Genomic DNA, 70485 nt, shown 5'->3' on the forward strand with positions numbered 1-70485 from the left:
GGACAGAGAAGCCAGTTCTCAGAACAGAAGGTGGAAAGCCCTGGCTGGACCTGGCTGGAAAGACCTTCAGAAGGGAGCCGAGGGCTGTAGGCTGGGGCCAGTGGCTCCTGCAGGACTGGGGGATGTTTGTCACTTCCCCTGGTTTGTTGGTTTTTATCCCTTGTCAGCTTCCCTGCGGTTGTTGGCAACAAAACTTTCGAGACGAAAAAGGGGCATTCGTTGTGTGCCCTTGTTCAAGGTTGACAGGAGACAGGGAGGGAGAGGAAACCACTGCTGTTTGGCAACCAGGCTTGGGGTGGGGTGGAGGGACCTGGGGACAGGACCCTAAGGGACAAAGTGCGTGATGGCAGCAGAGAGAGGGCAGAGGGCTGGGATCCCAGACCCGGCAGTTGCCTGAAGGCACAGGTGCCTGGAACCCCTCAGAGACGGCTGACGGGCAGAGATTGTGGCATGTGCACGCAGAGCGGTATAGCTTGGCCGCAAACGAGAACGAAGCGCGTCCACTGGGACAGCGTGAGTGGACTTCGAGGGCACTGTGCACGACAGAAGCCAGTCTCAGAGACACTAGCACTGTGCACGTCACTCCGTCACAGGTCCCTAGAGGCGCCGAGTTCACAGGGACGGAAAGCAGAAGGGTGGGCACTGGGGGTGGGGGGAGGGGGACGGGGGTTAGTGTTGAACGGGGACAGAGTTACAATCCGGGATGACGGAAAGTTCTGGAGATGGGCGGCAGTGGTGGTTATACAAGTGAGTGTACAGATAACCGCACAATGGTGTCCTTACAACGGTTAAGGTGGTAAATCGCATGTTTTGTGGATTTTGCCCCAACTAAAAACTGTGAGAGAGGGGCGCCTGGGTGGCTCAGTCGGTTGGGCGTCCGACTTCGGCTCAGGTCACGATCTCACGGTCTGTGGGTTCGAGCCCCGCGTCGGGCTCTGGGCTGACAGCTCGGAGCCTGGAGCTGCTTGGGATTCTGTGTCTCCCTCTCTCTCTCTGCCCCTCCCCTGCTCATGCTCTGTCACTCTCTCTCTCTCTCAGATAAATAAACACTAAAAAAAAAAAAAATTAAAAAACAAACAAACAAAAAAACTGTGAGAGGAAAGACGGAAAGACGTAGAAATGACCGTGGCCTGGTTCTCCCGTGTGCGCGTGGTCACGTCGGGCCTGTGTCCCGCGGCCTCGGGCTGGCGAGCCAAAGCAGAGAAGAGAGAGACCCGGGAGGAAGAGGGGCCTGTCGCCTGGTGCCACGCCGTCCGTGTCCTCCGCAGCCGGGGACCACAGCAGCGTCAGAGATGACAGAGGGCCTTTGTCAGGCTTCTTTCTCTCTTTCAAGTGTCTTTTCTGAATATTCACTGTCCTTTCCCCCACGCGCTCCCCACACTTGACTTCTAGTGTCACTTATCTCTGCACACTGAATAGTCACAGTTGCTAAAAGGCGCAAGCTGTGTGACAAGAACGTTCTTGGATGACCTGGGGTTTCCGCGGCTCCCTCGGGTCGTCCGCTAGGTTGGGCTCTTTCAGGAAGATTCCTCTGGGGTCGTCGTCATCCTCTGCCCCCTGGACCCATCTCTGCCCTGCCCGGCCACCGCCTGGCCGCTGCGTGTCCTGTGCCCGCTGTGGGAGACTGCTTTGGGGAGGAGGGCTTGCCCTCCGGAGGCCCCTCCAGCCCCCCTCTCAGCTGCATCGACCCCACGGTGGGCATGACGTTCCCCTTGGTTCGTCTGTAGACACCCGGCTGTGCCTGATTTGTTCCCTTCCCCGTGGCCTCCTCCCTAAGTAGTCCTCACCAAGTCTTTCCTTAACAATCCGGGGGAGTTTGATCTCCCACTTGGGCCTGGTGGAATCACTCCTCTTGTGCTTCTCCCAGCAAGAAACTTCCAGAAATTTCTGAGGACAGCAAGCCCGGTGGCCATTCACGAGGTTATCGGAAAGACACCGAAGGTTCTGAAAATGCCCCCAGGGCCTAGTGGCGTTGCCGCTGCTGTGGGAGTGCGGGCTTCCCTGGAGAGAGCCGGGCGACACGGCCACTGCATTCAGTATAGCTAGGGGCCGTCGCCGTGAGTGAGGGGCTTAGGACGCACTGAATCTGAGCCATCCACGGATATTGGGAAAACTCTGGGCCTGATAAAAGCCGCATTTGTCTTGTTACTGCGCTGGTATTAGCAGGTACGATGGGATTGTGGAGAGTAGAAATGATAGAAATCAAGGTACCAGTGGGGCCACGCTAGCTCCAAAGACTTTTAGTGGAGAATCTGTCCTTGCCTGTCTGGGTTCTGGCCAGCCACCTCTCGCAGCCCCCTCCCTCCAGTCTCTGTCCTGGTCGTCACATGCCCGTCTCCCGTCTGGTGTGTTCTTTCCATGTTTCTCCCCTCTTCTCATAACACACGGGTCCCACTCCAGCAGGACCTCATATTTATTTTGTTTCTTTTTAGGTTTATTATTTTAGTTTTTTTTAAATGTTTATTTATTTTTGAGACAGAGACAGAGCATGGGCGGGGGAGGGTCAGAGAGAAAGGGGAGACACAGAATCCGAAACAGGCTCCGGGCTCCGAGCTGTCAGCACAGAGCCCGACGTGGCGCTCGAACTTACAAACCATGTGATCGTGACCTGAGCCGAAGTCGGAAGCTCAACCGACTGAGCCACCCCACTATTCATTTATTTTAAGGGAGAGAGAGCACGTGAGCAGGGGAGGGCAGAGAGAGAGGGAGGGAGAGAAAGAGAGAATCCCAACAGGCTTTGTGCTGTCAGCGCAGAGCCCGACCTGGGGCTGGAACTCACGAACCATGAGATCGCGACCTGAGCCGTTATCAAGAGTCGGACAATTTACCGACGGACCCACCCGCGTGCCCCAGGACCTCGTCTTTATTAATTCCACCTGCAACAACCCTATTTCCAGAGAAGGTCGCGTTCACGGGTCCCAGGGGTTAGGACTTGAGCACATCCTCTAGGGGACACAATTCAACCCTTCAGAGTACTGCTTGGTTGAAAGCAGGGATCTCAGGCAGACCCAACTGTAACCAGAAGGTCACGTAGGCAAGTCAGAAGAAGCAAAAACAAGAAAATAAAAATGACCTATGGTTCCCAGACTCAGAGATGATCATGGTATGTGCACACGACCAGATCTTTTACCCGTGTAATTACACCTGTCAACCTGTGGACAAGTATCATTAGGATTGTACTGTACCTAATACTTTGTTGCTTTGTCACTTTCCTCTTGCCCCCGACGGTTCGATAATCCAGGGTAAACATCAACCTGGGGTAAGAAACATTTGGCCACCGCGATGTTTACTGGCTACATGGGGCGTGTGTGTGTGTGTGTGTGTGTGCACGCGCGCGACAAATTTCTTAGCCTATCCTATCAGTGGACACTCACAGATAGCCTCCTATTTTTCATCATCAGAAACAAAGCTTCAACAAATACCTTCATAGCTAAATACGTACGCACATCTTTCTTCTTTCGCCTTAGGAGAAACTTCAGCACTGTCTTTTGAAGTTCATCCTCTGTGCCTCATGGGTCACGTGGCTCCTGTTCTGCTTTTCATTCACAATCATTTCCTGTTTCCCTATTTTTTTTTGTTTTAAATCAGAGCTGAGCTTAAATCTGTGGTTGAACAAGAAACCCTTAAATTGCTTATAATCTGAAATATTTACTGGCACTTTGAAGACAAAACAGTGTATAAAGTTCATCAATGAACAGGATAGCTGTGTTTCATCAGTGCAAGATTTAGCTTCTGTTGCTCTGTATGCAATTTTGCGGTATGACAAACAATTGTATCTAGCTAATGGAATTCTTTTCCCTTTTTGCAAGAAGTAGAATTTCATGAATTGTAATTTATTAATTATTATTAGGTATTGGACTAATTTCCTTCTTGCTGCACGGTATTGGGATGTAAAATTTCTACATATTAAGAGTTGAGAAAAGAGATAAGCCTCCCCCTTCCCCACACTCAGGGCCACACCCACTGAAAACAGAGCCACTAGGTATTTGGGTGCGTGGGTGCCCTGTGACCTCACCACAGATGGCCCCGACCTCTAAAGGAGACAGGACTGCCTTCAGAGTGACCTGGGCTATGCCTGGGCTCGGTGTCAGTTTACTCACGTGACCCACTCAGCAGCAAAAAACAATAAAATGTTTTGCAACCAAATGTGCATGGCTAAGATCCCTGCAAGGTTTTGCATCTGGTGAGAACGGAGTGAGATGGAAAGCTTCCTCTGATTTTCTGAGTTTGCCTGATCTGCTCAGGATCTCTGGTTTTTCTCCTGATTTGGGGCAATTAAGTACAGGATATGTGCAGGGGCTGTGTGTTTGCATGCCAACTGCAGGGTGTGTGGTGTGAGTCGAGAAAAGTGTCTTCTGTCCTGAGCCCTGCCGTGTGTATTTTGAAGCTCTGTTATTAGGTGCATATGCCTTTATGATTGTTACAGCTTGATGATAAATAGACTCTTATTATTATGAAATGTTCCCCTTTTTCTGGTGATTCTCTGCTCCCTCCGCATCTTTGAGATGATGTCAGTACAGGGACTGTAGCCTTACCCATCGTGTCTGGGCCTTCTCCACCTTTTTGTTTCCAGCCTATCTGTGTGTTCACATTTAAAACACATCTTTTGTACCCAGCATATCATTGGGTCTCCCTTTTTAAAATCCACTCTGCATGTCTCTGCCTTTTCTTTGGGGAGTTTAATCCTCTATATTTATTGTAATTATTGATACGACTTGTGATCTATCATTTTGCTATTTGCCGTGTGTTTTTCTTAATTTTTTTTTATCTGGTATTGCTCCTCTCTTCTTCCTTTCTTGTCTTTAGAGTTGCTTGATTTTTAGCATTCCATTTTAATTTTAATTTTTTAATTCTTTATTTTTTTAAGTTTATTTATTTATTTTGAGAGAGAGAGAGAGTACAAGCAGGGGAGGAGCAGAGAGAGAGGGAAGACAGAGAATCCCAAGTAGCCTCCATGCTCAACACAGAGCGCAGAATGGGGCCCGATACCACGAATTGTGAGGTCATGACCTGAGCTGAAATCAAGTGTTGGATGCTTAACCGACTGAGACACCCAGGCACCCCTATACCACATCTTCTTAATCCATTCATGAGTCAATGGACATTCAGGCTGTTTCTATAGTTTCGCTCTTGTAAACAATGCTGCTATTAACATTGGGGTGCATGTACCCCTTTGAATTAGTGTTTTTGTATTTTTGGGGTAATAATTTTTGTACTCCTCCATGGTGGATTTATTACTATTAACAAAAAGATCCCAGGGAAATTTATTAATTTTAATATTATAAGAACTTGAAAATAATGAAAAAGAGGTTTTTTACTGATTTTTTTAAATGAACACTCTTTAAAAAAAATTTTTTTTTAATGTTTATTTATTTTTGAGAGAGACAGAGAGAGAGAGTGAGCAGGGGAGGGGTAGAGAAGGAGACACAGAATCCGAAGCAGGCTCCACTCCAGGCTCTGAGCTGTCAGCACAGAACCTGACACGGGGCTCGAACCCACGAACGGCAAGATCTTGACCTGAGCCCGAAGTCGGATGCTTGACTGACTGAGCCACCCAGGCACCCCAAATGAACACTCACAAGTGTACAAGAGGGTTGATGGTCTGATGCATTAAAGGTATTCAGGCAAACAAAATTGGAGGGCAGTGATCGCACTTTTGAGAATCACTTTTGACCTCGATAATTTTTCTTTCCACTGTGAACATGCAGGTTTGTAAATAAACACAGGTAACAAATTTTGTTCTGAAGCCAGGCATACACACGCCTTTGATGCATTAGCAAGGTGTGAGGATACTGTTCCCATTGTAGAAGTTACGCCTAACACAAAACCCAGCGAGTACCAGCCGATGGCGTCAGAACAGAGGCATCAGAGGCATGAGAACAATAGGCCAGCTTCTAGGAAAGCTGTTCATGATGCAGCAGAGGGAGAGGACCGTTGTCTCGAGAAGAAATATGGTAGATGGGCTTCCTGTGAGAGGGCACAACCCCTCCAGGCAGAGAAGGCAGGACTGGTTTGAGTCCTTGCAACGCGGAGCAGATTTGAATCTTCCGGAAGCACCTCTCTGTCAAGGGTCTTCTCCAGACTCCTGCTCTCAGGGCAGCTCAGCCCCCGCTGCGGGGGGGGGGGGGGTTGAGGGGGGCGGGGGACTCCCACTGCGCCCACCTGTCCCGCCCCCGCCTCTGCCGAATTAACCGCAGTAGTTGACTTTACTTGCCTCTGTTTTCGTACTTCCCCACTCAGCGTTTCTCTGCACTTGAGAGGTGGGGTGGGGGCTGTGGAAACTCTCTCTCTCCTTGAGACACCTCGTTCCCCCAGTACCCTCTTTTTCACTTGTACCTTCAAAATCTCCCTGGGGCGCCTGGGTGGCTCAGTCGGTTGAGCGTCCGACTTCGCTCAGGTCACGATCTCGCGGTCCGTGAGTTCGAGCCCCGCGTCTGGCTCTGTGCTGACAGCTCGGAGCCTGGAGCCTGCTTCGGATTCTGTGTCTCCCTCTCTCTCTGGCCCTCCCCCCGTTCATGCTCTGTCTCTCTCTGTCTCAAAAATAAATAAATGTTAAAAAAAAATTTTTTTTTTTTAAAATCTCCCTTTCTGCTGGCTCCTCCGCTTCAAATCCCCTTTAATATAAAGAAATGTGGTGAAGGCTTCTTCCAGAAACGTTTCACGATTTCCTTCCCAGGCGTGAACATGCGGCCAGTTATGTTAATTTCAATCAGTCTACATAGGAGGGATAAAATGAGGTCCTCTCAAAAAAAAAAAAAAAAAAACAAACAACCTACTCTGATGCCATGCATACAGAAAGCATTTAATAATTGCTTCATATTGCCGTTGTGGATAATACACATCTTTTGACAGCAGTTGCTTTCTTGTGGCATTGAAAAGGCAAAAGAGTAGGAAATACAAGATTTTCACCAAATATCTATCAAGTCTCATCTAATGCCTTCCCTGTCAAGTTTTAACGTGAATGCAGATTCCCAGGGGATCCCGCTACAGTGCAGATTCTGATGCCTGGGTCTGGGGTGGGGCCCAAGACCGTGCATTCCTCGCATGACCCCGGCGATGTTGGCCACAGACCCGGCAGTACCTTGCAGTAACCTGGGAACGGACATCCAGTTACTGGCACATTCAACCACTTGCCCTCTACTTGGGCACACTGAGAAGTTCCCGGGTGCTTGTTTATGGTGCCAGCCCGAATTTTCAACTCTTGGTATGGAGTGACACAACGTTTCGTGACTGTGTTTGTCACGTGCTTGCCTGGTGTTCAATACGTAAGACCGACGATAAGAAATCATGTTCATAGAACATTATTACAGCTTGATTTTGTTGCTGACGATCCCCGCCCTCGCCTGGCCAGTTGGGGGTCTGTGCGGGGGCCACTGTCTTAGACGGTTTCAGGAGTGTCGCGCCCTGGGACGCAGCATAACTGTTGTGTAACCACCAGCTCTGGGCCCTGGGTGCTATTTTGGAGAGTGAAAGTCATATGACGGCTTATGCAGTGTGCTTGTTTAAAATATTCCTACTTCCACAGATTTCTCTACCCGCCCCCCCATCTCTCTAGAAAAAGAGAGATGGGTGGGGGAGAGAATCTCAGTTTCCACACTCAGCGTGGAGCCCGACACAGGGCATGATCCCACAACCCTTGATCACAAACTGAGCTGAAATCAGGAGTCAGATGCTCAACAGACTGAGCCACCCAGGTGCCTAGATGTGAGATTCTTATAGAGGAAATGGCGTGATATATACAATTTAAAGTTGTCCTCACTTTCCCCATTTAACAGAGCAAGACAGAGGAAGATCAAGACTTATCTGTATTCAGTTGCTCCACTGGACACATCCAAGAGTCATCGTTCGTGCGTTACTCTTACTTCCTAGAACATTCTACGTGTCCATGACTAAGGGGGTGCGTGTATGTGTGTGCATGCGCATTTAATCATATTATTTATTTATTTATTTTTTTAAATGTATTTATTTTGAGAGACAGAGAGAGCAGAGGAGGGTCAGAGAGAGAGGGGGAGAGAGAGAATCCCAGGCAGGCTCCGTGCTGTCAGTGCAGAGCCCGAGGCGGGGCTCCAACTCACGAACCTCGAGATCATGAGCTGAGCTGAAACAGAGAGTCGGACGCTTAACCGGCTGAGCCACCCAGGCGCCCCGGCGCACGTTTGATTTTACAGGCAGTGTGGTGTCAGGGCAGTTCGGCCTCTGACTCAGAGGTTCTGAGTTCCAGTTCTGACTCAGCCACTCATCACATGAGCTGGAAGAAGTCATGATCTTCCCGGAACTTCGGCTTCCTCAAACATCTGGAGATGATCAAGAAATCCCAAGGTGACACCAAGGCGACTCCCAGCTCCAGGAGTCTGCTTCCCTCTCCTCCCATTCCTAGCCTGGGATGTTGGAAGCATTTCTGCATCAACACCAGGAGAAAAGAAGGTAGAAATGGCTTCGAGGAACGAGACGTGTGACTTTAGACGACACTAACATATTGAAAAATTCTAAATAGGGTGAGAATTACTTTTTCATCTTGTGCTTGAGCAGTAAACACTGTGTTGTTCGTGTCCGGAGGTCGACACCCGCGGAGGTGGGTCTCTGCTGCATCACCCACTGCCCTCTCCTCTCACGGGCTGTGTGAAGCGTGTTAAACAGACACGGGTCCCCGGAGGGGCCCCGCGCTCATGGGTGAGCCCCTTTGGGAGGCGAGTGCGTCTGGCCCCCGGCTCTCATGACAGCCCGTCTCCGTCTGTCCCCGTGCCCGGGGAAGGTGCGAATGGTCCCCCCAGGGTGGGGTGGGGGGTCTGGGGCAGGCTCCCCGCTCCCCAGCCCCCCGCGGTGCCTCCCTGCCCGCCTGGTGCAGCCCCACCGTCCACACGGCCTTCTCTCCAAAGAGAATGCAGCTGCGGAAGTCACAGCTCCTCTAACACAGCGAAGCAGATTGACTCCGTCCGGTGTGGCCGCTTCGTAGGCACTGGATGGTTCCAGTCGGGGCTGGAGGACGGGCGTCTGGCGTGTGTCCCACAGGCGTTACCTCTCCTGCCCGCTCTGGTCCTGACCTGAATCTACTGCATCATCGGCTCAGCATTATCGATTGGTCCTGTGCTGTCCTTTCCAAGCTGGGAGACCATCCAATTGGAGACAGGACAGCTTCCAGGAGTTTGGTCCCAGAGGTGCTTTTCTTGGGGACGCCAGCGGGCGGCAGAAAGGGGGTCTGCATCGTCACCCTTTTGCGTGATGGCCGGGGTGCCACATTTGGGGGTGGATGCATACCCACAGCTTCTGTTCTCTCTCTCTCTCTCTCTCTCTCTCTCTCTCTCTCTTAAAGACAGGGGCATTTGGGTGGCTCAGTCGATTGAGCATCTGACTCTTGATTTCAACTCAGGTCGTGATTTCAGGGTCTTGAGATCAAGCCCCAAGTTGGACAACAGACTGAGAGTAGAGCCTGCTTGGGATTCTCTCTCTCTCTCTCTCTCTCTCTCTCTCTCTCTCTCTCTCCCCCTCTGCCTCTCTCTTCTGCTCGTGCATGCTCTCTCTTTATAATAATACTAATAAAAAGGATAAGGTAGCAAGTCTGTAAGTTGAAGTCCTTTAAAACGGGGCTGTTTAAACCTCGGTGTTCCTTCCCGTCACCTGGGGACCTCGTCGACCTGCAGGGGTTCATCGGACAGGGCTGGGTGGGCTTGGGTTCTGCATTCTAGCAAGTTCCCAGGCAAAGCTGGTGTTGCTGGTCTGGGGACCACACTTCGAGTAGCAACCTTTTAGGAGAAACCTCATCATAATCCTTCGCATTTTCTTTTCCATCGTCTTCTGCCGTGTGAACTTGAGCGCTATTTTGGTAAGCATAAACTCTTGAATCGAAATGTACGTCCAGAAATACACATTGTGCTGTCTGCTCTCAGCTTTGCCTTTTTCCTGAATCTCTTTTCCCTCAGATGTGGGTAAACCAAGTTGGGAGAGGATAAAAAAACCCTTGCCTGTAATTTATTTCCTTGTGAAGTGGGAAGTCAGGACAGCTCATGACTCACATAGCATAGGCTTCTATATTGAAGGTAATCAAATGTTTGGGGCACCTCCTCTAGGCCAGACTCTGCGTCAGGCATCCAGGGGTGCAGATATACCCCAGCTGTTAATGAGCCTCCTTAGCGGAATCGTGTTAAGAATAAAAGAAATGCTCACAAGCTATTAAATAGGATAGGGGTATGTCCAGTTTGCTACGTGCTATAATAGGTTACTAGTCAAAAATTAAGATTTGATTTGTATTGATGAAAGGCATGTGCTTCTAGAACCAAGGCTGGAAGAATTGCCCTGCTGTCCAAGGCTCGGCTCAGCGGTCCTACTGTGATGCTCTCAGAAGGAGACGGTCTGTGGCTCTCCTGATGCCCCAGCACCCATCCTGGCTCTCGTGCACGTGCTATCCAACACCACTGGAAACCCTCTGCAAGCTGGGTTTGCGTCTTCACCGTCAGGGGTTCCCCACAGTACGTAACACAGGCGAGTTAGGCTCCAAGCGTCCCAGTGCCTCATGGCCACCACGCCCTGAGCTTGGACTTGGGTTTCCCTCCGCCGTGTTGGGTGGGACCAGCTGGACCACAATATGGGGGACAGAGTTTCTGTCCTTCCCCTTCCAGCAGCCTTCAGGCCCAGGGTACGAGACCCAGTGATGTATTAGTGAACAGACACCTCAAAATTCAGTGCCACCTGCTTGTAGGGCGCTTGGGTTCAGGCTGGTGTGTTGCAGGCAGGGGGGGACTGGCGGTCTCAGGAGGGGCGGGTGGGGACTGCCCGGGGGGGGGGGTGCTGGAGGCCAGCGACTCAGCTGAAACGCCCATGCTTTATTATTTTATTTTATTTTATTTTATATTTGATTTTATTGTATTCCTTCATAGATTCTCACGCTTTGTTTTATTTTATTCCATTAAAAAATATATATATAATTCATTGTCAAGTTGGCTAACATACAGTGTATATAGGGTGCTCTTGGTTTTGGGGGTAGATTCCCGTGGTTCATCGCTTCCATACAATACCCAGTGCTCATCCCAACGGGTGCCCTCCTCAAAGCCCATCACCCATTTTCCCCTCCCCCTCCCACCTCCCCATCCACCCTCAGTTTGTTCTCTGTATTTAAGAGTCTCCCGGGGCACCTGGGTGGCTTGGTTGGTTGAGCGTCCGACTTCGGCTCAGGTCATGATCTCATGATCTGTGAGTTCGAGCCCCGCGTCGGGCTCTGGGCTGACAGCTCAGAGCCTGGAGCCTGTTTCAGATTCTGTGTCTCCCTCTCTCTCTGGCCCTCCCCCCATTCATGCTCTGTCTCTCTCTGTCTCAAAAATAAATAAACGTTAAAAAAAAAAAAAAGAGTCTCTTGTGGTTTGCCTCCCTCCCTCTCTGTTTGAGACTATGTTTCCCCTTCCCCTCCCCCATGGTCTTCTGTTAAGTTTCTCAGGATCCACATGTGAGTGAAAACATATCACATCTGTCTTTCTCTGACTGACTTATTTCACTCAGCATAATACCTTCCAGCTCCATCCATGTTGCTGCAAATGGCAGGATTTCATTCTTTCTCATCGCCAAGTAGTATTCCGTTGTATATAGAAACTACATCTTCTTTATCCATGTGTCAGTGGATGGACATTTAGGCTCTTTCCATGATTTGGCTATTGTTGAAAGTGCTGCCATAAACACTGGGGTACAAGTACCTCTATGCATCAGCACTCCTGTATCCCCTGGGTAAATTCCTAGCAGTGCTATTGCTGGGTCATAGGGTAGATCTATTTTTAATTTTTTGAGGAACCTCCACAGTTTTCCAGAGCAGCTGCACCAGTCTGCATCCCCACCAACAGTGCAAGAGGGTTCCCGTTTCTTCACATCCTCGCCAACAGCTGCTGTTGCCTGAGATGTGAATGTTAGCCATTCTGACAGGTGTGAGGTGGTATCTCCTTGTGGTTTTGATTTGTCTTTCCCTGAGGATGAGTGATATGGAGCATTTTGTCATGTGTCTGTTGGCCCTCTGGATGTCTTCTTTGGAGAAGTGTCTATTCATGTCTTTTGCCCATTTCTTCACTGGATTACTTGTTTTTCAGGTGTTGGGTGGGGTAAGCTCTTTATAGATTTTGGATACTGACTCTTTATCTGAGATGTCATTTGCAAATATCTTCTCCCGTTTGGTCAGTTGCCTTTTAGTCTGGTTGATTGTTTCTTTCACTGGGCAGAAACTGTTTATCTTGATGAGGTCCCAGTAGTTCATTTTTGCTTTCAATTCCCTTGCCTTCAGAGACATGTCAAGTAAAAAGTTGCTGTGGCCAAGGTCAAAGAGGTTGTTGTGTTTTCTCCTCTAGGATTTTGACGGTTTCCTGTCTCACATTTAGGTCTTTCATCCATTTTGAGTTTTTTGGCACTACCCATGTTTTTAAGATGCACACTGTCTTCTTGATTGAGGAAAAGAAAATGTTGATTGATTTCCAAAAACTGGCTGTTCCAGAACATGTTTGTTGGCACAGGATAAGCTTCTGTAATTTCATTTCTAACTGATGTCCACAGATTTACATTTTTTTTTCTTTTAGGGAGAGTGAGAGCATGAGCAGAGGAGGGGCGGGGGGAGAGAGTCCCAAGCAGGCTCCACGCTCAGTGCAAAGCCCAACATGGGGCTCGAACCCACACCTCTGGGATCATGATCTGAGCCGAAATCAAGAGTTGGAGGCTCAACCGACTGAGCCACCCACGCTCCCCAGGTGTTCACGGATTTAAAGCCCATTCTGGCTTTGAGAAGAGGAAAGAAAACTAGTGGAAAACACTCTTAAACTTGAAACGGTCCGTCTGGGTGGGAAAGACAACAAAGTTTCTCAAACTTCCTGGTGACGCTTCATAGATTTCGATCCATTAATTTCCTTTAAGAAACATCCCAGCCACGGGGCGCCCTGGTGGTTCAGTCGGTTAAGCGTCTGACTTCGGCTCTGGTCATAACCTCATGGTTTGTGAGTTTGAGCCCCACGTCGGGCTCTGCGCTGACAGCTCAGAGCCTGCTTGGATCCTCTGTCTCTCTGTCTCGGGGCGCCGGCAGGAAAGGGACGGCACGCTCAAGTGGGTGACGGAGGGGAATTAAATGGAGGGGTGAGTTACTATGAAGAAGGGGTGAGGCCCACCCCGCCTGGTGGGGTAATCAGCGGAATGTGCAGAAAGCTGTAACAGGCCTGCGGCTTTCAGAGGGTCCCCGGAGAGAGGCTGTGGCCTTCAGAAGGGGAACAGCAGCCGCTGCCAACACGGATGGGGAAGTGCGAGAGACGGACCTCATGTCCTCTCCCCTCCACTCTCTGCCGGTGACTCCTACCTTCCTCTTTGAATGGACCCAACTGGAGGCCAGAAGAAAAGGAAGCCCAGTGATTCAGTCCGTAGCGGCTAATGTCTTGGGCACAGAGTTGAGTGGAGCTAAGTGGATGATCTAGAATGGCAGGGGAGAACATCCAGCCCTCTGCTGTCCTTAGACCGTGCGCTTTCCCCTGGATACTTGTCAGTCACCTCATGGTGCCAACGGGGCTGCAGAACTCTGGGCATCACACCTGTGTTCAAGCCAGTGTTCAAGCCTGGGGAAAGCAAGGAGTCAAAGGCCTATGTGAACTGTATTGGGCCCTTTGTATCAGGACGGCTAAAGATTTCCTGGAAATGCCACCAGCAGATTTCCGATTTTATCTCATGGGCTAGAAATGGGTCCATGGTTTTTCCTGTAAAAGGAAAAGTGTGAGAGCCTATCAACTCCCAGACAAGTCCCCATGTTAGGCCATCCATGGAGTGGGGGGGGGTCTAAGAATTGGAAAATCTATCAAAGCCTGCTTGAAGGAAGTGGGTAAAAAGTAACTATACGTCCAGGAATAAAATGGAGAAGTAGCATTTGTGTTTATGGTTACTGTATCAGATACTGAGAAGTTTTGCAAAATGAAAAACAATTTATGATCTCAGACTAACAATCGAAACTGGGTTTACAAAGAGGACGTTGTTGTAATATATCGTCTTTATTATTCTGTACAGTCTGGTGGGGAGACCACGGCACTCAGGATCTATCCAAAGGACAATGTTTTAAAAATGTGTATTTATTTTTGGGAGAGAGGCAGAGCGCGAGCAGGGGAGGGGCAGAGAGAGCGGGAGACACAGAATCCCAAGCGGGCTCCGGGCTCCGAGCCGTCAGCACAGAGCCCGACGCGGGGCTCGAACCCGCGAACCGCGAGATCATGACCTGAGTCGAAGTCGGACGCTCAACCGACTGAGCCACCCAGGCGCCCCCACAAAAACTTTTTAAAAAGTGTATAGCAAGCGTTTGAATTCCTCACAACACCATCGCATTACTTTTGTACCCAGAAAAAAACAGGGTGAAGAAAAGCTTAGGATGAAATGCTCGTGCCGTCGCGGTGGATGTTTTCCAGTGCGAACTGTCCGAATTCTGCCGTCGGCCAGGTCTACCGCCGAGAGCGGGCTGGTCTGACCCAGCGACCGGAAGGAGCCCGAGGAGTCTACTTACGTTGAAACCGTTTCGGCAGGTGAAGGGATCATGGGCGCCCTCGTGACGCGTGGCAGCGTGGAGTCGCTGTGCCGCGCCTCTGAAGCCGCTATAACACCGCGTGGGAACTACGCAGAGTTAGAATAATGCAAATACACAGAGTAAGTTTCCACCAGCAGAGCTGTTAGGTGCCCATGACTCGCCGCGTCGAGGGCCATCTTTTGGATTAAGGCACCGTGTCTGTAAGAGATCCCTACTGTCTACCAGGAAGGATGGCTCCCCAGGAGGCCCACGGAGGGGGTGGGGACTGGACCCCAGTGGGGGTGATGATGATGTCAGAGCAGGGGTGCGTGCCGGTGAAGAGGGGCGCGTGGAGGGCGCGAAGACCGGCCTGGGGACAGCAGAGAAGCGCACGATGGTCACAGTCCTTGGGCAGGGAGAGGACACTTTTCCCAGAGCACCCAGAGGGAGGTGGTGAGGGCATCGGCCGGGCTCCCCGCCACCCACACCCAGATGGCCCGGCCCGCGGCCACAAAGGGAGCGCTGGAGCGGGACCCGGTGAGCCTGCCGAGCCCGGCCGTGCTGGGAACGCGTGGGGAAGGCGGCCTTGCTCTCCCGGGACGGCTGGAGTCCCTGTGACCCCACGGTGGCCCCACCCGGTCCTGTGCCAGACGACGGCCTCTTGGCTGGTCCCCTGCTCGCTTCACATCTGCCTGCTGTTCGGGTCCTCGTCATGGTCTGCTGAGTCCCCAGGGGACCTGTTGCACAATTCCCGATACTCTTCCTCCTCTGAACTTCCGGCATGTGTGCTGTGCTCAGATCGGCTGACGCCTGCTTCCTCGGCAGTGTGGCTTAGGGCCTCACGTCTTGTCGGGGCTTTGAGGGCGAGCCTGGGTGTGCCAGATTTCACTCTGCCGTGGTTCCCTGGGGCGCGGGTTCACACTCTCCGTCCCCCGTGCCAACAAAAACACACGACTCGATACCAGATATCCCGGATCACGCTCGCCGTAATCCCCGGGTCCTGGGTTTTCACACAAGAACTTTTCCTGGTGCCTTGACCTTGCCAGGCATTTCTAATTATTCTGGTTAATCATCTTCTCATATTTTTATGCATCTAGAAGCACGGGGGTCCCTTGGTGTGAGTCAGCCTGGCCTGTGAGAGCCACTGGTGTGACGGCCGTTGATGGTAATTTGGAGCACGTGTTTTCTAAATTCTCCAGGTTTCCTTGTCATACTTTTAAAATCCTGATCTTGAGGAAGTGTGGGACTTTTCTGTCACGTAGGCCAAAACAGCAATTAATTTTCTTGATGGTTCCAGGACCTTTGCATCTTTTTTTTTTCTTTCATTACTTTATGTTTTATTAGTGGGGAAACATAGCATCTGAAGAATTAGTACGTGGCCCGGGGTGCGTGGCCCGAAACAGCGGTACAGGTAGAGACCCATTAGACGCACCGGCAGACGTGGGAATGCGCTCGTGTGCCTGGGACACAAGCCTCGTTTGGGCTGGTAAATCCTCCCAAAGGCAACAACCAACCTCCTGGGCTGCCAGCAGCAGGGAAGAGACACGGTGGAGTCCTCCTGCCTGGTCCCTAAATAATTCCGCTTCCGTCTGGACTCCCAGGACCCGTTCCCATCTCTGTAACTCACGCCTCCCTCGCGGATCTCTGGTCACGTCTCACCTAACTGTCGCGGGTCGCACAGTAAACCAGGCCGTGACCGAGAGTTATCAGACTATCTCCCCACTGAACCGTGAGCCTCCAGCATTCAGACCCCGGAAGTGTCATTCTCTGCCCGAGACACCCCCGTGCAGGGGCTCCCCCGGAGCGTCCCGAGGCCCCAGGACGAGCTGCACAGACCTCCAGGGTCTGCAGCCTCCCGCTCCGTGTGCTGGCTGCTCTTGCCCCAGCCCCCCGAGGCAGAGCTCCGTGCCGCCCTCCATCTGGGGACCTTCGTCCTGCAGAACGCGTGCCTCGGTCAGCTGGGGCTGGCCCGACAGAACGGTGCAGCTTCTCTCAGCCGTGGAGGCTGCGAGCCTGAGACCGGTGCCAGCGTGCTGGGGTTCTGGCTCCGGCTCTCTCCTGGCTTCCAGAAGGCCCTTCTCGCTGTGTCCTCACACGGCAGGGGGAGAGAGAGAGAGAGAGAGAGAGAGAGAGAGATCGACGCTGAGTGCTCTCCGGGGTCTCGTTGTAAGGGCACTGACGCCGTCATGGGGGCCCCACCCTCGGGACCTCACCTAAACCTACCTGCCTCCCAATGACCGCCCCCCCCAACACTCACACATCAGGGTTAGGGCTTCCACACAGGAACTTTGGGTGAGGGCACAGAGGACGCAACTTTCAGTCCATTAACAGCCAGTCAGGCGGACTATTGGAGCCTGGGGCCGGGGGACGGGATCTGGGACCACACGTGTCCCCCGGCAGCCAGTATCACTGCCCCCAGAATTGGAGCACGCACGGGCTATTCCAGGACCCCTCCCTCCACATGCGTCTTGTCTTCTCTCTCCTCCTCCCCCTCCTGCTCCCGTCCCCTCCCCGTATCTCTTCCCCCTCCACCTCTTCCTCCTCTCCCCTCCCCTCCTCCTTCTCCCCTCCCCTTTCTCCCCTTCCCCTCTCTCCCCCTCTGGCTCCTCCCCTCCTCCCCATCCTCCCCCTGCTCCTCCCCTCCCCCTTCTCCTCTCCTCCCCCTTCTCCCCTTCCCCTCTCTCCCCCTCTGGCTCCTCCCCTCTTCCCTATCCTCCCCCTGCTCCTCCCCTCCTCCTCCCCTCCCCCTTCTCCCCTCCCCCTCTCTTCCCCTCTGGCTCCTCCCCTCCTCCCCCTCTTCCTCCTCTCCTCCCCTCCCCCTCCTCCCCCTTCTCTCCTCCCTCCTCTCCTTCCTCCCCCTCCTCCTCCTTGTCCTCTTTCTTCGATGAGAAGGATGACAAAAGCAAAGAGAGGTGATTAGACACAGATAATCCGGAGAAGAGATAGTGGGGAAAGCATCCTTACAATTTTATTCCGCCACAAGCACGGTTCCAGTTCACTACATGAGCCCGAGACGAAAACCATCTGCGATACCGCTTCTTGTGGGTTACCCGCCCCCGTGATCAGCAACAGTTTCCCATCATCCGCTGTGAGCTGCCAGAGGGCGGAGGAACGGACGCCGTCTGGGGGCGAAACGGAGGCCCCCACGGGTTGAGGACCTGCTGAGCCCTGGCCCCCGCTGGGAGCTCCCGCCCGGCTTGGATTCGGCTCCCATCCAGCCCGAGGGGTGGGGGGCATTGCTCGTCCGGACCCGCGGGACCCAGACTTGGAGAAGCCTGGCAGCTTCCCGGGGCCGTGCCTCTGCCGGGGGGCGGGGGGAGGACGGGACCCCACACCTCACCTGCCCCTGCTGCCTGGGGTCACGCACGCACAGGAGCTCTAGCGTGTCATTTGCTGCCACCACGATGTGGCAATGTCGGTGCATGGAAACAGCACCGGGGATCAACAAGCCAGGGCTACGCACGGGCCACCGCCAGCGGCTGGTCAGAGGAGGCCGCGGGGCTCGGAGTCAAGGCGGGTCTCCCGCCAGGACTGGGTGGGGTGACAGGGACCCGAGGGGGCCCCTGGGGAGGAGGGTTTGGTAAGCAGCGGAGACCCCTCGAAGGCTTTGGGTGATGCTAAAATGTGAACAGAGCAGCGTGTTCAGATATTTGAGGGAGGAAGCAGGCAGACCCCAGGGATCAGCTCGTCCAATCCCCTCGCGCTGCAGACGAACAAGTCTGGGGGTGGGGGGGGAATGTGTCTCTCAGGGCCACAGCCAGGAAAGGGCTGTGGGGCCCGTGCCGCCCTCGTTGCCGGTGCAGGAACAGCCTTCCAGACCCTGCTGGGTACAGAGCAACCAGCCACGTGTGGCTGTTCAGATCTGCGTTAACGGAAATGGAATGTACCGGGCAACCCAGTCCAGGATTGTCGAGGATCCTGACTCGCCCCGGACACTTCTCGGGTGCTCGGTCCACATGTGGCTGCCACCCTGGACGTTGTAGATCTAGAACATTCCCATCGTTGCGGGAAGTTCTGTTGCACGGGCTGCCCGCCACTATGGCTGCTCTGCCGTCCAGGATTTCAGGCCATCGTCTGCACCCGGGACCCACGTGTGAACACCGCCCCACCCCCCCGGCCCTTGGCTCTGTGTCCGGCACTGGGCCTGTGTCCACGAAGGGTCTTGCCAATGCATCTGGGGCCACTTCGGGTCTTGTCAGTTTCCCTTTCCCTTCTGTTCCCTGTAGCCACTCGAGCCCTCGGCAACAGCTCTGTTCCCTAGTTCCGGGCCCAAATCACCGAGGCGTGCAGCTGGTCGGAGACGTGGCACCACCGTGGCCTGGAATGTTCTGCCCCGTGGCCTGGGCCTGGCACAGGAAGCAGGGCGAGGTGAGGAAGGAGCCCAGCGAGCTGGCACGAGTCAGCCTTGTCCTGTGGCGACCTGTCAGAGCCATCAATGCCCTGGAGCTCGTCCTTCCACGGAAACGTCTGGAATGATTGTCTCTGTGTTCCTCAACCAGTTCTCCCAGTAATGGTGACACTTCAGGCGTTTCGAACATTGTTTTTGGGGAAATACAGTGTCTCCTGCTCACTTGGCTGTGTTAAGTCATTTACTTATGCTTTTTGCTCAGCAGGTGGCATTTTTTGTTCAGTGATTTCATTCGTCGCTGCCTGTGTTTATCGACCATGACATATTAATCATGCAAATTAGGACATTATTAATGAAGGAAAAATTAATTCCGCCGCTGCTCCTGGGTTTGCTGTGACAGCTTTGTTAATGCCCGTTCCCCGCTAACACCGGCAGCGACTTCTCCGCGGCCGCCGCGAGTTGACACGTTACATTCAGGGTGGAGGTTGGGGACCGAAGCACAGAGGCGACTTTCCTCTGCAGGGTTGGTGTTAAAAGCACGGATGTATCTGAGAGTGCACGTTTTGGGGACACTTTTGCGAAATCCCCTTTTCCTCCCGCTGCGGGGATCTGCTCCGTCTCCCGGGGTCTCCTGGTGAGGCCCGCCGCGCACAAATGCGAGCCCGCCGGACCCGTGCGCGTGGGCCTCGGTGATTTCTAAGTCCCAGGCTTCTTGTTTTCCAAACGCTCCTTGCAGAACCGACCCCGTGAATCATTCTTTCTCAAAGGGCCCCTTCGCCCGGCGACGCTGGGGAACCAGGCGGTGGGTGTAGCGGGCTCCAGGGCTGTGGGTTTGTCCTGCTGCGAGCAGACCCCTGCAGGGAGCTCAGACACGCGCCCACTGCCCCTTTCCCCACGCAGCCCTCGCGTTCGCCCCGATTTGCACACAGCGGCCCCTGTGCTCGGAGAGGCCGGCTTGTTCTTATCTGCTCTCGGTTGTGCAACGCTTCCCCAGTCTGGCGAGCCAAGTGTGGGAACGGTGTTTTGGGAAATGTGGCGGTCACCCGGTGCAAAGCGGGAACACCCCCTCCGGAAGGTGGCGCCACTCTGGAAAGCTCGCTAAGTCATGCCAGCTTTTGTCATGACACTTGGCCGACCCTGAGGGAAGGAACCGTCAGCCCGGCCCTCCCCACCCCTGCAATTCAACAGTGAGTGCAGAACTTCAAGTGCGGGGTGGGGGGAGGGTAGGGAGGGCGTCAGGCTGCTTCGGGGGACCTTCTCGCAACTGTCGACTGTGAACTCGAAGGATTCGCCTTGGCTGTGCCTCGGGGCCACGGGAGGGAGGGGAGCGAGACGGGTGCAGCGGTGGTGAGCCACCTGGACCCCTCACTGTGGCCTCTCTGCTATTTTCCCGACTTCTCCTGTCCTTCCCCTAAGGGGTCCAAAGCCCGGCCCTCGGTTTGTGACATACTCGTGACCCTTCCTTTCCTGTGGGCGTCCCACCTAGTCCTTCCTCAAAACTACCTGTCCTCGCGACTTCCCTCCATGTGCCCAGTGTGGTGGTGGGCAGAGATTTTCCCCAGCCTCTTAGAGGATGCCTTGAGCCAGACCCCGGACCCCGGACCCCGGACCCCGGACCCCGGACCCGGGGGCAGGTGTGGCAGTCGCACGTCTGCTACCTCAATAAACTGCCGCTCACGGAGAGGTGTGGCACCGTGAACTGTTGTCTCCCGGTTCTGGGGGCTAGAGGTCCGCGAGTGCGGGTTGAAGCGCCCCCTTCCCCCGCACCAGCTCCTGGCGTTCCTCTGCTCCTAGGTGGCATTTTCCTATGTCGTCCCGGGCCTTCCCTCTGTGTGTCTTCACGTGACGTTCTTTTCGTAAGCAGCCAGTCAGAGCGGGTTAGGCAGGACCCCATCGTAACTGACCACGTCTTCAATGGCCCCGTTCCCAAATAAGCTCACACTCTGAGGTTCTGGGAGTTCGGACTGTGATGTATGAATTTCTGGGGGGTGGGGAGGGGACACAATCTAACCATAACAGGAGCGAAGACCATACTCAGGGAGAGAACCTGGTACCAGGAGCCCCACAGTCTTTAATCGTGACCGCCCGCAACCCAGCCCAGCGGGCAGCCTGGAATGTGGGCTGTGCACCCAGGTCCTGTGTCCCTGAAGGCAGCAGTCCCCTTGCTGGGGAGACTATGAGTTTGTGGAAAAGCAACCCCAGGAAAGGTAGGGGACAGGTGCCCTCAGGGACCCCGGGGATAAGGTTCTCGAGCTGCAGGCTGTCTCCCCACCTGGGTCGTTGCCTTCGTTACGCCTCTCCCTAAGCGTGGCCTGGCTCTCGCAGACGCCTTTCCTACGAGGCCGGAAACGAGGCCGCTGGCTGGCCGCCCCCACCGTCCCTCCCCTCTCCCTGCCTTGCCACGAGGGAGGGGTCTCGCCTCTCTCCCCCTGGGGGAGGGTTCTGATTGGTCCAACCGTGGGCCGGTGACCTATTCCCAGGGGACCAGGAGTTACAGCTGGCAGCTGGGACAGACTCCAGCTCTGGCCAGCCAGCTGTGACCAGAGGTGGAGTGCAAGGTCCTTGAGCCAAGCAGTCTTGAATCGTTTCCCCGACGAAGAGGCGTGTGCTTCAGGAGAGAAGCGAGAATGGCATCTCTGTTTTTCCCAGAGTGTGAGACCAGCACCCCAGTGACACGGTGACCATCCAGAAGGGAAGGGGCCGTTCCCGGGTTTCCTCATATTTTCTTCTGCACCTTGCGAGGTGCGGAGCACTCGGGACTCACAGAGCATTTTGTGAAGCAGATTTGGGATTCTGCCAGAACATGGGCCTTGGCTGCTCTGGGGTCGGAGGGAACAGGTGTCTCTGGGAGTCCTGGCTGGCCCACTACCGGCCGCGGAAATCTGGGCAAGACGCGTCCCCGTAGAGCACCGGGGAGTCAGGCTCTGCAGGGCTTCTGGGCAGGTTAAAATGATGTAATACTTGCTATGGGCCAAAATGTGTCCCTCTGAAATGAACATAGTGAAGTCCTAACTGCCAGGACCCCAGGATGTGACTGTGTTTGGGAGGGACTTTAAAGAGCCGATTCAGGTAACATGAGGTCAGGAGGGCGGCCCTGCTCCAGTGTGACCGGTGTCCTTATGAGGAGAGGTCAGGACACAGACACACAGAGGGACGATCGTGTGAGGACATGGGGAGAAGACGGCATCCACACGCCAAGGAGAGAGGCCCCGGGGGGACCCAGCCCTGCCCAGGCCGTGATCTCGGACTCCCGGCCCCCAGGGCTGGGAGAAGATACGTTTCTGTAGTCTAGCCCCCTGGGGTGTGGCACTTTGTGATGGCGCCCCGGCAAACTGAAGGGGTCGTGGAAGGCATCAGCCTAGTGTCCACCACCCTGCAGGCATTGATGGGTGTTCATTGATGCGTCAGGCACCGTCTCAGAGAGCTTGTGTCCTGCCCTGGTCCCCGTGCATGAACATCTCGCAGTGTCTGGGCCGAACTCTACGGAGATTCCAAGAAAGGCAAAACTTCGTAAGGCCCCTCAGAGTAGGAGCTCAGCTGGCTTAAATGGTCAGGAATTGGGGGTCTACAGAACTGGGGGTTCAGACAGAGTGGGTCCGGGGTTGGCTCGTCCAGCAGCTAAGCCACATCTTATCACCGAGGACCCAGCCTGTCCGCTCTTCGCTGGCTGCTGGCTGACCTTGTCAGTGTCTCCTGAAGGCTGGGTCCCTCTCGTTGGAGGACAGATGTCAGGGCCGCCCAGTGACCGTCCGTCCTTAGGGACCTCGGCGAGCGTCTCGTGCGCTCAGCCTGGATCTCTGCTGGACGGTGCAGTGCCCCACCAATCAGGAGTGGAAAAGAAGGGACTCAGCCCTAGACATAGGTCAGTCCCCGGAACGTCATTGCTGGTGACAGAGGGGAGGGAAGTCAGATGGGCAGTGAGGTTCCCATCACGGTGTCCCCTTGCGTCATGGCTGGGCCACTGGGACTGCCCCCCTCAGCCTCTCCGAGGGCCTGACGGTACTTGCCATTCAGACCATGACACCCCAGATACAACATTTGGAGGGGACGCTTTGCAGATGGGGAGACGGGCCGGACGGCAGGAGTGGCCTTTGATGCACAGGGACAGAAGCCAGGCCTTCCTCCTCACCACCTGCCTGGGCTTGTCCCTCCGGTTGCTATGTAGGGTGGGGGTGGGCTTTGTTGGGGGGAGACCTGCCCAGGGGAGCTGCTCTCAGGCCGCCCACCCCGGGACAGACGCAGAGTCCCTGGAACACGTTCGCCATTTTCCATCTTGAGTGGCAAGAGGGAGAGAGGCCGAGAGAGGCCGGAGCTCGGAAGCCAGTGGGCCGCACGGGACTCTGTGGAACCTTCTGCTTCCCTTAGCCGTGTCTGGGGCGATTAAATCCCTGGTTGGGGGGGTGGCAGAGGCTGTGTGTGCAAAAGGGTGAGCACTGGACTTCGCGGAGCCTCTGCGGCCCCGGAGAATCCCCACCTGCTTCCCATTACAACTGCTGATAGAAGCTGAATTGGCACATCACGACGCTTTCACGCCAGCAGTGGCCTGCTCCTTGCACACCCTCCCGGGCCGGGAGCCGCGCTGTCTGGACGGTGGCACCGGAGTGAGTCGGGCAGGTGGGCGATCGAAACACCGTGGACTAAGAGCCAGCTGCCCGTGACTGGGGGGAGTGTTAATTCTCTCTTCAGCCCGCTGCTCTTGTTCTGCCGGGACCAGGGCAGCTCTCGGGGATCCAAGTCCAAGGAGGGGAAGGCAAGGGTTTGCCAGTCTTGGGGGTGCGTGCGTGGGAGGCCCCAGCTGGAAGCTGACGGGACCGGGGCTCTGCTCACGAGGGGGGCCCTGGACTCACGTGGGGGGCGGGGGGCACGCACGGGGACGCGGCCTGTCTTCCGGAAGGGGGCAGACCCTTGGCTCCACTTTCTTTCAGGATCTTAACGTCACACCCATCAAAGGGGACAAAAGGCAGAATACAGATCACGGGTTAGCAAACGGTGATCCCACAGCTCATAATAATCGCTAAGACAAGTTCAATGCTGCGTTCCAGGCACCGTGTGGCATACTTTTCGTGGACTCTTTCATTTAATCTTGGGTCTGGGCGTAGGTCTCCGTGACCCTGTCTGCAGAAGGGACTCTGAAGCACGGTGTGGGTGACAAACAGGGCCAATGTCCCGTGGCAGCTCCAGGACCAGAACCGGGGGCCTTGGAGCCCAGAGCCCGGGCGTGGCGGGCACCCCCGTGGGAACAGCAGGAGCGAACCTCTTCAGGGGGCAGGTCATGAGTTTACACGTCCAGGAGCTTGTAGGGTGTGCGTGTCCACGTGTGTGTGTGTGTGTGCACGCGTGTGCATGTCCCTGAGTGTGCCCGTGTGCACGCGTGACTGTCTCAAATTCTTCAAGAATCAAACACAGGACTAGAGATCTTTTTCTTTTTAATGTTCATGTATTTTTCAGAGACAGAGACAGAGCGCAAACAGGGAAGGGGCAGAGAGAGAGGGAGACACGGGATCCGAAGCGGGCTCCAGGCTCCGAGCTGTCCGCGCACAGCCCGACGAGGGCCTCGAACCCATGAACCATGAGATATGACCTGAGCTGAAGTCGGACGCTTAGCTGACGGGGCCACCCAGGGGCCCCCTACAGTAGTTCTATTTTAACCACACCTCTGGAGGGAGACGGGCAGAATGGGTGTTAGAGACTGTTGCCAACAGGGGAGACGGGAAGCGTCACACCTTGCAGTGAGGAAAGATGACCAAAGTCTGTGGTGGCTTCGAATTCTTCTCGGAAACAGTGATGATGGAAAGGACGGTGATAGATCCTGATGCTTCAAAGCATAAGCCATCAGGGGCGCCTGGGTGGCTCAGTCGGTTGAGCGTCCAACTTCGGCTTGGGTCACGATCTCGCAATCTGTGAGTTCCAGCCCCGCATCGGGCTCTGTGCTGATGGCTCGGAGCCTGGAGCCTGCTTTGGATTCTGTGTCTCCCTCTCTCTCTCTGCCCCTCCCCTGCTCATGCTCTGTCTCTCTCTGTCTCAAAAATAAATAAAAGTTAAAAAAAAATCAAAATAATAAGCCCATCAGAAGAGCCAGCTCATGCCTTGGACGATAATTCCCACGCACGGGAAAGAGGACAGTGGTCTGATGTCTCGTCTTTGAGTTTTAACCCTCTGCCGGCCATAAACCTTCTCGTGACGCTGACGACGGGTGTGAGTCAGAATGCTCGGGGTCAGCCCATGCGGTTCCTCCCATGACGCTCTCGGGTGTTCCTGCTGGTGTGGGGTCTGCTGCTTTTAGCCTGTGCATCTCGGTCTCCGCCGTAAGCTGGTTTCCGGCTTAATCATTAGGCATGTCCCTTTGCTCCCCCAATTGTCCTGGTGTGCGTGGTGACCCCTGCCTCAGAGGTGACTGGGAGTCTCGCTGAAAACGTAGGTTTCTGGGCTCCATGTCAGATGGCCATCAGAACCTCGGGCGTCGGGTCCGGGATGTTGCATTTTTTTTTTAAGTTTATTTTATTTACTTTGAGAGAGAGAGAACCCCAAGCAGGCTCCGCATTGTCAGCGCAGAGCCTCACGCGAGGCTCCAACTCACCGACCATGAGATCATGACCTGAGCCAAAACCAAGGGTCAGACACTTAACTCACTGAGCCCCCCCGCCCCAGGTGCCCAGAATTGCATTGCACGGCCACGTCTCTGCGGGGGGACGCATCACAAGAGATCGTACATGTATTTTATGGCAGGAAGTGTGGCTAAAGGACAGAACTGATGTTTCCTGTCCCTTAGTCCAGTGTTTTCTCCTTACAGCGATGTTGCCGGAAAGATCTAGGCCTGAGTCCAGGTTCATTGCCACCCAGGGCCCTCAGACGGAGCTGAAGCCCCTCCACTGAGACCTCGTGGGGTCGTTGTAGGAATCCCAGGGGGATGCGCTTGATAAATTAGAGTCCAGCCAGGGGAGGCTCGTTTTCCACGATTATCGCGTCTCGGTGTGTGGGCACCGGCCGCATGTGCACACAAGCGCAGGTTTCTTTCTGAGGCGTTCTGATGGGTGGGTCATGGCTGCTTTTCAGTTTTATATGCAGTGCTCTGATGAGTAAGAGTTTGAGCAGCTGGTGCAGGTGCAGGCCTATGACTCCAGGCTAAATGACTGGCCAAAAGGTCGTGGAGGCTGGGAGACCAGTCCGCGATGGCAGGCCTCCCTGGCCTCGTGACGGGTTGGCCGTTTCCTCTAATTACCCCGACCGCACACGACCCTGATCCTTCTCCGACCGTGAGAGCCCATCTGGACGCACAAGCCCACATCCCAGAGGCCCAAGCAGGGCTTGCGTTCCATGGACGTGGCCTGGGGCTCTGTCTGCGGGCCAGAAACCTGCCTGCTGGCCCGCCGCGTGGAGCCCCTGCTGACCCCTCCTAGTCCCTTGGTCACGGAAAGAGCACACGTACTATTGGTGAGTCAGTCACCGACTATATGTAGCAGTGACATTCTTGAGACAGTTTGAGCAGCAGAAGCCAAGGAACGTGGGTCTGTCCGGTGTCAGGTTAGAGCCGCTTAGAGAAAACTTTCTTGTGTCTCCATTCGGTAACATGTCAGGAAAACATTTGGTGGACTGGCTAAAAAGTTCCAGTAGGGAAGAATGTGTCAGAGAGCAACAAAGCGCTTCTTACCAGAACATCCTAGGGGCGCCTGGGGGGCTCAGTCGGTCGAGCGTCCGACTTCAGCTCAGGCCATGATCTCACAGCTCGTGGGTCCGAGCCCCGCGTCGGGCTCTGTGCCGACAGCTCGGAGCCTGGAGCTGCTTCGGATTCTGTGTCTCCCCCTCTCTCTGCCCCTCCCCTGCTCTCTCCCTCCCTCTCTCTCTCTCTCTCTCAAAAATAAATGGCCATAAAAAAACAAATCCTAGACATGCCTTCTGGGTTACACGTCTGGAATTATTCTTACGAGGCCAGTGATTTCACGCTGGGCTAATTTCAGAGCTTGCGATAATCCAGACACCAATCGATCTGACGTTGACTTTATCACTTTTGAAGACGTAAAATTTGCCAAGCGACTCTCTAACTTATCTGGCAGGTGGTGTGTGTTCAAGTCCTTCTGAAGGCGATTTTTAAGTGTCAGAAACGAGATGCTAATTATTAAAGGTGAGGAAGCCGGGGTTTGCGCCCAGGACCTGCTTCTCGCAGCTTCCCTGGGGCTGTTGACTCACCTGACGGTTGGAAGGGCAGTTACTACAAAGGCTTCTCAGGACCGGACTGCATAAAGGCCGCAGTAAATGTTCAGGGACGCCACCTCTGGGCCAGCTCCGCCTCCCAGATTTCTGCTTGTCTGCTCCGGGCAAGCATGGAGGGGACATCACTAATTCCTGCCACCAGCGATATTAATGGTATGATTGCGCTGAGTTGATATAAAACTGGCAAGAAATGAGTCGTCGCTGAGGACGCTTGTCCCTGCTCGAGCTCACCGGGGTGCCAACCGCGTCGTGAATGCCGTCTTCCCGTGTCGCCTAAGGCAGCCACAGGTTCTGGGATCAGGACCAGGATGCCCTTGGGGGCTCTTACTGTGCTGACCCCACAGAGCAACCTTTGGGGATGCCGTTTGGGTTTCTGCTGATGGGACAGAAGCGTCATGTGGCTTTGCCGAAACAGCCCCCGTGGCCAGCCAGAAACGACGCTCAGGGTGTGCGTGCTAGGCCGCTAGCGTCCGAATCCCGGCGGGGTGGGGGGCGTGGTCAGTAGGCAGAATCGTCTCGTCCAGTTTCTGGGGCTGGGGAACTTGTGTTGTTTTTACAACCATCTTCCCGTGTGACTTCTGTGCACAAATGGAGCTTCAGAGCCCCAGCGCACGGGCAGCGGCCTTGTTGCGGGGAGCGGATGAGTCTCGGAAGCCGTGTTGGCCCATCTCCCTCAACGGCCGCTCCGGACACCCCATCGTCTCCTCTCCTGCTGGCACAACACGGTCCCAGGATGAAGGTGGAAGGTGGCGCCTCCCGGGTTTCCTCAAGCCCGGACCGCAGCCGATACGGACCCAATCTGGGAAACGATGCTGTGTCGTGAACGTCGCGCCCTTGCTGCGGTTTTCACAACGAGCTTGTCGGCTGGAATTAGCTGTTGTTGGAGCCGGTAGGGGGTCGACCACCTTCAGGGAGTCCCTCCTCCCACCCAAGTACCCTTGCCGCGTCCACGAGTCTCCTTTCTGACTCGTGACGCCTGCGCGGCCTACCGTCGTCGGACCGGGCCACACTGGACCCGAGCACCTCCCTTGTGTGGGGTCTTCAGGCTGAACTGCCCCTTCTTCGCGAGCGAGCCTTTGTGGCGACCGGACGTGGAGGTGACCGTGCGTAGTGGCTGTGCCGAGTCATCCAACGTGCGCCGTATTTCGTCTGGCCCACGAGGGAACATTCTAGACTGACGTCGTTTCGGATGTGTGTCACGGAGGTTCTGGCGCCGGGACCACCAGAATGTAACTGTTTTTATGAAGATCCATGATGCTGACCTTGACAAAGCATTCCTCCGCGAGTCGGCGATAAGACGGCGAGTGGGTGGGCCGCAATGCCGTGTCCAAGCACCGGGAGACTTACTCAGGGGACGAGGTGATGAAAGAGCCCTCTGGACAGACTGACTCCTAGGGAGGTGATGCTGTGGACCGAAGGTTGAACGTGGTTCAGCTGGTTTGGGGTGGGGGATGGGCACACTCTGGCCACGGGCCAGGCGAGGCTTTTCTTCCTTCCTTCCTTTCTCTTTCTTTCTTTCTTCCTTTCTCTTTCTTTCTTTCTTTCTTTCTCTTCTTTCTCTCTTTCCTTCTTTCTTTCTTTTATTTTCAAAAATGTTTATTTTTGAGAGAGAGAGAGAGAGTGAGAGTGGGGAAGGGACAGAGAAAGAGAGGGAGACACAGACTCCAAAGCAGGCTCCAGGCTCCGAGCTGTCAGCACAGAGCCCAATGCGGGGCTCAAACCCACAAACCGCGAGATCATGACCTGAGCCAAAATTGGACACTTAACCGACTGAGCCCCCCCAGACCCCCCAAGGCTTTTCTTAATTTCTTGTCCATAGGGGATGAGAGCCTCGGGGCCTCCGGGTGCCTGGTGTGGTTTGGCCCAGCCTTGCCCCCCTCCCCTGGGAGAAATCAGCAGTCCACACCAGGGGGCGAGCCTCACTGCTCTCTCTCAGTAGTAGTCGTAGCGCTTTACGTTTAATTGTTTAAATTGAGATACAGTCGACATCTCGCGCTGTATTGGCTTTATACGTACAGCATAACGATCTGGTACATGTAGATTTTGGAAAATGATCACCAGGATATAAGTTTAGTTGGCATCCATCACCACACATAGTTACAAATTTTATTGTACTTTTCTGATGAGAACTTTTAGGATCTCTCCTCCAAGCAACTTTCAGGTGTGCAGGACAGTGTCATCGGCTAGAGTCCCCGTGCTGTGCCGACATTCCCGGGACCTATTTATCCTGTAACTGGGGGTCGCTGCCTTTTGACCCCTGCACTCATCCCCCTCCCGCCACCCTCGGTGTTCCCTCTGTGCTCGGTCGCTGGCTGGGAGCCGCGTAGGACGCTTGGCCGGCTGAGGGGGCGGTGCGTGGCTGCAGAAAGCTCGGGGCCCTGTGATTATGCGCCTGGAGGTGTGTCACGGCCGGTTTTATGGCCACCGCAATGGATCTTTGGAGCTAACCCCACACCCCTGTCCTGAGTGCCCAGGCTTCCCAGCACACGGGGGTGCCCCGGTGGCCCCCACCCCGACTCTGCATCACTGCTCAGTCTCCTTGGTTATAACTTCAGGTTTAAGCTAGGTGCCTTTGGTTAAAAAGAACTGTCACTCTCCCAGGAGCCTCAGCAGACAGAATCTAGCAGAAGGAGGGGGTTCCCTAGGAACCCAGGGCAGGAAGCAGGCCCTTGTGCTGGGCTGGGCCCGGGGCCTGGGGCTGGGGGGTGGCACCCCCTCCTTTCCCCAACCCCCCCCCCCTCTGACTTTCTCCCTGTGTCACTGTCTCCATCTGCCTGCCTCTCTCTGCCGCTTTCTGTCCAAATCTCTCTGACTCTCTCTGTCTCTCTGGGTCTCTTTCTCCGTCTGCCTCTCTCTGTGTCTGTCTCTGCTCTCCTCCGTGTCTCTGTGACCCCCTTCGAGCTCTGCAGACCGGCTCCCCCTGCTTGGCTGTGACCTGTGCCCATGGTGGCTTCCCAGGCGGGGGCCTCAGAGCCGAGCCCCCCACCCTCTCCCATGATCTCCCCAGCACTGCCTAGCATGTGGTGGGTGTCTCCACTGAGCCGGGCAGGCGGTCTGCCCGGAACAGATGTGACTCCGTCACCACCCTCAATGGCAGTCTGAGCCTCTCTCCACAAAATGTTCCATGAGAAAGAACCTGCTTCTGGACCCCCAACCCCTTCTTCCTCCCACTCTGCCTTAGCCACACGCAGGGCACTTGTGTGCTAGCAAGCGTGGAGCCTCTGTCCCGGCCACCATCCAGGCAGTGACGCCCGAGGCAGGACATGCCCTCTCTGCCCTCCTGGAAGTACCCTGCCGCGGGAAGCAGCAGTCACCTTCTGGAACCCCATACGCACGATGCCCCGGATTTAGTCTGGTTTCTGTTGTAGCCAGAAGTATTAGCTGGTCTTTCTGTTTCAGAAGCTCTTAAAAAAAAAAAAAAGGAAACACATAACACTTTTTTATTAAAAAAACAAAAGGGCCACAACAACATGCAAAGTAGGCCCTGGGCGCCCCTCTGCCCGCACCTTCAGCGTGTTGTCACAGAAAAGCAGAATCAGCATCTCGCACGGAATCAAGGCAGGAGCACAAGGTGTTTCACTAGACATTAAGGAACGTGTCTCCCCGTGGTGGTACGTGCACGGGGACGTTATGGGAAGGAGCACAGAGTACGGGGAGAAATGAAGCCCTCTTCCCTCCTCCTAGCCAGCCAGTCCCCTCCCTGCGGCCGCTTCTGTCCCTGATTTCCGGAACATTCTTCCAGAGGTGGAGTGAGGTCTTCTCACCGTTCTCAGGTGATATTTATTCATGGCCACGCTTGATTCCTTCTAGGCTCATTTCTGTAAACCCTTCCAGGGTTGTTAAAAGAGTGTCTGAGAGGCGGCGTGGCCCTGGGCTTCCATCTGACTGCCTAACTGCCTTCACTAATCACGCTGAGATCAAGCGGATAAAAAGACCCTCCAAGGTCGGAGGGTGAGTGAGTCCCCCCATGCCAATTGGAGGCGGCAGGGCTGAGGTCTCACGGACTCCGGCTGGCAGGCTGAAATCATCGCTCTAATTAAATAAACCAGCCTTAAATGCTACCCAAACATCGTGACAGAGGTCTTGGGCTATTTACTTAGGGAGAAGTGGAAAGAAAGGAAGAAGGCATTTCCTGGAAAAAATCCCACATTGTTTCCTGAGTGCTCTGTTCCCAAGCAAAATGAGAAGGCTCTCTCTGTCTCTGTCTCTCTGTCTCTGTCTCCTTCCCTCCCCTTCTCCCTCCTCTCCTCTCTCTCAGTGTTTCCTTTGAAAGCTGAATAAAAGTTTTCTGTTTTTCAGTGTTGGCTAGTACTTCTCATTTTGGAATATTCTGGTCAGCAATCCATAAAACCTGGCTTGAGACTCTCCTCCTGCAGGAAGGCCTCCTGGATTCCTGCCCTAACCTTCAGGTGAGTTCATCTTTTCTGTCAGCGCTTATGCAGTCAGCCTGGTTGTCGTTTTGCATTCATAGAGAACTCCCTTTGTAACTCGTTTTGGAGGCTTCATTGGTGTATATTTCAGCTTTGCAAACAGACTGTGTTGTATCAGGTCTGAACTGATGCCTTTTGTTTCTTTCCCATTTCCCCAAGCTGAGCTCATGTCGCCCGTCAAATAGGCGCCTTCTCCAGTAACCTCAGGATCCAGACGAGTGGTGTCACCATCTCCCAGCCTCCCAGGCTAGAAGCCCCCCAGTCCTGGAAAGCATCCTAGCCCCTGGGCATGCTGACATTTACTGCTATAACAGGATTTCACACTCTCGAAATCTGCACGGCAGCATCTGTGCCTGGAAGTTTCAGAGAAATTAAGGGAGGCTGTGAGCTCAGGGTCTGACCTTTGGGCAGAGGATGGGGCGGGGAGCACTGGTCTTCAAAGCTGGCTTTGATCTCCCAGGACTAGGTGTCCTGGGATGCAAGCCAGCTGTGCCACTGGTGGCCTGGGAACCCCTGGACAGGGCACCTGACTCAGCCACTGTGACCCCTCCATCCCCGCCCCTGCCCAGTTTCCGCTAAAAGCACCAGCCCCCTTACCTTAGGTCATGAGCAGGTAATGGTGGGGAGGGGCTTGGCAAAATACACAAGCCCTATAGACTCTTAGGGTCCCCTCCAGATTCAAGGTTGGTAGCTGTGAGTGAAATACATGCAAATTAGGAAAGGAAACCAGACTGAATTCAGTCATTCTGCTTCACCCCTGCTGGGGCTGTCCCGAGACCCGTCCAGCCACCCACACCCTCACGTGGGAGAACGGGCTCTGGGCCCAGGCGTGTGCTGACAGGCCTGTGAGCCCGGCGTGGGCGGCCCCTGGTTCTCCACAGCCCCTGCAGACGGACAGCAGCCGGCCAACTGGACGACCAAGGAGCAGAGCAGTGGGCGTGAGGGCGGTGAGGGCGGCGGGCATCCTCTGGGCCCTCGGGCCTTTTGTCCCCGAACCGAGGCTCTGAGACTTTCAACCGAGTGGCGGAGCCACGCTGTCCCCCAGGATAAGAACGGGGCATCTGTGCGGGGCCTCTGGACACCAGGTCCCACCCTCCTGGGAGAGAGCGCGAGCAGCGTGCTTGGTGACGGGGGTCTTTGTCGGGTCGGTGAAGACCTCGCCAGGTTCGTTCCCATTTTCAAGTAAGGTCACATTCGCAAGTAGGGGGGACTCGGACATAGCTTTCGGGCGCCAGGACCCCATCCGCCAGCCTGGTCCTCGGGCTCTCAGTCTTGACCATCAGTCCTTTGGTGGATATAGACGGGGCTGAAGCGACTCTTGGATTCGCGCTGCCTGGGGACTCAGAGATGAAAAGACCCCGTCCCGCCCTCAGATGGCCTGCGGTCTTTCTGCCCGGTCTCCTCTCGTGAACCCGAGCGTCGCGGGAGGGGATGTCCTGCGTGCACCGAGAGAGGAGGGAAAGCGTCCAGGTGCCCACATCTGTGCCGGGTCCTCACAATCAGAAACAAATGCCAAGAGGACTTTGGGTTGATGGACCCCTGTCATCACGGCCTACCATGTGTATGGATTTAGGGGCTTGGTGGACCCTGGTGAACCACGTCTGGTCAAGGAAGGTGCGTGTGAACAAAATTCACTTGGAGAAGTTCCACGAGACGCCCTCGTGCCGTGTTCGGTGGGGGCCGGCCTCTGGGAGCGCCTTGCGCCCCGCACGGCTGGACTGAGGTTGCCTCAGCTAGAGCAGGTGGTCGTAGGTCAAAATTTTGCAGATGAAAGCTCATTTTACCATTTCAACAACAGGAGGAATCCTCGTACTAGAGAGCTTTTGACTGGCTGCTCAGTTGGGAGAGTCCTCAAGCAAGGAATGGTGTTTTTTAAAGGTCTAGAAATGTCTGCATTTCACACAGAAACGTGTACGCTTTTCACCTTTGTCTTTGTTAGCGCAGGGTCATGACCTTTGCTTGGAGAACCAGTCTGCTGCTGGGAACGGTCTGCCCTTCCCGGCACAAACCACACGGGCGGTTATGGTGTGGGATTTCCCAAAAGCAGGACGTGTGTGTAGCATTGGTAACTAAATCCCGGGGAGGGATGGGACACACTCACGGATAAAGGCACTGGGGAGCTGTCTGGGGTTCCGGAACGTTCTCCCTCCTAAACACATGGCAGTTATACAAGCTGTACGATTAAGACTAGTTTTATCAGGGCGCCTGGGTGGCTGAATCAGTTAAGCGTCTGACTCTTGATTTCGGCTCCTGTCACGATCTCAGGGTCATGGGATAGAGCCCCACGTCGGGCTGCATCCTGGGCCTGGGGCCTGCTTGAGATGCTCTCTCTCTCACTCCCCCTCTCTCTCTTCCTCTGCAGCCCCCTCAGAAGAAAGATTAGCTGTATGGATTTTATACCTCAGTAAGAAAATTTTAAAAATAAGGGGGAGTGAGAACTAAAGACATAATATACTCCTAGTGTGGAGTTCTACATTTTTAAAAAAAATTTACATTTATTTATTTGTGAGAGAGAGAGAGAGAGCGCACGTGCAAACAGGGGAGGGGCAGAGAGAGGGGGAGACACAGAATCGGAAGCAGGCTCCAGGCTCCGAGTTGTCAGCACAGAGCCCGACATGGGGCTCGAACCCGCGGACCGTGAGATCATGAGCTGAGCCGAGGTCGACGCTCAACTCATCGCTTCTGTAAATCTGCACGTTATTCCGTCTTGACTTTGTGGAAGGCGGAGCGTCCCCGCGCCAACACCCTGTGTGTGGACCGAGAGCACACAGGCTGCCCCCCCAGTCGGCTGTCCCCACGCGGCTGTGATCTGGCCTCTGCCCGGGTGCTCCATTTTGCCTCAGTTTACCCCCTGGTGAGTAGGAATACGAGCGTGGCCTTACCACAAACACCCGCAGGGACTACTTGGTGAAACCCAGACGTCACCCAGGGCTGCTCTGGGGAAACCATGTGGGCGTCAGGGAGGTGACCCCCCTCCGTGGGCGTGGGCAGAGCCCGGGGTCCATGCAGAAACAGTTCTCATTCTCTCTACCGCCGCCACGCCGGCCTCAGTACCGTGGCCGCTTCCAGGACCGAGCTTCAAGTCCCCGCTGTGGCAGGCGGGGGGGGCAGAAGAGCGGGAAGGGGGAGGGAAGCAGGGAGCAAACCCAGGGGCGAACTGGGCCCGGGGCGTCCTCCCCACCCGGGCCCCGAGCGGGGCTCGCTCCCCTTCGAAGGCTTGTCCACCCGCAGGAACGACGTTCAGAAGCACGGCTGCGGTGTAAGGTATTGTTAGGGACCGCGCTACGCCCCCCACCCCCGGGACCTCGAAGGTGACCTTCTGTGGAAAGAGGGGCCTCGCGGGCCATTTGTTCGGATGCAGTGGACCAGGGTGGCCGCAAGCAGTATCTGGGCTTGGACGCGGGCGCCCGCGCGGGGAGGTCCCCCATGGGAAGACGAAGACAGACGGACGCCCCCACGACAAGGACGGAGCCTCGGGAGGAAGCTGCGGGCTGGTCTCGGACCTGCGGACTCCGGGCCGTGTATTTGCCCGAGCAAACCAGTGCCCACGCACCACACGCTTGTCAGCCATGGGCGGTGGCACCCTCCGTGACTGCAAACCACAGAGACGGCTCTTAAAGTGTTAAAAGTGTCGTCTGAGAGGACGCGGGCCAGTGAGCGTCAGTGACGAACACGCCGGCGTCTGACGCAGCACGGCCTGCCCGCCGGGGCGGATCCCGGCTCTGCCCCTTCCCAGCTGTGGGACCCAGGGCTGGTGCCTTCACGTCTCTGTGCTCCGTGTGTAAACGGGAGGCGAAACACAAAGCTTACCTCATGGCGTGGCCTGGGGATCAAGTTCGTTAATGTTTGCCAAGGGCTTAGCGCAGCGCCTGGGACATGGAGGGCACACGGTGTTTGCTGTTCTCTCCCTCACCTGAGAGACCCGGTAACAGGCGACAAGGGTCGCAAGGCGGCGGCTTGTTGCGGGCGGGCAGAGCCGTGGTCCTGAGTACAGGGCTCACCCACTCAGCGCCAGGAACTCTTCACACGGTTGGGAGTTAGGGGGACCCAAGGAGGGTCGGTTCGTGTGGCTTATACCTAAGGATGTCGGCCTCGTTAGAGGTTACCAATGACAAGTCTTCTAGATTAGAAAATAAAGCCAAGAACATTTAACAATGTTTATTAATTCATTTACAAATCACAGCCATTAACCCTTTGTATGTTTTTTAAAAATTTACTTTTGAGACAGAGAGAACGCGTGCAGGGGAGGGGCAGAGAGAGGGGAGACGCAGAATCCGAAGCTGGCTCCAGGCTCCGAGCTGTCAGCACAGAGTCCGTCGCGGGGCTCGAACCCACGGACCGCGAGATGGTGACCTGAGCCGAAGCCGGACGCTCGACCGACGGAGCCACCCGGGCACCCCAAGCCTTTACATTTTAACGTAAATGTTTCATGGCAAACAGCTGTGTTTACCTCCCTGTAAATGTCTTTACTGCCCGGCATGATGGAAGACGCCGGGTGTTCCCGCCTGCCTCTGCGATCTGTCTGTCGTGATGCGCCGTGTTGGTGGAAGGTGGAGACGCTCCTGCACACTCGCCTGTGTCTGGGCAGGAGGGGCCTCGCGGGTCCCCTGGAGGTCTCGGGCCGCATGGAGGTGGAGAGTCTGAGGCGCTCGGCACCCAGCAACTCAGCCTGCCGCCTTTCGCCCCTGCTCCCACCTGACTGTGAACCTGCACGCCCAGCCAGGTCCCTCCAGCCCGGGCGGTGGCAGTGATGGCCTCCTGTGCTTGACTCACCGGTGCCGACGGCCCCTGGGCCCATCTGCTTCCTGCAGCTTTGAGTCCTATGCGTCACGGACGGTGCTCATGGCCAAGGCCAAACGCTATGAGGGTTGGTCAGACCCCTGCGTGCAGTCCAGCGACCTGAGAACCCCGGGGCTCACCCCGATCAGACCTCTGGTGGCCAGGAGGTGTCACCATGGCACCTCTGCCGATGTAGGGGCAGAGGCCGTGGGAGCCACGAGGGCAGCACCGCTCGCCCGGGACCGGCCGTGCTGCCTGGGCATCGGCCGGGCTGCTCCAAGAAACAGAACCCACTGGGGGTGTAAGCACACACGCGTGTGCATGGGGAAGAGTGGGCTCATGTGACTGCAGGCTGGCAAGTCCCACGAGCTGCCACGTGCAAGCTGGGGACCCGGGAGAGCCAGTGCTGTAAGATCCGTTGAACGCAGATGAAGACCGATGTCCCAGCTGGAAAACGGGCAGGGGGAAAGTCCCCGTCCCTGACCCCATTCTGTCCAGGCCTCCCCACACCAGGAAGGGCAATCACTTTGCCCAGGGTACAGATTCTTGTTGTTGTTTTAATTAATTAATTTATTTATTTATTTATTTATTTTTGAGAGACAGAGCATGAGCAGGGGAGGGCAGAGAGAGGGGGAGACGCAGAATCCGAAGCAGGCTCCAGGCTCCAAGCTGTCAGCACAGAGCCAGACATGGGGCTCAAACCCACGAACTGTGAGATCATGACCTGAGCCGAAGTCGGAGGCTCAACCGACTGAGCCACCCAGGGGCCCCCTCCTTTTTTTCTTTGAATTTTAATTTAATTTAATTTAATTTAATTTAATTTAATTTTATTTTATTTTTAAATGTTTAAACATTTAACATAATTAATTAAACATAAAACCCACAGGGACCGCAGGGCCCTCCCATGGGGACCGGTTCCCTCCGCAGGGCCCCACCCATGGGGACCAGAGGCCTCATCTGCCTGGTCCCAGTGTTAAGGCCATCTGATTGTTTTCGCAGCTTTCCCCGGAAATTTGCTTCCAAGCAGGGCCAGCGGAAGCAAGTGCAAATACTTCTCGTCCGGCCAAAGGGAAAAGCCATGTTTCATCAGGTTTCGCCAGTCACCAACCTGAGGCAACTGGCCTCCGCTCCCCTTCTCACTACGTGCGGATGGAAGCATCCGACGTGGGGTGAGGGGGTCTGGACACCTCGCAGGGCACCCCGGCCCGAGGAGGGGACGGGCCCACGAAACTCCTCTCCTCCGGACTGCAGGATTGCAGGCCGGGAGTGTGAATCAGCTCTAGGCAGATACCAGCGTCACTGGAGATAAACGTTAAGCCTTATTGACTTAAGAGGTAAATATCGACGGAACTTAAATACCAAATCGATATTCACCTCAAGGGACAGCGCAGCCTGAGACTAAAGTTGGGACACGTGCGCTGGAAGTTATCTGCGGAGCCCCATGTCCCCGTCAGGTGCGCCCGGCCGGTGCAGGGATGTACTCAGCCCGGGAGGCGCGGTGACACCAGGCAACAAGTTCCAGATCACCAAGGGAGACCATTAGCATGGAGCGTCAAGGGCCAGAGTTTGGACACCGCGTGGCAGCACGGAACAAACCAGGAAACCAGTGGCTTAGCCTCTCTGCGGAGCGCCCACCCGAGAGAAGGTGGGACCCCAGTTAGAAACGCGCCGCGAACGGACCCGCCAGCCCCGTCCTATGAACTGCGCCGGGCGGTGTGCAAAGCGTTGCCCCAGACCCCGGTGCGCACGGCTCTCACTGGGACTCGCTGGGGGGTCCCAGGCTCTGCCGCGTGTCGCCGGGGCCCCAGGGAAGCAGCCTCGGCTGGGGCACAAGCGGTGTTGACTTGTCCCTGCTCGGTTCCATACGGCAGATGCCCTGGGAGCTGCCGAATGCAGATGCGGGGGCCCCCCGACAACTCAAGCAGTGTCTCCATCAGGCAGCCCGGCTTCGGTGCCACTCACCACCCTCCTGTGTCAGGTCCAGACAGGAGGACCCAAAGCTCCAGGCAGCTGGCCTGGCCTCGGGCTCCTGCCTTGGGCTCCCCAGGGCCTCCCCTGCCAATCAGCCCAGCCTCCTCAGGCTTTTACTTCCCCTCCATTATTTAAAAAAAGAGGGGGCGCTGGGGTGGCTTAGTTGGTTAAGCATCCGACTTCAGCTTGATCACGATCTCACGGTTCGTGGGTTCGAGCCCCGCATGGGGCTCTGTGCTGATAGCTCGGAGCCTGAAACCTGCTTCGGATTCTGTGTCTCCCTCTCGCTCTGCCCCTCCCCGCTCATGCTCTCTCTCTCTCTCTCTCTCTCATAGAAATAAACATTAAAAAAAATTTTTTTAAAAGAGTCTATGTAGTAAAGGAATACATCCCATTGTACAAAAATGCACACAGCACAGACACACATAGGAAAAAGTAAAAGTCCTTCCTCCCCTCCTTCTGTCTGCTTTCCTCCCAAAATTAGCCTCCATAAACCATGGCCAACTTTCCTACCAGACATATAAAAAAAATATTTATTTATTTACTTATTTTGAGAGAGAGGGAGAGAGCGTGAGCAGGGGAGGGGGAGAGAGCGTGAGCAGGGGAGGGGCAGAGAGAGAGGGGGGCAGAGAGAGAGAATCCCAAGCAGGCTCAGTGCTGCCAGTGTGGAGCCCAACTCAGGGCTCGTTCTCACGAACCGAAATATCATGACCTGAGCAGAAGCGAAGAGTCTGACGCTTACCTGGCCGAGTCACTCAGGTGCCCCTGGACATTTTGCTGTGATGACACATGCATGCATCAATGCCACTAAACAAATTATTTTTATAGTTTGTTTGGTGGCTTTGTACAAACGGGCTCATGCTATACACGCTGGTCTATAACTTGTCTTTTTAATGTAACGAACTGACATGCACAAAACAGACTGTCATCTCGTCGATGGCATCAGTGTTCAAGCTGGGGGACCCCGGGACCCCTATACACTCTTATAAACCTGTGAGGCTCCCAAGAGGTTTTGTCGATGTGGATTACATCTGCTGACATTTACCGTAAGAGAAATCAAAACTGAGAAATTAAAATACAGTAACTCACTTAAAAATAAACCCCATTACATGTTAACATATATAATACGTCTGTATGAAACACACTGCATTGCAAAACAAAAAACATTATCGAGAAGAGTGGATTGTTTTACGTGGTTGCAACTGTCTGGATTCTCGCGTCTTTCGGCGGCCACATCCTGTGGCCGCTGCAAAACCTCACTGTGTGCTCACGGGAAAATGAGGCTGGAGAGGGCAGATAATGTCTTCCTGTTATGAAAATAGCTTTGAGCCCACGGCCCCCTGAGAAGGCCTTGCAGCCAGCCCCCAGGGGCCCTGGACCTCACTGCGACAGCTACTTTCTATTTGAGGATGTCACACGTGTTGAGTAAAAGCTTCTGTTCATAAGTATTTGCCTCCCTCGATGCACACGCCCGACTCCGGAGTGCCAACTGTGTCCCTGGGAAAGCGGCGCGGTGGGGGGGACGGGTAGCGGAGGGGGGGTCGTTGCGATTGAGGCCAAGACCTCCTCCCAATGGTGGGGGCTTTCCAGGCGGTGAAACAGGCCAACGAAGGGAACGAATGTATAGCTAATTTTCGGTGTTGATAAATCCCATGGGGGAAAATCCAAGCAGATAAGTAGAAATCAAGGGCTGCTTGCCTGGGTACGTGCGTGGAGGGCGAGAACTCTCCGGTGTGTCTTCACACGAGATCCTATCAGATCAGCTATCAGACCAGCTACACACGTATTCCGTCCACGACAGAAGTCGGAGAAGGGTCTCGGCCTGGGACTGATGTAATCTGATTTGTATTAAGAGACAAATCATGTGGCTGTGGGAACCTTTGGGAAGCAGGAGGCCCACGAGGAAGCTTTGGCTGCAGACCATGCCAGACCACGGCCCACGGCCTCGGGGGTGACGGTGGAGGGAGGGAAGTTAGATAGCTTTGAAATTAGTGCCGAGAGGGCTGCTGATGCATTAGGATGTGGATGGAGCTCAAAAGAAAGAGGAGAAACTCTAGCGGCTCCTGGGTTTGGGTCTCAGCACTGGTTAAGCAGTGGAACTCTTACAAGCAGGGCTGTGGCATGTCTGTTCCTATATTTTGGGCACGTAGCCTTGTGTGTCTGAAGGACACGTACGTATTTATGGGAAGATTGTAGGATAAGAGCAGGCACATGTAAAATAGAAATTTGCTCTACTGTGTTCAACAGCGTCCCCTCAAAATTCAAGTCCACCCGAGGCTTGTCAACGTGACCTTATTTGGAAATAGGCCCTAAATCCTGCGACCGGTGTCCTTATAAGGAGAGAGAGACACACACGGAGACACAGAGACACACAGGGAGAATACCACTGAGGATGAGGCAGGGAACGCAGGGGTATATTTGCAAGCCAGGGAGCACCAAGGACTTACTTCCAGCCGCCAGAAGCTGGTGGAGACGATGGCGTGTGACTCCTAATCTGGGTTATTAAAGTCACTGCAGGGCTGCCTTAGGGTCTGGATTGCTCGCTCTGGGAAAAGTGAGACGCCGTGTCGGTGAGGAAACGCAAATAAAGGTGTGGAGAGGCTCACGTAGAGACAACCCGCCTGGCCAGCCATATGAGGGAGCCATCTCGGAAGTGGATTCTCCAGGCCCAGTCGAGCCTTCAGATGAGCCCGCGGCCCCAGCCCGTACCCTGAGCAGACAAGCATCCAACCGTCCTCCCCTGAAGCTGTGAGACACAATACAGAGTCACTGTTGTTCTCAACCACTAAATTTGGGCGTTACTTGTTACACAGCGATCAATATTTAATGCAATAATCCCGTCTGAAAATCTTTTACTTTAATAGATGAGTTAACTCCGTTAGCCCTTATTGGTTTGATGAATGCGTTTGATCTGAATCTGTTATTTCGTGCTGTGATATCTAGACCTATCTACCTACATATAGAGATACAGATGATATGACTGTGTCTGTATCTACCTACCTCTCTCTCTCGAGATTCCTAAAATACCTCTATGTACACACAGATACAGCAGTTTCCTCAGACGCACACACATACTTAATCGTCTACTCTGCGGTCTGTTCTAGAAACTTTTGAAATGTTAATCATTCTGAAATTTAAGAACGTCGGACTCATGTTCCAGTCATGTCCTCTATGCCCATGCCCTAATAGAATGCCTGTGCCTCCCTGGGTCCTTCAGCAGGGTCTCTGGGTCCCCTGCTGCAAGCAATGACAAAGCTGCTTCTCTCGTCCTCCTCCTTCTGTGCCTCCTTTCCTTCCTGCCCCAGCACACCCCAGCACTCATCAAAAGGTACCTTTCTTGGTACCTATTACTTGTGATGTACTAGAGCGGCTTGCGTGCCTCTTTAACTGATCTGTCAGCCCAAACCTAATCTCTTCTCTCCCAGAGATTCTGATGAAGGTTGAGACATGTTAGCGTATGTTCCTTTCCTCCCCTGGACTCTCGTTGGCTCTATGGCTCCTGTAGCATCGAAGCACGGGATAGTTTGCAAATTCCGTTCTTTCTCAAACACCCTCTGTGTTTCTGGCCAATTCGCGCCAACATCTCTGTTGCTGATCGTCTTCCCAAGTTTTCCCGGTAAATCTCGTGCTTGATTCTAGCTCATCCGCTAGCAGAATCCCCAAGAAAGAGTCGCGTGAAAAATATTCCCTGGAGCTCTTCATCGTCAAGGGATCTGCCTGTTCCCTTTATACATAAAGAGGGGTGGGCTTGCGGGGGTGTGCCTGGGTGGCTCAGTCGGTGAAGCGTCCGACGTTGGCTCAGGTCATGACCTTGCAGTTCACAAGTTTGAGCCCCGCGTCGGGCTCTGTGCTGACAGCTCAGAGCCTGGAGCCTGCTTTGGATTCTGTGTGTGTGTCTCTCTCCGTCTCTGCCCCTCCCCTGCTCAAGCCCTGTCTTTCTCTCTCTCTCTCTCAAAAAGAAAAAACATTAAAAAAAAAAAAAGAAGAAGAGGGATGGGCTGGATAGAAAACCCTCCCCTCCATCGTAGTCTGCTACTGAAGTGACAAAGTCTGATTCCTTTTCTCTACCTTGTCCACATGCCGAAAGGATCTTCCCCCATATTTGATCTCCACTGGGCCCCGCGGGAGTCCCCTCAACCATCCTTGAGGCACAAGCCGCCCAGGGCTCTGGCAGAGAGAAAAGAGTGTGGGATTTGGAATAAAGCACCCGGCTTCCACACCCAGCTCTGTGATTCCTTTGTAATCCTAGACGTCTCGTGGCTTGTCTGAGGCCCAGCTATGAAATGGGTTTAATAGGAGCGCTGGCACCCCTCTTGCGCAGGTTAGAGGCCTGGCGAGAGGAGCTGGCATGTGTGAAAACGGGCCACAGAGCGCCACGCCAGAGTCGGGCGGTATCGCTCTGTGCACTCGGCCCCGTCTGAGATTCTCACCTTCTTCCCAGTAACTGGAGCGTTTTATGGGCGAGAAGGAGGCAGGAAGTCTGCCCCGCAAGCTTTGTCGAGGCGGCCGAAGGCGCTCTGCCCCCAAATACAGACCTTCACACTCGTCCCTATCAATTCTCACCTTGTTGGTCTCAGTCTTTTTTGTAATGTTTACTTGTTTTGAGAGAGAGAGGCAGAGCACGAGCGGGAGAGGGGCAGAGAGAGAGGGGACACAGAATCCCAAGCAGGCTCCAGGCTCCGAGCCATCAGCCCAGAGCCCCACGCGGGGCTCGAACCCACGAACCATGAGATCGTGACCTGAGCCGAAGTCTGACGCTTCACCGACTGAACCACCCAGATGCGCCTTGCTGGTCTCAGTCTTATTTTAGGATCTCTTCAAGATTTTTCAACTTGACCATTTCATTAGCTTTGCTAACAAGTCTTTGTTCAGGTTATTGGTAAAATTCTGGCCCCTCGGGAGCCTTACCTCTGGGTTGATGGCTGTCACTTACCTACGTGGGTGATTCCCACTTGGGCTGTGATGATTCAACCCATTACAAGCCAGCCCAGTGGGTCCTACTCGCCCGCCTACCAGCCTCCTTTGCCAGTTCACTCCTGGAAGCGTGACCCTCAGTAATTGTGTCCTGGAGGTCATGAGAGGTTTGATGATTGTGTCAACGCTCGCGAATGTGTGTAACACAATGTGTTAATAACGGGTAAGGCATACACGCTGGCCTCTCAGCCTCAGCCTCTGCCCTACACGCTCGTGGGCCCGGGTGGTTCTCTGTGGTGGGGCTGGTCCGTGTGCTGGCACATTCAGTGGCCCCCTGGTCCCCTCCCACCAGGGACCAGCAGGCTCCTCCCTCCCCCAGCTGTGAGCTCTAACTCCAGCTCCCGCGGCCCGCACCCCAAGACCCGGGCTCCTGCAGCCTGCACCCCACAGCCTGGGCTCCCGCGTGGCGTTCTGGCTCAGAACCTGGCCTTCATTAGTCTGTGTCCTTGCTCAGCTGGGGGCTTTTCTGTGGACACCGTATCATGAATGAAGCATCACCCTTCATTTCCTTTTCCAGAAATTAATACAATGTATATATTAAAAGAAAAGATTCCCCGAAAGCACGCGATCTTACGTCCTCGTTGGTCTGTTCTCTAGGCTTCCAGCTTGTTCCCCGCATCTGTGTTCTCAAGGGTCCTGGGCACTCAGAACACGGCCTGTGGCCTAGAGCTGACAGTGGGGTCTGCCGGCTGGACGGCCACGGAGGGCGTGGTGTCATAGCTCTGTCGCCGGCCCTCCAGCGGGAGAGCGGCCACACAGAACACTTCTGGGGCCTTCTTTGTCCTCTTCCCATGGAGGGCAAGAGCTGCCCCCCCCCCGCCCCCCACCCCGTGCATCTGGATGGCCCCGTAACCCGAGCTGGGGTGGGAGGGACCGGCACCCCCCTCGGAGGTCAGCTCCTGGGTCAAGTCTGCCCACCCCGCAGATGCCACGCTGGGAGGGAGCCCAAGCGGGCTACAGGGGGAGGGGGTGTCCCGCCAGCCCCCGGGGCTCCGGGCCGCCTGCTGAGGCCCCAGGTACGTGAGCGAGCACGTTAGTGTCCCATGGCCACCAGAACAAACTCCAGAGTGACGGGAAGGATGTGTGGTCCTCATTTGCCTAACCGCGAAGCCAAGGCCCTAAGTCTTGCTTGATTACCCAGGGGAAAGGGACGGAATCTGACTTGCTATCTGCCATCGATTAGGGCCCCGGCTTTGTGAAGCCGTATGTGAATTTGCGCATTTTTTGCAGGTAGAGACGCAAACAACTTCTGTCTGGTGGAGAAGACGGCCCCAACGGTTGCGGGTCGGTTTCCCTGCAGGGCACAATCCCTTGGCTCTGACTTCGAGGACACGGTGGGGTGCCCGCCTAGCCTCACGACAGAGCGCCCTCCCCTCCACTGCCCCCGGAACCAGCCTTGCCATTTTGCTGGTTCCCAGGCTAATACACACACCGGGGCCCCAGCTCAGCGCGCTCCCACAGAAATGCAGCCTGAGCTCGTGTGTAATTGAAATGTGCCGTGGCCGAAAGAGAGGAGTAGCCAGGAGCACAGGCCGTCTAGAATGTCTTATTTCATGCAATGTCACCAGATGCCGTTTCAACGTCTACTCCATATAAAAAGGTATTAATGACTACTTTACATTTCCCTGGTACATTTTTTTTTTTTTTTTTTTTGGTGCGTATCTTACGTTAACGCCACATCTCAGTCGGGATGTCCCATTTTCACCCGTTACAGGGAAACAGGGCGACACCAGAACAACGAAGGTGCGTTTCAAGCAGGAGGGACTTGCGCCGCCCCCATCGTTCAAGCTGTGATCACAACGAACTGGGTGCCGCCTTGCTGGCCACGGTCCAGGCGCTGGTTCCCGGCCAGTCCAGGGGCTGAACCGCGTGGAGGTGCGCCACCCAGTGGCCACGCCTGGTAGTGCAGGGCCCTTCGGGATCTGGGGCCTTCCAGAAGCCAGGGTGTGATGTTGGGCTCACATTCCGGGAACATTCCTGGGGTGGGGTGGGGGGTGGAGAGGAGGCCAGGGGAAGTAGGGCTGTCGTGCCCCGGATCTCCAGGTCACTGGGTGGCGAGCAGGCTCCACAAGGGTGTTTTGTACCCTTGGCCACCCGCCCGTACACGCTGACCTGCCCAACTCCCAGAAGGCCGGGCAGGGGCCTTGCAAGCCGTCCCCGTCGGACCGGGGGCTTGGATGGCCCCCCCGGGATTCCACACCCTGGGCTTACACAGCAGGAACGCTGTGGGTTCTGGCGGCCGGGAGAGCAGGGTGCCCTCTGGGCGGGTCCCCATGGCATCTCTCCCAGGCCCGCAGACGACACCTGGGGTAGTTACCCCATTTCGCAGCTAAGCGACTGAGGTTACGACTTGTTCAAGATCACACAGAGCCAGGAACTGGGCCAGGCCGGGCTCCGCTGTCTGGGGTGGGGAGCCCTCAGCCTCTCTCCCCTGGCCCCCACCACCATCACCCTCGACGGCCTCCATCCGGGTGTTTGCAAACCGCTTCCTGGAGATCAAACCCATGTCCCCAACCTATGTGCCTCTGGGGTCTCTACCTTCGGCGAGGGGCCTCTCTGGGCTGTGTCTGGACCCTGGAGACGGGTGAGGAACGCCCCGTAGCAGTGTGTGTGGCCACAGTGCTACAGCATGGGGCCAGCAGAGCCCTGGACCCCCCGGGAGACCATTCCTGTCAGGTGGGACCAGCGGTCTTGCCAGCCCAGGAGCGCGGTCAGTCGGCACTGGCGAGGGGCTGTCTCTCAGACACACGTGAGCCACGCGTGCGAGACAGACGTGCGAGGCCCAATGCCCGTGAACGCATTCCTCACAAACGAGGAAGACGAAATCTTCCAGGTCCCTGTGAAAAGCAGCCCGCCCTGAGGCGGGCCCAGATCATGGCTCCAAAGTTGTTGAACGCAGATGGCGTCAGAACGTGACGACCGTGGGATCTGAACGTCTCGTGACCTCGGGTTCGTGCGCTCGGGGTGGGGGAGAAGCCCGAGGAGGGGAAGGTGGAGGGTTTGAGGAAGAAGGTGGAGGTTATGCACGTTTGAGCATTTTGTCCTTTTCAGAGACTCGAATTGTAAACAGGAAGTCGTCTTCCTCTTTGGTCTAGAAAATAACACGAGGAACCGATTTTCCGTTAAGGAAGTACAGGGATACTTCATCTGACTTTGTCATCTGTGGCACCTGCTCCATAAATGTCCTTCACAGATTGACATCAAGACCCCAGGCCGCGGCGCAGACAGTTCCTGAAATAAGTCCTGTCCCCCAGAGTCCAGAGCGAAGCCGGCAGGCGGGGACACAACAGAGCAGGACCACGTGCTCCAGTGGGCAAGAGAGAGAGAGCGAGAGCGAGCAGGGAGCCCGAGAGGAGCACAGACACCCAGTGTGGGGAGCACAGACGAGCAGGGGCCCCACAGACTTTCTGGACACTGAATGAAGGCCTCCGAGCCCGGCCTGCTTCACAGCTGAGCGCTCTTTGGAGGCTGGTCCGGGAAGGGGTGCTGGGCACCCCTCCTCCAGGCCTCACGCTGCCTCAGCCCTGGACTGCGGAGCACCCTAGAGAGAGGCAGCGGGTGCGGGTGGCTGGGGACGCAGTCCAGGGTGCCGCAGTCACGCTCCCTGAGACGCCGTGGCACCCGAGGCCCCCTCAGTGCTCCAGCCCCGCCAGCCCTCCCCAGCCAGAGGCCCCAGCAGACAGGGTTGGCCCAATGGGGCTCAAATTCTTTGGGTCCAGTTTAGCCCAGGCCCCAGACCCCTTGGACAGGACTTGGACGGCTGCCCTTCCTTTCTGAGCACTGCCCCCCTGCCTGAGGCACCACCGTGGCCAGAGCAGGGACCTATGCTGGGGCGGCGGTGGGCAGGAGGGCCGGGGGGGCCCGGATGCAGCTACAGGCTCCCTCCTGATAGCCGAGGGGCAGGGGGAGGTCAGGGGTGCCTGTGGAAGGCCGTGAGCATCTGTGGGGGTTCTCAGAGCATTTGGGAAGGGCATGCGAGGAAGGCTGCGGCCTGAAGCTGTTAAAGTGTATGAGGGCTTGGACCCTTTTAATCAGCATCGAAAGGAACAAGGTTCCGTCTCCTGATTCCAGGTGGGCCTGTGGGCCACATGCTGGGTGAGCGGGTGGCGGTCACAGGGGCCAAGCATCCGGGCCTGGACAGGGGGCTCCAGAGTCCCAGCTGTCAACTATCTCAACAAGAATTATACCAGTGAAAACAGTCGCTATAGAAAATGTAGAAACGTGGAAAGAAATTAAAAGTCCTGTGTCTTTATGATTCTCCTACGGGGAAATGGGGGCCGTGAGCTGAAGAATTCACCTCACCTGGAGAGACGTCTGGCTTGTGCCCCGGATGATCGGGAGGTGGCCTCCAGGCTCCGGAGTGTCCTCCTTGATAGGAGTGTCCTTGTTGGCCTCGGGTTTGGCCAGGGGACAGTCACGCGTGTCACTTTCGGTGGGTGCGGACAGCGATGACCCTGAAACTTTTGGGCTTGAGCTTTGCCGCCCTTTTCATCCACACGCACGTCTGCGTTCCCGAACTGCCGTCCTCTTGATCGCCCCCAGACCCCCCGATGTCCAGGAAGCAGGTGCTGACACCTGGGGCGCGGACCGAATGGGGGTGGGCGTGGCGTAGACGTCAGCACTTGAACATCCGTGCCCCGCCCCCGGCGGGTGATTCGGATGCTCGCAAAGTTTGAGAAGCCGAGTGTCGAGCGTCGTGGCCCCACAGCGGACGTGCATTATGCCTTCGTATGAGGCAGCAGAGCAAGGTGGTGTCCCTTAGTCTCACCGTGGATCCTAGGTCGGCACGGTACCCACACCACAGATGGAAAGGCTGAAACTCAGAGGCTGAGATGCGGTCTGACCTCGCTGTGTGACCCAGAACTTGAGTGCCAACCATTGTGCAGCGGTGTCCCCCGCCACACCCCGGGTTCCGGTCCTACTGGACTGTTTGTGCACACCTCGGTGTTTTCATTCTGCTTCCTGGGTGTGTGTTTGCACGTCCGTTCCCCTGCCCTGGTGGCCGCCAGAGCTCAAGTTCGCCTCCTGGTGACTCCTTCCTGCCTCTGAGCCCCTCCTCCCTGGGGCCCCATAGACACGGCCACCCTGTGGCTGTTCTGCCTTGTCCTTCCCGCGCGGAGCTCCCCGGACGGGGGGCCCTTCCTCACCTGGTACCAAGGTGCCCTGGGCAAAGGAGGGAAAAGTCATCCCAAACTTGGGAGAAATCATCTGCCGGATTGTTCAATTGCTTCATTCCTGGCATTACCACGGGGTGTTTTCTCCTAAGCCTGTGCGAATACGTAGGGGACCTTGCTGTTCATCGGTCCGTGCTTATCCCACAACGCTGGAGTGGGTAACTTTGTGACCGAAGCATATCTCATTAAGAGCTACAATCCACAGAAGCGTCCCGAGCTTACAGCCCTGCGAGGCTGGGTTGGCCTGCACACGTCGAGAAGCTGTATAATTTGACGGTCCAGCGGAGAAGGTTAGCTGGTCGTATCCCACTGACCAGTCTCTGCAGAAGATCTTTGATGATGAATCGCTATTCCTTTATTTATTTATTATGGGCGAGGTGGGGGGAGGAGCAGAGAGAGGGAGAGAGAATCCCAAGCAGGCTCCACGCATCAGCGCAGAGCCCAACACGGGGCTTGACCCCCTGAACCGTGAGATCAAGACTTGAGCCTAGATCAAGAGTTGGATGCTCAACCGACTGAGCCACCCAGCTGGCTCTCTAGTCCTTAAATACCACTTGTCTTGCTTTTTAAAAAAATCTTCCTGCCACTTCTCTCTTCCCAGAGTTAGACTTCTTTTTGACCCATGCTATTAAATCTATTTGAGAATTTTGAATTAACAGCAATCCTTACTCCATATTTGTCAAATGCAGGGTGACACCATGAATGGATGTGTCATTTCTGGCTGGCTTGGCTATCATCAGCCTCCAGGGTTAAGGAAATCCTAAAATAGTGACAAGACCTTCTGCACCAGGACAAAGCCAGGAGGAGTCACCCTCAGGGTCAGAGGACAGCTGTCTGCTGCTTCAGAAAACCGTGCGGGCAGGATCTTTTCTAGATCACTTGAGAAGATGCGGACATAGACTGCCCAGGTCCTGCTCCAGGGGGGCTCTCCCGGGGGTCCTGACACGTCTTGGCCACATCAGCGGTCTGCTGGGACTCTCCTGCAAGCCCCCGTACGCCCACCTCTCCCTGCCGTGCTTAGCGTTTGGGATGGTCTACGGGTATCACGGGACAGAGACCCAGGGCCAGAAGGCAGTCATGGCTGTCACAAGATGCCGTGAGCCCACCTCCTCCAAGGAGCCTTCCTGGACACCACCCTCTCTAGACCACGTTGTGGGGGGTTGGTCGACATGAAAGGTGGCTGCTCGGAGCATGTGTTCCCTACCTGGGTGCAGGCACCGACTCATACCATTTTCAGATGGTCCCTTTGTCAGATGTTTGACAGTCAGGCCCTCCCTTCCCCGGGGAGGTTAGTCTTGCACTCGGGCCCAGCACCTGTGACCTCTAACCCACTTCTGTAACCCCGCTCCACATTGATCTTTTGTTTTTTACTTCTACACCTTCCTGCCAGGCACCCCCACTCCAGGCTCCTGGGAGGGGCGTCACCGATCGAATGAACACACACATCTCCCAAGAATGAGTAAGTTTCAGGGACAGTGAGCTATAAACCCATTTTTTTTTAAAATAAAGAAACATTTTTCTGAAGAAAATGAGCGTCTCTCCTAAAGGGAAGAGTCTCACAAAGGTGCAAAGAGCCCACAGCACAAACTTGAGTAATTATGCAGAGCTGTTTACCAATTCTTTCATAGATCTTTGTTTCTGGAGAGAGAGAGAGAGAGAGAAAGAAAAAATAAAAGCCCATTAAAGTGATTTTCCCAAAGGAGAAGTCTGGACTCAAAGATAAATGAGAGACCCCACGTCTCGATGGAAAAGGCTCCTTGCAGCTGGAACACAGCCTCGCTCCAGCCTGGCTTCCCCTCCCCTTGTTAGCAGTCGGGGTGTTAGAAGCCTCTAGCCGTCGCCGGCCCACATCTGCTCGTAAACTGTAATAAACACAAGCACGTTCCCAGCTCTGTTCTCAGCTCTGGGTACAGGACAGCGAGCGGTAGAGACACGGCCCTTTCCTTGACACAGCATGGACAAAACACCGTAATTAAAATCGGGCTGACCCCGCCTCGCACCGGGAGACCTGCCCGTGCGGAAGCTGGGCCCCCCGACAGCAGGTGAAGCCATGACCCCGAGGCGGGAGTTGGCCTGTGCCGTGGACCGGGTGCGGGGCTGTGGGTTGGGGCCAGAGCTGCTCTACACCACTCTTCATTCACCTTGGGCCCACGTCAACACAGGGCATGTTCCTCTTCTGACAGGTGGTTGGAATGCAGGAGGTAAGGACAAAAACACACAAGCACATTTGTGGTCTCTGCTTTTCCTCCTCCAGCCTTCATGCCCCACAGGCTGAGGCAGGTCCCCTGGACGAGCCCCATACGGATGGGATGGGGACGCGTAGCAAGCTGACGTGCAGCAGGCTGTGGATGTGCAATTCCGTCACAGGGAAGAGTAGACGGGGACCAGCCTCCGGCCCACCAGGGGACACACTCGGCTGTGTCATGGCCAGATTGTGGGGGGTGTGCAGACCCAGCTGGGCGGTGCCCGGTGAGGCTCCTGGTGAGCTCCACCTAGCCACCCTGCTCTGGCCCGCCTACACCTGGCATTTCCAAACGTCTAGCCTTTGCCAATCGAATGAGCGCAGGATGATATCACAATGCTTTGATTTGTGTTTCTGTGATTGCTCGTGGCTTCAACATCGCTGTATTTGGTTGCTGCCTCTTTGGATCTCCTTTCTGTAACTTGCCTGTTCGGACCTGTCGCCCAGTTCTCTGTTATGGTTGCCCTCTTCTTGTTGGTGCAAGAATTCTTTCTAATTGTTAGCTTTGGACATCGCAATACCTTCCCCTCTTCCTCCTATCTTCTGTGTCCATGGTGTGCGTCAAAAAGAAACCCTTATTTTTATGTCATCAAGTGCACATGCTGTGTGTGTGTGCGCCTTGTGGTTTCTGATTTAGATGTTTTGATGAAGAAGTCCTTCCCTACCTTTGCGGTCACAGGGATATTCTCCTGAATCGTCTACGGTGAACTTTCGAGTTCTGCCTTTCACACGCACACCTTTCATTCCCCTTCGCATCTGGGGTCGACAGGGACCTGGTTTTCATGTTTCTCTGGGAGAGTCCATTTTAATTCATAATGGTACTCGCACTTTAATTTCTCAATTTATTCCTAGGGACAGAATTTTTTCCTTCTAATGATGCAGTTATGTTTCTCTGGGAAAAGACTGGTACAGTTTGTACAGAAAGCCTGAGCTCTCACTGCTGGTAGCTGCAATTTCTAGAATACAGTGTCTATTTAGGTGACGGAGCGGTGGCACAAGAAATGAGGTAAAAAATTGATTTCTAGCTTCGTGGTTGGGGGAATCATTAAACTTGACATTTTGTTCTGTTTGAAGTTACAGCCTCTAGAAGAAGTAGAAATAATTCCAATTTACCTTCTATTTGGAGTCCTGGAAGGGAGGCTCCATGCCCTATGTACGAAACACCATGAGAACAATACATTTCCAACTCTAAGTGCAAAAGCTTAATTTTATCACAGTAACAACTGGGGGTGTAGAATTGCTTCCTTCGTGTGTGTGTGTGTGTCTTAGGAGGATGTTGGGCATGGCCCTGCCAGTTTGGGGCCAGCCCTACAAGACCTGTTAGCCTCTACTCTTGCGCTGGGGGAACCAGGCGCTGTGTCAGAGGTCAGAACACGAAGTCCTGAAGCAGAGCTGGTTCGTTGCCATGTGACGATTTTCCATCCGCCTGGCTCGGGATGCAGACAGAGCACAGTCTTTTGTTACAAGTGGAGCCCACCCCACGGGCAGGATCCACCGGGACGCCACACCCACGAGGATCGCAGCGCTTACTGGGTGCTTGCTGTGTGCACTGGCCACTGCACTAAGTGTGCCCCGTGCGTTTGCTCATGTACCCTCTCAACCTTCTGACAAAAGAACTGCCCTGGCTGATATTTTACAGATGAAGAGTCGACTCTCAGAGGGGATAAATAACTTGTTCAAGGTTGCCCAGAGAGTGAGGGGAAGTCTGGGGTTGGGACCAGGCTGTCTCCTACCTGCTGACGAGCAGTTTGAAGGCCCCGGGCCCCAGGGGGGTCACACCGTCCCTGGAATCCCTGGAGTCTTGTTCTATTTTTTATTTTTCCATCTGTCGGCTCCAGCAGCTTTGGCCATATGGTGACGTCAACTCCTGGGCAGGTTCATTTTCTTCTCAGGAAGGGGTGCCAATATGCCGGTTGTTGCAAATCACGGAGGCAAAGGGGAGGGGGACCCCTGAGGCGCTGGGGCTGGGGCACGGGAGCTCCGTGGCACGTGGCGGGGGGGGGGGCTCCGTAGATCTGTGGTGTGCTAAAAAGAAGGCAGGTGTAGTCCCTGTCGGCTCAGAGACATCTAGGGCCACGTGGTTAAGTAGGGATGTGACCGTGTCGGGATGAAGGACCCAGCCTCTCGAACCTTTAGTCCAAGGCTCTTCGCAGCACACGCGGATGCCGTCTGTGCGCACAAGATGCCAAGACACAGAGAGCCCCGAATGCCGGTCCAGAACGAGCTTGGCTGGTGTGGAACGAGCCACACTCTTTTTTCTTTTTTTTTAAGATTTCCTTATTTTTGAAGGGGGGAGGGGCAGAGAGATTGGGGGACAGAGGCTCTGAAGCAGGAATCTATGCTGACAGCAGACAGCCTGATGCGGGGCTTGAACCCGTGAACCGCCAGATCATGATCTGGGCCGAAGGTGGACGCTCAACCCACTGAGCCACCCAGGCACCCCCCGCCCCCCTGCCAGCCACACTCCTGATAAGGAAACCAGTCCAGCCCAGATCCTTCTAGCCGAGCCACAGGGGCCGAAATAGTGGATTATGGTGCGTGCACATTTCATGCCTTTGAAATCTGTCTTCCAGGACTCCTGACCTGGGAATCCAATGGTCTGGGATGTACTTACTTGGAAAATCGCCATATTTTCATTATTTGTGTGACTCTTAGAAAATTGCCACTTTGTAGGTTAAATGGTTGAATGTCAGAAATTTCACTGGGTCCGGATGAGTAAGAAGGACAATCCCGGCAGTAAGGGTAACCGCGAGATACGAGATGGCGGGCAGAAAGTGGGCAAGCAGGCATGCGGCTGGAAAAGTGTTCCCGCTGGAGTTGGGTGCTCGCGCAGGGGGGCAGGAAGGCAGGACAAAGACAGTGGTCAGAGCCTGCGAAGCTGGTGCGAAACTTGGCTTTGATGGGGCGCTGGGGGGTGGGGGAGGGGCTCAGTGGGTTAATCGTCTGACTCTTGATTTCGGCTCAGGTGGTGATCTCACCGTCTTGACTTTGAGCCCCGGGCCGGGCTCTGCGCTGACAGTGTGGAGCCTGCTTGGGATTCTCTCTCTGCCCCTCCTTCGTTCATTCTCGCTCTCAAAATAGATAAATACATTTGTAAAAAACAAACTTGGGTTTGTTAATTTTTAACATATTTTACAGAATAATGGATTCGGATCTCATTCTGCCTTTCTATTATATAAAGTATCACATGTTATGCTTCGAAGATATATGTTATATTTATAACATTTAATAACATGTGATGTTAGGGGCGCCTGGGTGGCTCAGTCGGTGAAGCGGCTGGCTTCAGCTCAGGTCATGATCTCACGGTCTGTGAGTTCGAGCCCCACGTCGGGCTCTGTGCTGACAGCTGGGAGCCTGGAGCCTGCTTCAGATTGTGTGTCTCCCTCTCTCTCTGGCCCTCCCCCCGTTCATACTCTGTCTCTCCCTGTCTCAAAAATAAATGTTAAAAAAAATTAAAAAAAATAATATGTGATGTTATTAATATAAATTAACATCAACATATTTAGTAAATATGTTATATTTATTCAATAGTGACTTAGAGTTAAAGATGTGGGGCGCCTAGGTGGCTCAGTTGGTTAAACGTCCAACTTCAGCTCAAGTCATGATCTCACGGTTCGTGGGTTCGAGCCCTGCGTCGGGCTCTGTCCTGATGGCTAGGAGCCTGGAGCCTGCTTTGTATTCTGTGTCTCCCTCTCCCTCTGCCCTTCCCCCACTCGCAGTCTCTGTCTCTGTCTCTCTCTGTGTCTCTCTCTCTCTCTCTCAAAAATAAACATTTAAAAAAAGTTTTTAAAAAAAGATGTAGACATCAGTGAAAGCCACTTCCAGATTTTAAATATCAGACGGATTAAATTATTCATCAGTTACCCATTATATTTTGTAAACAGAACATTCTTAGAATCTTTAATAGTACTTTGTTACTTTTCATTCTTAAAATACCCATTCACTTTCCACAATTTTGAAACTAAAAGTGTACCAGGACATACAGAAATGTTACAATGTCAGGTACTCTGGCAGAATTAGTTTCCCCTTTGGGGTTTCCTCTCGACATTCCTTGGTGGGGACAACTTCCTCTGGTTTTGTTAATAAAGATTTATCGGCATTCAGGCTGTCCATTTCTTCACTGTCCTGAGTCCCTGGTACACCAACCTGACCCACCAGCCAGCTGGCTGACTTCTTGCCTGTATTCGTCTTACTGGTTATGTCTTAGATCTTTTTAAGACTCTTTCTTCTACATTTGTTTTATTTTATTTACTTAAGTTTTGAGACCTGTTGTTTTTCTAAAGGATGTATTTTTATTTTTTATTTTTCTCAATTTTTAAATGTTTATTTATTTTTGAGAGAGAGTATGAGGAGGGGAAGGGAAGAGAAAGGGAGACACAGAATCCAAAGCAGGCTCCAGGCTCTGAGCTGTCAGCACAGAGCCCGACGTGGGGCTCGAACCCATGAACCACCAGATCATGACCTGAGCTGAAGTCAGATGCTTAAGCGACTGGGCCACCCAGGTGCCCCTCAAGAATGTATTTTTAAGTTTTTTCTCTTTCTTTCTTTCTTTCTTTCTTTCTTTCTTTCTTTCTTTCTTTCCTTCCTTCCTTCCTTTCCTTCCTTCCTTTTCTTTCTTTCTTTTTTTCTTTCTTTCCTTCCTTCCTTGTCTTTCTTTCTTTCTTTCTTTCCTTCCTTCCTTTTCTTTCTTTCTTTTTTTCTTTCCTTCCTTTTCTTTCTTTCTCTTTCTTTCTTTCTTTCTTTCATTTCTTTCCTGCCTTTTCTTTCTTTCCTTCCTTCCTTCCTTCCTTCCTTCCTTCCTTCCTTACTTCTTTCCTTTCCTTCCTTCCTTCCTCCCTTCCTTCCTTCCTTGCCTGCCTGCCTTCCTTTTCTTTCTTCTTTCTTTCTTTCTTTCTTTCTTTCTTTCTTTCTTTCTTTCTTCTTCAGTGGTTGGAGTTACTTGACCATTGATCTGTGTTCTGCTGTATTAGCATTTAGAGAAAAACTTCCTTATCCTCTTATTATGGTCAGTCCTACTCTTTGGCTAATTGACATTTGGAGCAACCAATGGAACTTTCTGTCACCTGGTTAATTTATGTGGCTCCCCGTGCTGATCTGTTCTCTCCTTGGCTGGTGTTTTCCTTTTCTGGGAGTGAGTCAGTTTCCTGCATGTATTCCTGCTTAAGCAGGTGGAAACGAGTAGACGCGTATGCTTCATGAACTGATGTGAGAATGAGGAAACAAAACACTCACCTACATAAGCATGTTGGGGGACTGAGCTTCAGGTCGGGGAGGTGACCACCTTGCCCATGTGGAAATTCTGCACGCCTGAAAATCCGGGAAATAGGCCTGGGGTCCCCTACCCAGCACAGGGCATGCAGGTTAAGGTGTGTAGGGGCACTGGGAAGCCAGTCTGACTCTTCCCTGACCCTTGCCCTCACTGCTCTTGGGTCGGAGCAGCCCGAGCCCTGGTAGACACCTCCCCAGCGCCCCCGGGCTGCCCTGTCCTTCCTCTGTGTTGTCTATTACACCTGGCCCTGCCCGGGACCTTGGGGTTGATGCCTAGGAACTAGACCTCTCCTGTCTTCTCGGTGACATGCCTCTAGGGGAGCTGAATGGGCACCTCTGGTTATAATCATCGACCTTAATTACCGAGGGCCTCTCCCTGTGCCAGTGGCTGTGGCCTGCGTGATGTACTGGGTTGAAAGAGCCAGGGAATAAGAGGTCTTCCTGGCAGGAGGTCCAGTCCAGACAGGGCTGGAAGCACCCATAACCTCTTCTTCCTCCCTCCTGCACAGCCCCCTGGAAGTTGGTGCAATTATTGTGCATTAGATTATAACCTGCAGGGATCTGTGGGCAGTTCAGAGAGGTGCACTCCAAATGACACCCGGTCTAATCAATTCTTTTAGTTTATGTTACTTCAAATTGGGTTCTGGTTCCAAATTTTGATATGACCCACGGGCAGGAATTACAGCTCCCCACCCCGTCACAGCGGCACAGCCCGCTGTCGACACATAATTGCCTGCCTTTTGCCCATTATTTCCAACAATGAGTTGAGGGCCTGTGGCTCTCCAGCCAGGACATTTTTGATGATGTCAGGGGTGCCTGGGAGCTGATGACTTAATTTTCTCAGAAACTGCAGCATCATCTGTCACTGCCCAGGACAATAGAAACCACAGCCGCGGGGCCGTCACTTCTGATTTGGGGAAGGTGAGGCGAGGGCAGACGTGTCCGGGTCAGTCTGGATCAGCGTGAGGGAGGGAGAGACAAGACAGGTCCCGAGACTTACGAGCTGCTTAACATCCTGGTTAAAATTCTTCTGGTCGGGACGCGTGCCAAGCCCGGCAGGCCCATCTCAGGAGAAAGAGCGCTGTTGGGTCGTTTTATTGCTTTAGGAAGAAGATGTTGATCGTTCAATGTCTATTTTCCACGCCGGAACAAATACTCCAAGATGGCAGGGGCCACGGAGGCTTGGACCCAGGAAAGCAGCAGAGGAAGCTTGCAGCCCCTACAACAAGGAAGAGAAGTCCCAGCGGAGGGCCGTGAGCCGCGACAGGCCGGCCGGATCCGGGGGGCCTGAGGCCTGGGTGTCGGGGGCTGCCACTGGTCAGCCTCCAGGGTGCTGAGGGAAGTCGTCCTCGCCTCAGTGGGCCAGGAAGTAGAACTGAGGACGCCCACGAGATGTCACAGGTACTTGTCAATTCCTGGCCCCCTCGTGTCCCCTTTGCTCATAGGCAGATCTGCTCCACATGTGGGAAGCTGGCCACCGGAGGTCTGGAGGTCCTCCGAGAGAGAAAAAAAACTTTTTGTGATAGTATCATGTAGTTTTAGAGCTGCAGGGACTTTATTAGATTTTTATAAAATATACAATAAACAGGGAACTAGATTATTTCAGCAAGAAAAAAAACAGCAGACTCGGACTCGGGGTGCCTGAGTGGCTCCGTCGGTTAAGCGTCCGACTTCTGCTCAGGTCACAATCTCACAGTTCATGGGTTTAAGCCCCGCGTCGGGCTTTGTGCTCACAGCTCGGAGCTTGCTTGGGATTTTTTTCTCTCTCCCTCTCTCTCTGCCCCTCCCCTGCTCATGCTCTGTCTCTCTCACTTTCTCTCCCAAAAATAAATAAAGAAACGACGCAGACTAGTGGTTCTGTGAGGGAAGAACTCAAAGGCAGGCCAGTCTGACAGCACAGTATGAAAACACAGAGACAGCCGTTAGCAGATGAGCCCCTAGGTCATACTGCCTCCTGGACGCTGGTAGGACTTTGGTCAACATCTGGCACCTTCTGCAGAAGTAATCATGGGAGGGAAACGAATATGGAATCCCAGGTCCTCACTTCGGAAAATGCAATCAGTTTCTACGATCAATTCACCAATAAAAATCACGTTTGGGGATTCAGCTCTGTTGTAAAAGCCACTGTAATCTATATAAACTATAATGAGGTATTCTGTTCTGTTACTGTTCCCTTAAAGCCGTGTGACTGTATGGAAACCAATGTGACAATAAATTTCATAGATTGAAAAAAAAAGCCCTGTGACTAACGATGATTGTTACCTTTGTAAACTCATCACCTTAGCCTCAGTAAGTCCTCAAATCGTTCAAAGTCTGCGAGCCAGTGCTGTTCATTTGCATAGTCGGGAAGGATGGGGTCAGATGGGAACGAACTTAGCGTTCATCGGCAGAGAATAACTGAATATTTAGACTGGATGTTCCATTCCTACCCCAGGTGACTGCCCCTCTACCACATGGAGGCTTGGCTACAGGGATTGTCTGACTATTTCTGAGTTCTTCGTATGAGTCATTAGTACCGTAAGCAAAGTAGAGAAATCTTAAATCTATCAAGTTTGATTTTCAGAGCCAAAGCGTGTGTGTGTGTGTGTGGATGGGTGTGGATGGGTGTATGTGTGTGTGTGTGTGTGTGTGTGTGTGTCTAAAGTTGCAAGAAGTCCATAGAGGTAAAGATACTGAGAATGCTCTTCTCCTAGAAAAATCTCTGAATTCTTTCTGACCCTTCCGCTCTGAAGCTAGAAGTCTCTCTGTGGAGCTGGTGCGTTTGGGGCAAAAACATTACAAGCCCCCCGTGCTGATCAAGACAGCTTACATGTGGGATACTCCTCTGGTTGAGAGAAGGTATAAGCCTCCATGGAGGAGCCTTCCTTCCGTGGCTGCCTCACCATGTGCTGAAAAGCCGGCCTCACCTGGCAGGGCAGCATCCCAGGCCGCTGTCATCAGAGGTCACAGAACTGACTCGTGCAGGGCGTGTGGGAAACCTGCAGCCTGCAGGAGCTGTCTTGACCAGGTCTGCTTTCCTACATCCCTGGCTCTCTGGACACCTGTGATGTGTTCTGACCCCAGGACCCCGTGCACACTCCCTGTTTTCAGCATCGGCCTGGACAGCCAGCGGTGAGCCGCACAATCGTCCATCTGGCGTTTAGTTTTCTAGAAACGCAGCGGTCTGTTTCAGCACCTTACAGACGAGTAATGATTCTCCTGTGTAAAAGAGGTCTTTTTGAAAGTCTAGATCAATGGGTTCTAGAACACGTGAATCGGCTTGAGGGACCCCGATCGGTCACTCTGCACCAGAGTCGGGTCTCCAGGGCAAGGGGTTTCCCGCATTAACACTTTGGCCTGGCCTTGGAAACTGTCTCTGCCCAACTACCATTTTTTCCTTTATTCAGCTTTCCTGATGTGTAACTGACAAATGAAATCGTCATACAATTAACGTGTACAACGTGATGATTTGGTATGCAGGTGCCTGGTGAGAGGATTGTCACGATCAAGTTAATTAGTACACCCGTCACCTCACACATTTTCCTTTCCTCTGTTTTGGCCTGAGCACTTACGTTGTACCCTCTCAGCAAATTTTAGTTATGCAATATGATCGGCTATGGTCCCCATGTTATATATTAGCTCCTCAGACCTTATTCCTCGGGTAACTGACAGTTTGTACCTTTAAAAAAAAATTTTTTTAATGTTTATTTATTTTTGAGAGAGAGAGGGACAGAGTTTGAACAGGGGAGGGGCAGAGAGAGAGGGAGAGACAGAATCCGAAGCAGGCTCCGGGCTCCGAGCTGTCAGCACAGAGCCCGATGCAGAGTTCGAACCCATAAGCTGTGAGATCCTGACCTGAGCTGAAGTCGGATGCTTAACCGACCGAGCCCCCCAGGCGCCCTAACACTTTATACCTTTTACCAACCTCTCCCCATGCCCCTTATGCCAGCTCTTGGCCACCTCTCCACTCTCTGTCTCTGTGAGTTTGACGTTTTTAGGTTCCACGTAGAAATGATACATCTAGTATTTGCATCCATGCTACCCGAAGCAACCTACTAATTCGAAGCGATCCCTATCAAAATTCCAATGGCATTTTTCACAAAAATAGGGAAAACAATCTGAGAATTTGTATGGAACCACAAAAGACTCTGATTAGCCAAAGCGATCTGGAAAGAGAACTAGGCTGGAGGCAAAAACGCTTCTTGATTTCAAGCTATGTTACAAAACGATGTAACCAGAATAGTATGGTGTTGGCAGAAAAACAGGCATAGACCCACGGAACAGAATAGAAAGCCCAGAAATAAATTCACGCATATATGATCAATTAATTTATGACAAAAGAGCCAAGAACATGTGATGGGGAAAGAACATTCTCTTCAGTAAATGGTGCTGGGAAAATTAGACAGCCACGTGCACAAGAATGAAACTGGACCATTATTTCATACCACACACAAAATTCAACTCCAAATGGATTCAATGGTCTTAATAATTACTAAGCTGGAGGGTCTTCGGTTATGAAAGTTGTTTGAAGTTTTAACCCCCTGGGAAAAGTCACAAGAGTCTATCTGATGAAAGTGCTCCCATGTCCATGGACGGAGGCAGAGAGAAGCCGGGGAAGCACATTCAGGAGATTGATGTGACCCCCGCCCCCCAGGAAGACACTGGAAACCCCTTAGCCAGACAGTATTGGATGGCAACAGATGTGTTTCTGGTGTAATCAGTCTTAGACTCCCTCTTCCCTACAGAAGCCGGAGCAGGTAGGTGGGACAAGTCCCCGTTGACTATTGTTCGAATCCCCTAAGGCTTATGGCCCTGGAGCAAATAGGAGTGCTTCTTAGAGAACAGCTGTGGAAATAGTAGGTGCTCAACAAACACCTTGCCCTTGGGCGTTGCGCTGGGCGTTGGGGGCAGGGTCTCAAACACACAAAAATACCTAGTTGAAAGAAACACATTACCAACACAAAACTAAAAATGATTAGAAATAAACTTAACAAGACATTTACAATACGTTTACAAGGGATGTTTCAAATGCTCCCGAGGGGCACAAAAGACACTTCAAGAAATAATAAGCCATGTGCACACTGCCCAGACCTCCCCTCACTCACCCCCCAGGGTGCGTTTCTCTCCACGGATGGTCATCTCTGCAGCTCACTTTCCCCTCTGCGGGTCCTGCCATGTGCCACTGGTCTCATCCACGTCCCTCGCCCTCTTAAAGGCGTTGATCCCGGGGCGCCTGGGTGGCTCAGTCAGTTAAGCGTCCGACTTCAGCTCAGGTCACGATCTTGCGGTCCGTGAGTTCGAGCCCCGCGTCGGGCTCTGGGCTGACAGCTCAGAGCCTGGAGCCTGCTTCCGATTCTGTGTCTCCCTCTCTCTCTCTGCCCCTCCCCTGTTCATGCTCTCTCTCTGTCTCAAAAATAAATAAACGTTAAAAAAAAAAAAGGCGTCAATCCCAAGAGCACACCCTGACACATTTTCTGCATGCAAATCTTCCTCTCCGAATGTCTCCCTGGGAACCGCTTTACCACAACATCATAAGGTGTCGTTTCTCCCTGAATCTATAAAGTTTAGGTCATCCCGATAATCATGATGATATAATTTTGAGACTGGATTGATGAAGGAAGGAAGGCAGGATTTGCCCTCCTAGACACTCAGACTTAAAATAAAGCTTTTGTGATTAGATCCAAAGAACGTAACAGAAATCCAGAAATAGACGCACAGCCCCACAGGCCTGCAGTATAGAAAAAGTGACATCTCAAGGTCGTGGGGCAAATAAATTGCTCCGTGAATGGTTTGTTACCTGTGTTTAACGGGTTAGTTCCCGCTTGCCGTCTAAGAACTCACCCCAAAAGCCAGTGTCTTCAAACCACAACGGTCGGTTATCGTCTCTTGCCGTTTCTGTGGGTCAGGAACCCACCAGTGAGTGAGCTGAGTGGTTCTGGGGCCTCTCCTGCGGGTTCCGTCCAGCTTCGGGGATGTGGCTGGAGGAGCTGACCCCGCGTTGCCCGTTGGCACGTGTGCTGGGCGTGGGACTTGTGCGCGAGGCCACCTGTGTGTCCTCGCAACAAGGTGCCAGCTTCCGCCAGGGCCCCCACGCGAGCGGGAGAGCCAGCGTCCTGTGGTCTGGGCTCCGCTGAGCGCACCCTCGCTTCTGTACCATCACAGAAGTGAGTCACCGAGTCCCGCCCACCGTCGGGGAGGGGAATCGGCCCCCTTCGGAGGCACGTGTGCCGGAGGGTTTGTGGAGAGAGTGACAAAGTGGGTAGGACACCTGTAAAACAGCGAAGTTGGGTTCTCATCTCACACCTGACTCCAGGGTAAATTCCAGATGGATTAAAACTTAAATGCAAAAATAAAATTCGGCGGATTTCTTCTAGCCTGGAGCTGAAAAGGCCCAAGCACCTGAAACCCAGATGCCGTAAAATTAAAGATGAATAAATCTGACTGCGGATGGTGTTTTGCCATGCAGAAATTTCTTTCTTTATATGGAGTCCAAAGAGAAGGGCGCTGGGAAAAAAATGCTTTCTGGTAACATCGCCGACATAGGGTTAATTTTCCTAATAGAGCATCTGCAGGCGGATACGAACAAAGACCCGACTCCGTAGCAAAAGGAGGAAAAGAGAAGGAAAATTCACAGCAAGGGAAATAAAAAGGCACTCCAAGGAAGCAAAGATGCTCACCGTTACTCACAACCGGAAGTGCAAGGAGAAATATTTTGAGATTCCATTTTTTACCTCTTGCGTTGGCTCCCCTGGCAAGAGCAGAGAGGGAGGCGTCCCACCGCCTGCGTTCGGTGGAATCGCAGATTGGCGCTCCAGCCAGCAATACTCATTAAAGTTCTAAACAAATGGCAAGATTCCATCCTCTTTCATCCCCGAGTAGTATTGCATTGTACGTATACATAAACCACATCTTTATCCATTTCATCAGTCGATGGATGTTTGGGCTCTAAAGTGGCTGCAGTGAGAGGGTGTCGCGCTAAGCGAATGACGTCGGTCAGAGAAAGACAGATATGGGATTCCACTTATACGTGGAGTTTGAGACTCAACAGTTGAACAAAGGGGAAGGGAAGGAAAAATAAGATGCAAACAGAGAGGGAGGCAACCCTAAAGAGACCCTTAACTACAGAGGACAAACTGAGGGGCCGCTGGAAGGGAGGGGGGTGGGGGACGGGCTGGATGGGTGACGGGCACTGAGGAGGGCACATGTTGGGATGAGCACTGGGTGTTGTACGTAAGCAATAAGTCACTAAATTCTGCTCCTGAAACCAAGACTACGCGGGATGTTTAACTAAATTGAATTTAAATAAATTTTAAAAACCACAAAGCGTTCTAAACAAGAATGCTACTTGTAGGAATCACAAATTATTTATTGTAATATAAATATAAATACCCACTAATAGAATGAATAGTATACTATAGTGTAGAACAACTTACACCACACACGTGTGCACGCTCACACACACATGCGCGTGCACGCACACGCGGATGGAATTTTGTATGTGCTCATGTGGAGAAAGCACCATAATTTATTAAGAGAAAGCAAACAGAGTTAAGGTGTGCATCAGTACAAAGGGACGACGTTTTGCGTGGGGTCAGAAAAGGATATAGCTGGCTGCGATATTTATGTGATTGTGACCTTCGGGTGGGTATTCGTTTTCAAAATTAGCTTGATTTTATCAAGAATGGGAAGGGTCCCTGTGCACTTGAATGTCTACAAAGCAGCACTTCGGTCCCATGTCACTTTTACTTCTAGACAAGCAGACTTGCGGAAGTTATTTCTCTGTAAGAGGCGTTACATCCTCTCCCGCGTCCGCCCAGCTCACTCCCGAGTGAAGGGTTGATTAAGAAGTGTGTTTAAATCTGCCTCTCTGGCGTTCAGACGTTGCTGTAACGTCAAATGTCCCGGGCTCACTAAGAACCAGTTAGATTATATTTTGCAGAGTGAGTGTTCCTAAGGAAAGACAAGGGCAGGAAACGAAGGAACCGTGACCCAGAGAAACAGGAGGTTCCTGAATTGTGCCTGCTGGCCACCCAGGCCTGGGCTCCTGGTCCTTGGCGGATGTGGCCACACTGTGTGTGGGCGCTGGGCCCCGGGCTGCGGAGGCAGGAGCCATATTTCTGGACCTTGCTACCCTGGCTTGCGACGGTCAGCCTCACACCATCACTGGCCCCACATGAAACGTGTGCCCACCGAGCCCCGCGAATGTGGGCTCAAAGTCAGAGTGTCCTTCGAGGTGGGAAAGGCATGTCTTTCCGGGTCTGCGATCGGAGAGTGACGTTGGTTACGTTCTGAGAGGTCGGCTTGAGGAAGCTCTTTGCTTCCAGCGCTGTGCGGGGACACAAGTCCGCACAAAGACCCATGACTCAGTAGAAAATGGGAGAAGAGAAGAAAAATCCAGAACAAGCACCTAAAAATGGCCCTGATCCCAGCACCAGGCTTTAAGTGACACCTCGAGCTTGCCGTCTGCCTCTTAGCTGGGCCTGCGCCACCCGGTCTAAGCCCCATGGTAGAGGGTGGGGTCCTCGAAGTAATTTTCTTTAAAAGTGATCCTGGTGTTAATCTTTTAGTAGAGGGTGTGGGAGGCTCACCGTCGGGGGAAGAAGCTTTCCGGAGATTCTGGTGTGGTGGGGGGCTAAGGTGTGAGGATCTCCAGGGAGCTGCCCCCGCCATGGCCTAGACCCTGGTTCTCTGCCATCTGGCAGCCTCGGCCTGGTGACACCCTCTCTGCAGCCCTCTCCGCATGGAACCAGAGCCCCGTGTGATACCCCAGCCTCCCGTACACCCACACCTCAGTCGCTGCTGTCGTTTCCCACAGGCACCCTGGAGCGGTGGCCTTCTGGTGCCCAGCAGCTGAGACCAGGCTGGAGGCAGTGAGTCCTCAGGTCCCAGGACAGCTCCCAAGGGGCTGTGTGGGGGGTGCACAGGGAGCCGGGCCCCAGGCACAGCGCTCAGCAAAGAACCCTGCAGCCCCAGACACATGCAGGAGCACAGAGGTAGCCAATCTAAAGACGTGACCCTCGGGGCGCCTGGGGGCTCAGTCGGTTGAGCGTATGACTTTGGCTCAGGTCATGATCTTGCGGTTCACGAGTTCGAGCCCCGCATCGGGCTCTGTGCTGAGAGCTCGGAGCCTGGAGCCTGCTTCGGATTCTGTGTCTCACTGAGCCTGTTTGGGGCCGCTGGGCCAGATCCCAGGGCTCATGCTTCCTCCCGAGCCCTCACCCTGATGGAGGACAGACCTCCTCCTGAGCAAATGGGGGCCGGTCTGGTTTAGTTTCTCTGGCACCAAGGAGACGCCTGTCCAGAATTCTAATTCTCCCTCAGGATTGAGCAGCAGCTCCCAGAAATGTCACGGAGTCCTGAACAGCCTAAGGGGTAACTGATATTGTCAATTTACCTTCCCGTGGTGAGAGAAGCCCTTTATCCTTTTGCAAAAATAGACCGATTTCCGAGGGTGAGTGAGCCCAAGAAGAAGGCAGGCGGAGGACGGGACAATTATCAATGCAGCCCCTCACTAAACATGGCCCTGGGTTAAGAATTTGGGACAGGAGGGCAGAACTCTATAGGTACCGTGTTAGCACGCAGGCCGAGGCCGACCGGCCGGGGCAGGGCACCTGTTTCATTGTCCGAGCAGCGGGTGATGCATGATTAGAGGTCAAGGCGGTGGTGGAACCTCATCGCCGCAAAACAAGTCGAGCTTTCTGGGCTGGAGTCTCTAGCTGCACGTGGGAATAAAGTCATTGCTCCTTAAACACAGGTTACAGTCAGGGGTGAGCTGTGGTGCTGGATGCCACTCCCCTGCTTGCTCAGTCACGCTACTCTGTAGGGCGGGCCCTCCTTCGCATGGAGACGTGTCCCTCCTTTTCCGGCCTGGGCCGCACGTCCAGCCCGCTTGCCCTCGTCCAAACCCTGCAACCCTCGGATTAATGGATCCTTTAGGTCGAAAGCTTGCTCAGAGCTCAGTGCTCAGCACAAAGTTCCCAGATCTAGAACTCGCTGTCAGAATGCCATTTCTTTCCTGCAAAATGGAACCAAAGCCTGCCCATACCTACCTCACAGATTCTGCTGAAATGAGATCGCGGCAGGGAGCGATAAAACCCACGTTAACACTGAAGATCTCTTTGTAGGTCAATTCTTAGCTCCAATCAGCTAAGGGGAACTCATTTGTAGGTAATTGGAGGGCGCCCATCTGGATGGGGAAACCCATATACTGGGCCGGATAACATAGCCACTGATGCCAGAAGGTGGCTCAGGTAAGGAGCCATGGCTTAGGGGTCCAGCAAAGAAGGGGTCCCGCAAAGGACAGCCTCACTGCCAGCAGGAGCCTGAGCCAAAGCCGTGCTCAGGAAAAGGGGAAAAGGTATTCAGGCTCAAAGCAGAGGGAGCCCAAAGCTTCCAAAAGCCTTCATTCCGCAGGAATGGAGTCAGAACAGGTTGGCGGGAAAGATTGCAGGAAGTGGGGTCAGCATGGGCGGAGGGCACCTGTCAGGCTCCCGGGGCGGGCAGGCAGCAGGCTGGGCATATCAGGACCACCCGGGCAGAGCTACGCAAAAACCGATGTCCTAGCTGCTGGGACAATGCGATGTCCACATGCAAAAATGAGCTGGACCTGTATCTCACATCATATACAAAAGTTAACTAGAAGTGGGTCAATAACCTAAATGTAAGACGTAAAACTATGGAACCCTCAGAAGGAAACACAGGGGTGAATCTTCGTGGCCTCAGACGTGGTGCGAAAAGCACAAATGACGACAAGAAATAGATCAATCCAGCTTGATCAAAACCGAAAACGTTTGTGCCTCAAAGGACGTTATCAAGAAAGTGAAAAGAACCCCCAGAATGGGACACACTGTTTGCAAATATGCAGAGCATCTGAAGAGCTCCTACGAGTCAACGACAAAATGACAAACAACCCAGTTCACAAACGGGCAGAGGACAGACAAGAAGGCGTACAGATGGCTCGCCCTACATTCTGAGTCCAGAGGGAGAGGCAAATCAAACCACAAGATGCTGCTGGTCACCCACTAGGTACCAGGATGACTGGAATAAAAAAAACAAAACAAAACCAGAAACTTCTGTCTGTACAAAATGTGCACAAGAGGTAAATCCATACGGATGGAAGATTGGCTGCCAGGGGCTGGGGGAGGGGAAGCGGGGATTAACCAGCTTAAGGGGAGCGAGGTGTTATTTGGGGGGAGAGAAAATGTTTTGGGGCCAGATGAGGGTGAGGCTTGCAGTAGGTGTTGCTGAGTCGCTCCCTTTCCATGCTTATTCTATGTATTATGAGTCTCACCTTAAATAAAAGAAATCAGGACCCAAGGGACAGAGGAAAGGAGGCATCAGTATGTTTTCACAAGTCCTCCAGGGACCAAGAGCTCGGAGCTACGGCTGAGACCTGCAGGTATAGGTGGGAAGGGAGGTGGCTTTCCACGCCCCCAGCGTGTCACAGGAGGGGCCACGGTGTCCGGATACGGTGTCCCACTGGTCATGTGGACCCTGGGCAGGCTCATTCCCCACCCTATGGCCCTGGGTAAAATTCTAGAACCGTAGACGTAGCTTGGCAGTTGAAATGCAATTAAAGTGACACTTTGAGTACATCTGAGCTTACGGCCCGAGCTTCAAGGCTGTGTGTGTCCTCATACGTTTTAGTTCTGCACGTGCTTAGTCATACCATAGAATTCCCTTGGGGTGCTGCAGGGTGGAGAGGCGTCTGGCTATCATTTATTCATTCAACAAACGTTAACTGAGCACGTACTAGGTGCCTGGCACCATTCCAAGCACTGGAGTTACAACAACGAACCCACAGTTTACAGCTCTGTTGACATCTGGTGGGGAGCACTCCTCGGGCCTTTGTCCTGAGAGCCCGCAGCCCACGTGACCATAGCATCTCATGCTGCTTAAGGAGTCTTCGGTAGATGGTCGCTCAGGCAGATGAGACGACCCCAGGCTTACGGCGTCTTTGCCTCAGAGGCCACGAACCAGTTTTGGGGGACCCCACGTCCCCACTCCCGTTCTCACCTGCAATCGTACTTCCTCAAACCCTTTCGGACCAGCTTCCTTGGAGCTCTGCTGGTCCACTCACTAAAGAGTCAAATAAAGGGGCGCCTGGGGGGCTCAGTCAGCTGAGCCTCCAACTCCTGGTTTCGGCTCAGGTCATGATCTCACGGTTCATGGGACTGAGCCCTGTACCGGGCTCTGTGCTAATAGTGCGGAGCCTGCTTGAGATCCTCTCTCTCTCTCTCTCTCTCTCTCTCTCTGCCCACCCTTGCCTCTGCCTCTCAAAAATGAATAAATAAACTTAAAAAAACAAAACTGAATTAGTTCTTATTGCCAAAGGTCAAAGCCACGGTGAACACCAGCTTTATGAAGCCCTGTCCCCCAGCAGCCTTTCTGTCCCGTTCGGTGACCATTTGAAGCCCCCTGAGGAACAACGGAGCTGAGTTCACAGCAGGTGCAGTCAGTGGCCCACCCCGGCCAGGCCCTGCTTCCTCTTCCCAGCAGCTCCCTTGGTCAGTTTCCAGCTTCTGCCTCAGTTTCTACCCGGGGGCACTGGATTAGCCTAAGAGGGAGCCCTCCCCCAGGCTAACGGCTGTCAGGAATGTTGCAGTGCTTAGATAAATCTTGGGCAAACACAGTTTGTCATCAGCTGGAGCTAAATAATTGCTCTCTGATGGCTTCTCTGCATTTATCCCCTAAGCCTCTTCCAGAAAGTGCACCAGGGGCTGGCTCTTGTGCTGGGTGGACGCCCTCCTCCACTTTCCCCCCATCATCCTCCCGAGTCCTCACTCGGGGGCCTGGCCCCAACTCACTTCTTTGTCTCTAGCGCCCCCAGCAGACAGAAATCCCCCTACTTGATCGATCGCAGTCATTTCCCTCCAGGGGGGTTTGGGCTCATCTGAGGGTGTGGGGGTGTGGACTCAGAAGCTCTGTGCTCCACAACCAAGAAAACCGTGTGAACGTTTGTTAGGTTTAAGTGGTAAGCGGTGCTAGGTCTTTTCCAGACCCTTCAAGACTCGTATCCTCATTCAAATATTTGAAGATGAGCCGTCACCGGATAGAGTGAAATTCAGGGAGCAGAGGCAGCCTCCTTTAGAAAGCTCAGGGTCCTGGCGCGCCTGGGGGGGTCAGTCAGTCAGGCGACCGACTTCGGCTCAGGTCATGATCTCACGGTTCGTGGGTTCGAGCCCCACGTCGGGCTCTGTGCTAACAGCTTGGAGCCTGGAGCTGCTTTGGATTCTGTGCCTCCCCCTCTCTCTGCCCCTCCCCTGCTTGTGTGCTCTCTCTCTCTCTCTCTCAAAAAAATAAACTTCCAAAAAAAAGAAAGAAAGCAAGCAAGCAAGCAAGCTCATGGTCCGGTGCTATTCCTACCCGGAGAGAAGCTGGCAGCCTGGGGGTGCGGGGGCAGATCCAGGGGGCGGGGCCGTGCCTCTGGGGGCAGGTGACTTCCCTCTGGTCTGGTGGCTTTAGAATAGAATGTGCCTGGGGGGCTGCCTGGGTGGCTCAGTCGGCTTCAGCTCAGGTCATGATCTCACAGTTTGTGAGTTTGAGCCCCACATCAGGCTCTGTGCTGACAGCGTGGAGCCCGCTTTGGAGCCTCCGTCTCCCTCTCTCTCTGCCCCACCTCCACTCTCGGTCGTTTTGCTCTCTATCTCCTGAACTGATTTGGCCACAGAGGAGCACTTATGTTCTCACAGAATCTATTCACGTTCACCGGGATCAGGGCTTGGTGGAGCACAGCCTGGAAAAGGCTGGGTGAGGAAATACTGAGTGGGTGACGGTCCTGGGGGAGGACCAGGCGCGGATGACCATCACTGCTCAGTGTCACACGGAGAGGACTCAGCTGACGCTAAGGTGACCAGAGACACGCCTGCTTTCTGGCACACTCGTTTCTTCTGACCACCCTCTGCTTGTGCAGGGGCACGTTAAAGCAGACACGTGCCCTGGAGCCCGGAGAAAATTCTGTTATCTTTCTGGGGTGGAAAACTGGGAGATAATAGCCTTGTGGAAGCCAGAATGGGACCCCCAACCCCCCAACACACACCCCCGGACGCCCCCTAACTGCAAATCCTCTTCCTTCTCCTCTCTCCGGAGGCTCCAACTGGTGTCTTAAAGGCTGCATTCCAGCTGAATACAAGTGTCTCGGGGAGACTTCTGTCCCCACCCCGACTCGCGAACAGCCTCTGGTCCACTAAGGGAGCACGGTGGGAACCGTTGGCTAACCTGCACTTATCGAGGCAGAACCCTGCACACGTCCTCACACACTCGTGTGTCTCAGCGGGACTTTTTATGTAAAGTGCCAGAAGATTCCTTTTCTCCTCGAGGAGCTTGGGCCCAGGCAAACAGAGATTTGGGGTTGACAAGGTGTCCTATTCAGTAAAAATGTACTTTTTCTGCCCTGCATTGGGCATCAGGGAAACCAGATGTATCCCCTTGAATATTTATGGTCTAGCACCTTCTGCCGTTAATAATTCATCACACGCAGTAGCGTCTACCCATCAACAGGGCTGTGCAGGGAAGGAGAGTAAACAGGAATAAGCCCCCTCCTCCTACGAACTCTGGAAGTCCCTGAGCCCGAAGTGGACAGATGCAGAGCGCCGCATGCCTTGTGCGGACCACCCCGTGAAAGG

The 70485-nt window shown here is 53.9% G+C and overlaps 2 long non-coding RNA genes across 2 annotated transcripts in view; both read left to right on the forward strand.

The window, feature by feature from the left end:
* LOC128314620 (uncharacterized) overlaps positions 1 to 633 on the forward strand; it is a 4961-nt gene extending 4328 nt beyond the window's left edge. Inside the window, exon 3 of the long non-coding RNA XR_008296482.1 lies at positions 1 to 633. This exon is cut by the window's left edge and continues 1778 nt beyond it. This is a non-coding gene — a long non-coding RNA (uncharacterized LOC128314620).
* A 29651-nt stretch (positions 634 to 30284) lies between these two features.
* On the forward strand, positions 30285 to 33199 carry LOC106975938 (uncharacterized). Its single transcript, XR_003417589.2, has 3 exons — positions 30285 to 30995; positions 31344 to 31453; positions 31634 to 33199. It is a non-coding gene; the product is annotated as an uncharacterized LOC106975938 (long non-coding RNA).
* The last annotated feature ends 37286 nt before the right edge of the window (positions 33200 to 70485 follow it).

The sequence above is a fragment of the Acinonyx jubatus genome, chromosome A2, assembly GCF_027475565.1.
Source record: "Acinonyx jubatus isolate Ajub_Pintada_27869175 chromosome A2, VMU_Ajub_asm_v1.0, whole genome shotgun sequence".
Lineage (NCBI taxonomy): Eukaryota > Metazoa > Chordata > Mammalia > Carnivora > Felidae > Acinonyx > Acinonyx jubatus.